Source organism: Ceratotherium simum, chromosome 6 (assembly GCF_057802395.1).
Source record: "Ceratotherium simum simum isolate JZ-2026a chromosome 6, ASM5780239v1, whole genome shotgun sequence".
Taxonomy (NCBI): domain Eukaryota; kingdom Metazoa; phylum Chordata; class Mammalia; order Perissodactyla; family Rhinocerotidae; genus Ceratotherium; species Ceratotherium simum.
Window position 1 is genome coordinate 65,885,348 of NC_141905.1, and position 72,089 is coordinate 65,957,436.

Sequence of the window (72,089 nt, forward strand, 5' to 3'; positions counted from 1 at the left end):
GACACATAGGGCACTGAGATGCTGGGATGAACATAACTTTGTTCTGTTGTTCCAGAAATTTGTCAGAGTGAGACTTCGTCTGGCTTACATTTTGAGATACTTGGCAGTGTGGAAGGTAGTAAAGAGAAGCTAGTATTCATTGAATTTACACATTTTATAAATAAAACCCGAATTGGTTGAATTTCTCATATCTTAATTTAAAGAATAATGTGGGAATAAAACGACATATCTATGTTTATATCTATATATATTTCTTCTTCCAAAACATAAATATCTTTAAAAATGTGTATGTCAAATGGAATGATAACTTTATTTTTCAAGATTTTTCTCCTGACTCTATGCAAAGAAATATCGTTTCTTTTCCCCTTTCGAATTAGAAGCGATAATCTCTTCTCTGTCAGTGTGAATCCTGCAAAAGCTCTGTGCTGTTCCCTTAGAATTAATTAACCTTTGACATTCACTTTTCAAAATTCACAGTATTTCAGATTTATGGTTTCTCATGGGTCTGTATAGTAGCTTACAGGAAAAAACCTATTTTTATGTTTGACACCAAAAATTCATCTGCGCAACAAATGTTAGCTTCTATATTATTGCCATGTTGCTGAATGTGCTAATTCCTGTTCCTATGAGACTTTCAACCTCATAATGCTGAATCAAATAATTCACATTAGCTTCAAATAAAATATTCAAACTTGTACCAACCTCCCCAGATTCCTAAGTTCTGCCCATCACTAGTTGTAAAGCACCCATCACGTCTGATGAGTTGAGTTCATTTAAAGGCTAAATAATTTATCGTGCACACTTTACCCAGTGAAGTCAGAGGGGAGTTTTACTTCAAATATGCGTGAAGGCACTATATTTTCCATGATCATTATATGAACTACGAAAGAAATAAAATATGCAGGACCCACAGACATGGTGTATTAATATTTGCTGTTTTTTTATTCATGTTAAGTGTTTCCTTGGGGGATTTTAGTTTTCTCTGCCTAATGTAAGAGATCAGTCAGCTTCATCATAAGTCATTTAAAACTACTTTGAAAAACTTTATTTTTATGTCTCTTTAAATGGGGCTTGATCCAAATGCTAGTACTGAAGTCATTTTGATACTTACAAATCTCTTATCAGCGAAAAGACACTGATTTTTCTCAACTTTCGTGTAGGTGTTCTAGACTGTAAGAGAAATATGATTCTGTTACTATTGCCCGATCATGACAGAATCAATCTTTTAAGTATCTATAAGGGTTCTTTTAGTACTTTTAAAAGTAAAGAGAAAAAAGTCTGAAACATAAATTATGATTACTGTAAAACTATTACTTGATACAAAACAGCTCTCTTTTGTCTCTACTTACTAAAAAAGAACTTAAAATGAAAAATCATAACTTAAATATGAATCTCTAAGGGATAGAAGGGAGGTAAAACTAGCTGAATGTATTTTTCATATCTTTTCTTATAAAAGCAATTCATCAGAAGCAGTGAACTTGGCTCTCTTGATTTTCTAGAGATGTTCAGTGTCTCCACTATAGCTTTCTCAGCTCCCTGTGCATACCTCTGTCTCAGCAACCTCATGTCACAGTGTAATAGCTCGTGCACTTGTCAGTCATCCCAAATAGACCCCTTGAGAGACTACAGTTTATTCAACTCTGGATCTCCGGAGCCCAATACAGTATTTGGCATATTGTATAAACTTGGTAAATATTGGAAGGAAGGAACAAGGGAAGAAAAAATGGAGGCATGAAGGGGGAAAAAAGGAAAAGGGAGGGAAAACAAAAAAAAGAAGGGATAGAGAGAGAGAAAATTAGTTGAAAATTTATCTAGAAAATGGGAATTCCAATATTTTAAAAAAGAAAAAAAATACTAAAACACACTGCTGTAGTAAACTGATTTGAAAAGAATTATTTAATACATAAATAAATATTTTCATGATTACCAAATAAAACATTCAGGCTGATTCTAACACTTTTTAATATCCAGTGAATATTGCCAGAATTGCTGACCTTAGATCCTATTATTAGTTTTTAATAGTGAAAGAGATCATTGGGTACAAATAAACTAGTAATAAAAACAAAAATCTTGGGCCGGCCCCGTGGCTTAGTGGTTAAGTGCGCACGCTCCGCTACTGGCGGCCCAGGTTCGGATCCCGGGCGCGCACCGATGCACCGCTTCTCCGGCCATGCTGAGGCCGCGTCCCACATACAGCAACTAGAAGGATGTGCAACTATGACATGCAACTATCTACTGCGGCTTTGGGGGAAAAAAAGGAGGAGGATTGGCAATAGATATTAGCTCAGAGCCGGTCTTCCTCAGCAAAAAGAGGAGGATTAGCATGGATGTTAGCTCAGGGCTGATCTTCCTCACCACAAAAAAAAAAATCTTAATTTGATTTTGGTTATTTTTAAATCAAGGCGAAAATATTACAAATGTGACCAGATACATCAGCTTTGTGTTTTCTTAACTCTCCTTTTTTCTAGCTAATTCTATATTTAGTTTTAAAACTACACGATATTACATGATCAATGTGTGAAAACATAGAAAATGTGGTGAGCAAATAGAAAAAAGCAGAATACCCACAAGCTCACCATTGCACACAACCACTCAATATTTTGCTGAAAAGCTTTTCAGATCTTTGTTTCTATGTATACATAAATGTTTATTTGGAATTTTTAGAAGGCGTGATATATTGAACACACTTTTGAAACATGATTTTTTAATTATTAGTATATTGCTATCAAGAAATAAGTCTCTGATTTCTGATAATGGTGGAATAGCTTAATCAAACCAACCCTCCCACAGATAACAATTATATAATCTGGCAAAAAATGCACAGCACACTATTTGGAGGCAGAATATGGAGTGGAGACTACCTGTCTTAGTCTGCTCGGGCTGCCGTAACAAAATGCCATAGACTGGAAGGCTTAAATACTAGAAATTTAAGGTGGAACAGGAATAAGATAGACATTCTTATTTCTAAAAGGAGAAATAAGAAAGAAAGAATGAGTCTAAAACTTGTCAAGGCAAATTCTATTAGATCTTAAGACTCAAGAATAGTCCCCTTTAGTCCAATGCTCTGCCCTACCAGCCTACAGGGGTAGCAATACCACCTGTATGGCTTGGCAGGACAGACCCACCCCTTTGGCTCCATGGGGTGCCAGCCCTGTGGCTCTCTGCTAGGGCTATGCCCAAGTGATGGTCCCCTTTAGTCCAAGCTGGCAGTGATTCTGCTAGTATCATCTCATCTCTATTCCTGACTTCTGTTGAGATGTCTGATTAAGTTCATAAATCATACACGTGATCTTCTTATCAAGTGATAGACCAGCCACACGTTTGATGTTCTCCTCCAAACATGCTTTCTCATTTTCTTTTGCAATATGAACTGGTTGAGAATTTTCCAAATCTCTAAGTTTTGGTTCCTTTTTGCTTAACAATTCTTTCTTCAACTCATCTCTCTTCTTGCATTTTACTATAAGCAGTCAGGAGGAACCAAAGCCTCTCCTTCAACCACTTTGCTCAGAAATCTCCTCAGCTAAATACCCATTTTCATCGCTCACAAGTTGTACTTTCTGCGAAACACTAGAACACAGTTTAGCCAAGTTCTTTACCACTTTATGATAAAGATTGCCTTACCTCCAGTTTCCAGTAACGTGTTCCTCATTTTCATCTGAGATCTCATCAGAATTGCCTTTAATGCTCATATTTCTAGTATGCAGCTCAAAACTCACCCAGTACCTAACCATTACCCAGTTTCCAAAGCTGCTTCCACATTTTTAGGTATTTGTTAAGTAGCATCTCACTACTTGGTACCAAAATCTGTCTTAGTCTGCTTGGGCTGCCATAAAAAAATACTATAAACTGGGTGGTTTAAACAATAAAAATTTATTTCTCACAGTTCTGGAGGCTAGGAAGTCCTACATCAATGCCAGTAAGGTAGGTTTCATTCTGAGGCCTCTTCTCTTGGCTTGTAGGTGGCTGCTACCATGCTGCGTGCTCACATGACCTCTTCTTTTTTTCTGTTTAGAAAGTGTGAGCTCTGGTTTCTCTCTCTTTTTATAAGGTCACTAATCCCATCATGGGGGCTCCACCTTCATGACCTCATCTAAAACTGATTAAGTCCTAAAGGCCCCACTTCTAAGTACCATCACATTGAGGGTTAGGGCTTCAACACATGAATTTGGGGGAACATAAGGATTCAGTCTATAACACTATCTCTGGAAGACAGGAATTATACCTAGTGAGAGTTGCCTGATGGTGCTTTTTTTTGAGGATCTCTCTCAAATTGTATGTGGCTTGAAGCAGCAGGAAACTATCCCCTTACTGATCCGAGATGTCAAAGGACAGAGTTCTGTGCTGGTATGACAGACTAAAAGTTAGGTGGGGAGATCCCAGAAAAAAGAGAGACACATAAGGGATACCTATAAAATCTTCCCAAATCTGATTGTTGAACACAGGTGTCAGCAAGACCCCAGGAAGTCAGTTGAAAAAACCTAATGGAAATTTGCACTGCAGCCGCCAGCCCAATACAGAGTGTGGAGTTTAAGTCTAGTCATAGTAATTGCCTGTTAGAACAAAACTCACTCTTCTGAGGAATATAACAGTATCCAGAGTCTCTACAACTGTGGTGGCTTTGTATAAGTCAACTTAGCTAAACCAGAATTACTTTCCCTGAATTCTCTTCCGTATGTGGTTCTAAGTTAATGTTGGCCACAAGAGAAATTTGTATGAGATTTGAAAGGCATAAGTGAAGGAGTAGCCATGTTTTATTCTCTGAAGGTCACTGTAGGACTGGTGCTGTTGCAACTCATACCTGTTGTTGCCGATGCTGGCTCACCTTGTAGAATGAGGCAGTAGATGGGCCCACAGTTCCTCCAGCTCCCACCAGGTTTCTTTCTTATCTTCTCTGCACACTAGGACAGGTATGTACACCACAGGTCTGTGGTGAAAAGTGCCAGTTTATCCTAGAGCTCATCACCATCAGTGAGATTGGAGGAGGTGAAAGACAGACAGTCTTCCTAGATTCAGATTTGTCCCTGTCATTCCCCATTTCATGTCCACCTCCCCTTCCTGACTGCTAGCCTTGCTGACTTTAGCCCCAGAGAAAACAGACTCACATAGACTGTTTAATCAGCTCCTGCAATGGAGTTAGGTCTAAACTTTCTTAATTCTTTGTTTCCTCATTAATAAAGTAAGGATAATGATGTCTGTGATAACTAATTCATAAGGTTGTTGTAAAAATAAAATTAAACCACATTTTAATCACCCAGCTTGCTTTTTCAAGCACATTTCCAATTACACTCTTTTATATACTTTCCAATGAACTACTCACCTCCATTGCCTGCATACAAATTGGACTCTCCTTCTTCTATGCCTTTGACATGCCAAGATACGAGATATGGCATTCTAACAAGGTCAGGAGACTAAGAAATGAGCTATTCATCATTTAAGGTCAAGCTGACATACCAACCTTTCAGAGACATTTCCTTGAATGCTTCTTGGTCATACTGAATCTTCCTTTTCCTATAATTGCAAACACTCTTGACAAAACTTAAAATTGATTATTTCACATAACACTAATCATCATAATGAGCCTGAATTGTGTCTGACTTTGCTAATAGATTGTGTGCTCAATGAAGACAAGGATTTGTTTTAATACCTATTGTTCAGTACAGTGCCTAGCACTGTATCTTTACAATCATTGGCACTCCAGAAGTGTTTTTTGACTTAAACTGGGCTTTTTACCTCCAGAGAATTATCGTGAATACCTGAAAAACCCCAAAGAGCAAGGATTTTATTTTGATGTCTTTCTCCTCATTGTTAGTTGTGCTCATTATGCAGGAGTTATAGCGATTTTTTAAAAGATTCCCAAAGTAATTTTTCCAAATAGAATTGGGGACACCCAAATACCAAATTATTTTTGTTTGTTTTGTCCAAAGATGGATAAATATGGATATCTATATTGCAATAAGGAAACCGTGTTAGACTAAGCACTACAATTTATGTAGACTTTTACATAAACTTGAGTTTCTTTGATTCTCTGATACACAACTTTCATTGTGGAAACATAAACTGTTAAAACTGAATTCTTGACAACTTGATAAATTTTTCTTTATTAAGAAATGGACAGGCATTCTCACCTTGCCTGAGTTTTACCGCCGCTACCATCTGCATGAACCCCAGAAACAGTCATTCTAAATTCTCTTTCATTCATCTCAGTAGAATCAGGACTTAAAATGTGTGTGTGTGTGTGTGTAATATTAGGCAATATTACATCAGTCAATTCCTCTCTTAGGTTTGTGATGTTGACAGGATTTTTCTATATTCTTGGGTATGAAAATGGTGCAATAAATTTCCTACTATTGCTCTCCTCCTCACAGGGAGTTTTGTCTCATATTGTAATTCAGAAAGCAGTGACAATGGTTCAACTTGAAGTAAAGACGTGTCCCTCTCACTATGTGTTGCTCAAGCTAGGGATATCCTTAATGCAATTAATAACAATTTGAGGTTACATAAATTTGGGATCGACAGTCTCTCCTGAAAGCCTGAAAAAGTCATCTTGCTCTCTGTCTCTTTATTCTTACTCTACCATCCCAGATCCATGGAAATAATTCATTTATTGTGGATTTTAATGTGCAATCAAAATGCAAGACAGATGATTTATCTTTGTGAAAATCTAGAAGCTAATCCTTTTCCATTTCCTTATGGCTTTTGGAGTGTAACTAACTATAAATTTAAGGTAAGATGTAGTGTTTTTTCCATTAATTGCTTAGGCTGTGTTGACTTCACCAGTGAGCTTAAATATTCTGTTTCTGCTAAGAGTAGATTCACCATGATACCACTGTAACTGGAAATAATTACTTTCATTTTAGCAAATCCTACAAAAGAGTAGCTAATCCTACCATGCAAGTACCCTTTTGACACAATCTTAACTACACCATTATGGAAGACATGATAATAACCCTCCCACAGAGGATTCTTTTAGGGAGAGTGTGCATAATGGGTAGAGGAACGAAGAGGCCTAAAAGGCAAAGCAAAGCTTTGAATCAAACGAAACTAAGTAAACAATTTGGGGCAGTGTATATTAAAAGCCATTTAAAACAAGAGCTTTAACTGAGTTTTACAGAAACAAATTGAAGAAAGTAGTTAGAGAAATGGATATGCTGTTCAGAAAAAATAGTATATTGGCACAGATAAATTAGGCTTGTCACATGTGGTTTGAATTTTTGATCTCCTGCTTAAAGAGATGAGCTGCAACTTTTTCTTTTATCCGCTATTTCACTGCAGGGGAAGCAGGACGACCTCTTATTTTATTTGCCTACATAATCTGGTCATTAAAGGAAGTGGGTGTCTTTTAAACCCATCTGTGTTATAATAGTAGATGGAATTTAAAATGTTGGAGAAGGATATTTGCATATTCTTTGCATATTCTATGACCTCAGAATTTTAGTCCAAATAGAGCCTCTATCCAGCTGTCAGTTCCAGCACAGACATCACATTGGTGCTCTTCTCAGTCAGCAGCACCAGAGCTGGCACTGCTTGAACTTTAACGGTGAGTTAAACCAGCAGGAGACTGATTATGACTCGACAGTTTATCTTTGACTAGGATTGGAATGTGGAATTGGTGGGTTTCTTCAAAAGTGGCCAAGAAACTTCATCCATCAAGGATGTGTTCATTTTATGTATTTTTTATTCCTTTTAATTTTCTGAGACAGAGAGAGATTTTTTAGTAGGTTAGGTGTACTTTCTACTGTTTGGTCCAGTGAGTGTATGAGTTGGAGTGGTGGTTATTTAAGTGCTAAGTGTGGTATGCAGCAGCTTCAGCATTCACCTAGCATGTGTTGGAAATGCAATTCTCAGGACTCACCCTACATCTACTGAATCGGAAACTCTGGGGCTGGCGCCCAGCAATCTGGGTTTCAACATGCCCTCCAGATAATTCTGAAGTGCAAAAAGTTTGAGAGCCACTGACTTGGAGTAGGCATGTGTTTGAATGTGTAAACCCACCATTGCCCCAGTCTTCGTTGTCTTGTTCTCTCATTGTGTGAACTGAATGTGATTCTGCATTTGAAGATCAAGTTTATATTTTCCATGCAACATGGCTATTACACACACAAGCCAACTATTTTGAATAATATTCCAACAAAGTAATAACAATGTGTGAAATATTGGAAATGAAAATAACTGTATACTTCCTGAGAAAAGGTATTGTTCCATAATGTATGCAAAATTAAAATGATTTCCAATGGAACTTCTGATTGTATGCAATTTTTGCCTTAGAAACTGACTTTACAATGTACCACCATCATACACGCAAAAGGTAATTTCATGTAACTACTCCCTATGTTTTTATGCATAAAATTCATAACAGGTTAGGAAGAGGGAGAAAATAGAAACCAATGAAAACATTTTTGACATTTTCTTTTTTTTTTTTTTTAATTTTTTGTTTATTGCAGTAACATTGGTTTAGAAAATTGTATAAATTTCAGGTGTACATCATTATACTTCTATTTCTGGATAGATTACATCATGTTCACCACCCAAATACTAATTGCAACCTATCAACACACACATGTGCCGAATTATCCCTTTCACCCTCCTCCCTCCCCCCTTCCTCTCTGGTAACCACCAATCCCATCTCTGTCTCTAGTGTTTGTTTGTTGTTGTTATTATCTACCACTTAATGAGTGAGATCATAAGGTATTTGACATTCTTGATCTGACTTATTTCACTTTGCATAATACCCTCAATGTCCATCCATGTTGTCATAAATGGCTGGATTTCATTGTTTCTTATGGCTGAGTAGTATTCCATTGTGTATATATACCACATCTTCTTTATCCGTTCGTCCCCTGATGGGCACTTAGGTTGCTTCCAAGTCTTGGCTATTGTGAATAACGCTGCAATGAACACAGGGGTACATGTCATGTGATACTCTATATAATCATGATCTCACCTAATAGAACTCACTTAATATTCCCAACAATATACAAAGTTGTTACAGGGGTGAAAACTGAGTTTTCAGAGAGCTTTAATGCAGGTTTTAGAGATGGTATTTTTTATTATGCTAAAAATTACATAAAATTCACCATTTTAACCATTTTAAGCATACACTTCAGTAGTGTTAAGTATATTCATATTGTTGTGAGATAGCACTTCTTCACCTTATAAACCTGAAACTCTACATCCATTAAACAACAACTCCTTTATTCCCTCTCCTCTCAGCCCCTGGTGACCACCATTTGATTTCTAAGAATTTAACTTTAGAGATGGAGATTATTTAATCAGGATATGAATCTGAATCTTTCTGGATCCATTCTGTATTCTTTTTCCTTCACAACATGTTATTTTTCAAACTAAGGTAAAATAGTATTCTTGGCATTTAAGTCTTATTTCTTTCTACCAATCTGAATATGTTTGCATATTAAACTCTATCAAGACTGCTCTTTTGACAATTTCTTGTAAGCACAGGCTATTTTTTCTCATTTCTCTCCTGCTGATCCTTAGAATGACCTCAATGTTCCTTTTTATCTATGAAAACTCTACCATCCATTTAAATTCTAGTCCTCCCAATCTCTCCACAGTGCTTTCTCCCTTTCTGTGTCCTGAATTCCTCGTAGAAATTACTGCTTCACTACATATCTTGTCACTAAGAATAGTGGACTCTCTGTGCTTGTAAGAACCTTAAATTCTAACTAAATCAACAATTCATCTGGTGTTTAAATCTCCTCAACAATAGAGCATAGGCTTGTTCACCCCCATAAATGCCTGGAGCCCGTTCTATTTTTGCACATCCCTATTAGAAATCTCTTACTTATTTGGAGTTACATTGTGTGCCATTAGAGCTTCAACTCATTCTTTTTGCTTCTCTCCTTTGGTACCATTCGGGGTGAGTCTATTGCCCTTTCCATATGATATCTCATAAAAAATTAATGTTGTCATGAATCTTTTCTTCTCCACGTTAAATATTTTCAATCTTTAATCAATGATTTTCAAAAATCTTCTCTGCTCTGGCTACTAGCTTAAAAATATGACCAATTGTTTTCTCTCTTAAAAAAGGACACACAAAACTAAACCAGTTCTGTAAGTATGTTCTACCTAGAAGAGTTGAGAAAACATTACTTTCCTCATATTTGCATTTAATAGTTGTATTATTATCATTATTGGCAGGCACTCTTCTCTGATGACATCTAGCTCACTGTTTCTATAAACTCATCATTGACAGAAACTCTTAACTATGTGTCAAATGTGCCACTAAGACAGACAAGTCCAATCCTGATTCTATCCACTTTAGTACAATTTCCTCTACATTTTACGTGTGTATATCTTTCATGTGTGCATGTTCCCAATGAAATAAATGTCCTCTTGCTTGGTATAGAAGTTGTAAATTTCCGGAGAACAATGTTAGCATTCGTAACAAGCATATGTGGAGGAAAGTATACACAAATGTTATTATTTATTCTTAAGTTGCTCTTAGTCTATCACAAAGTTCCTAATTCTCACAAAATTGACAGAAAGCTCCTAAACTTTTCATCAAAACAGCCTAACTTTGGAAGTTTGTATCTGGCTCTGAAATCAGGTGGATTTTAAAAACTACCCTAGTTAACAGTTCTGGGAACGATGTCATTAAAGGTATTTATAAGCAAAAAGCTCTTTCTTATAATGTGAACCAGGACAAAGAGAGATGAAGCCTTGGTGTCTATTTCTGACTCTGTCACTGACTCACCCTTCATTGCGGTGAAAAGCCAATTAACCTCCCCCAATTTCCCCATTTGTAAAATTCAAATCGAAAAAAATCACTAGGAGGTTGAGAAAATGGAGGTTATGGAAACTTTCAGTACATGTAGATAAAAGGTGCTGTATAAATGTAAAACCTAATTTTTTTATGACGGAAATCTACTAAATTTGAGTGGGAATTATCGATAACCATCTAAGCCGTTTTTAGCAGTCAGCACTTAATATTTGTTTGTACTTCTATTAAACATTTATACTGAAAATCTCTAACCATTTTGTGTTTACATGCTGTCATGTTTCTTAACCCTTTCATGAAATGGTGAAATGAGATAAAACTTGCTATTTAATGTAACCAGTAGTTGCTTTGACAGCATAATGCCTGAAACCTGGTGAAATTCAGATTGAAGAATGGTTACTAAAGTATTCCAATCTCCTAAATTCAAGATCTTGAGAGTTCTGACAATGAACTGGCAATTCAGCTCTACTGACCTAAGTGAGGAGACTATTATGAACAAAATGTCATTAGGAGACATGTATAGAGTTGTTTATATAGCAAAATCTGGTCAAATTTCTGTCTTTCATTTTGTTCTTGCTAAAGAGTTACATTTTCAAGTTGTCTGAACAGTCTTGGCCAATCTATGTGGGTTCTTTAATCCTACTCCATTTCATTATTTTATCTATTTTCATGATCTGTAAGATTTAATACCTAGATTTAACAATATGGACTAACTAACTGACATGGGTCCTCGACAAAATTATTCTCCTTCTGAATCCTTCATCTTTTCGAAAATAAGCCAAACTCTCTAATCCCTGTGTCCCAGGATAGAATGATTGTTTGTGTGAATGTGTCTCTTTGAAATGCAATTTTAAAACATAAAACAGCCAGTTAAAATGTTCATTTACCTCTAAGTTGAAAAAATTTACCAAATTAAATTCTATGAATAAAGTGAAAAGTGATTAAACTAGAAGATTCACCTAAGACCATTAATGTGGTGATATTTAAAAAAGTTGAGTCATTTCAAGTTTCAGGGTATTTGTATAACATCATATAAAAGTTCATAAATTGAATAATATTAGATTAGCCAATACCTAAAGGGAAACTACTGGAAAATTATGAGAGCTCCCTCTTTTATTGAAAGCAAATTTCTTAAAAAGCAGACCAGACATGGGGCCAGCCTGGTGGCATAGTGGTTAAGTTTGCACGCTGCTCTTTGGCAGCCCAGGGTTTGTGGGTTCAGATCCTGAGTGTGGACCTGCACACCGCTCATCAAGCCATGCTGTGGCAGTGTCCCATATACAAAATATAAAAAAAGAGGAAGATTGGCACAGATCTTAGCTCAGGGAGAATCTTCCTTAAAAAGAGGAAGATTGGCAACAGATGTTAGCTCAGGGCCAATCTTCCTCACCAAAAATAAAAAAACAAACAAAAAAACCCCAGACACAACAAATAGCATATGATTAGCAAAATTTCTCTTCAGTCACATGCACCTCTCTCTCTCTCTCTGTCTGTCTCCTCTCTCTCTCTCTCACACACACACACATGACACATATAAGCATGCACACACACAAACATACATACACACAGAGCTCCAAATGGGAAGATCTGACAATTCTTGAAAATAAAATCACAGCACACATTAAATCCAAGGCAATAGCTAATTAGAAATACACACTACTTAATCCTTTGTCTTGGGTAACCTGAATCAGAATGCTTTAGGTATATAGATCTTAATGGTCTAGGAAAGTTTCTAATTCAGGAAATCCTACTTCAGCCTTGTCTCTTTGAAAGTTCGCATAATGATATACCAACTCCAGAAAGATTTTCTTGATTAATATAGAATATGAGTAGAATTCACATCATATTGACTCATCAGTGCCACTACTACTAAACATTATAAGACAATTCATTTGAACATCGAATAGTTGTGGTTTCTGAACGCTTATACAGTTTTATTTATATATCTTTCAGGATAAATGTAGACTGTTGTCTTATACATTGCAGAGACTTTATAAACCTTTCTTGTCATAACTGATTTAAACTTCATTTTTAATTTTTGAGGGAGTCATGGGAATTCTGCTCTCACCCTAGATAAACAATGCATAGGTGACTACAGATAAATTAAGCCCGGTCGATGACAGTATATATTTTTTTGGTGGCTTTTGGTGAAGAGGAGTAATGGAAGGATAAAGTGGAAAGGGAGCTAAAATTAAGAAAACAGGTAGAGGGCCGGCTCCGTGGCTTAGCGGTTAAGTGCGCGCGCTCTGATGCTGGCGGCCCGGGTTTGGATCCCAGGCGCACCCCGAGGCACCACTTCTCCATCCAGCGCGAGGCCGAGTCCCACGTACAGCAACTAGAAGGATGTGAACCTATGACATACAACTATCTGCTGGGGCTTTGGGGGGAAAAAATGAATAAATAAAATCTTAGAAAAAAAAAAAAAAAGAAAACAGGTAGAGTCATCACTATTCAGGGTCTGTGTTGAGTACAGAATTAAGTGAAGCTAGGATTGAGATATTGGAATAATATATTGAAAAAAAGGGAAGTTTTGGAGAAGGATGGTCTAGATTAAGTAAAAAGAAAAGGGAGGGAATAAGAGGTTCAAGGCTAGGAGAGTGTTAAAGACCCTCATTTTTGCTGAGCCTGGCACAAACTTAAAATCCTTCTCCAAAGTGTACTCCAGGCAGCCACTAGTGATTGACATAAGTGTGCATTTGAGATGAAGAACTATTTGGTTTCCATTTTTGGATTTAGACATTTGGATGGCTAAGCCTCTTGCCTTTGATGGCAATATCTTGGCTGAATCGTTTCTTAGCTTAGCAATGGATATCAAGTAATGGCATTTAAGAACTTGAGTGATTATATCTGCATCAACTGCCTTATATGAAAAAAACAATAACAATATGAGATCAGTGAAAATCAAGACTGTGGCATTTAGGGAGCAGTAGGAATGTACTACATTGTGACAACATTTCATTTCACTGACAAGAACATGCTCTGTTGTGTGTCTTACACACTGAAACCCAAGCTTCTCTAGCTTCCTGAAGAAAAAATCCTTTGGGCTGATGATTTAAGGTGACACCTAGGTTATTGCATCCCACCTTAGTTGTGTCAGCTAAGATGACATGATTTGCTAGAACACAGCGTGGGTCACCATCAACCCCACCAACTACAAAGAATATGCCAAGGCTAATTAGAAACAGGTGCTGTTGTCATAGTAGGCAGAACCTCTTATTTGCATGGGCTGGCAGGCATACTTTCTTTTTGGGCCGCCCCTCATAGTGCTCCTCCAAAATGATAGTGTTTAGAGAGATAGGATATGTACTGGGGCAATATTTAGATGCCTTCGTTGAACAAATAATTCTTATTTACCATGTGAAAAGCAGAGCTATCGGAGACAAAAAGACAAATCATATAAAGTCTGCCTGTACTAATTCAAAGTCTATCAAGGGAAACACGTGTATTTATTTATCCTTCATATCTCAACACAAATGTGATTTCTTTAATATCAGTTTTCTATTAGTTCTTGTATGCACATATTTTTCACAGAACTTTTGAGAGTTGTAATGTCTCTCTCCCACTGGCTTATGAACTTTATGTGGCCATAATCGAGTCTATTTCACCATTTATAATCTTAGTATTGCCTTACACATAGGAGGTGCTCAATAAATATTTTTTGAATAAATAGATAAAATTGTTATGGAAAGGATAAGCAATAACATGTGTTATATTGGTACAAATTCAATGTGCCGTTGAAGTTTGGAGGAGAAAGAAGTTGCCTCTGACTATATAGATCAGGAAAATTTTCATGAAGCATTTTAACTGGGCTTTGAAAAGTAGAGATCATTTGGATTTGTAGAGATGAGATGAGGTAACAGAAAGTGGTAAAAATTGGGTACAAAGTCAGGAAGGCAAAAGGAATAGTTCTATCTATCTATCATCTATTTATTCAAATATAGGATGAATAAGGCAAATGGAAGAAGAAACATAGAAATGGATATTGGGTCCAGGGCATGGAGGTATGTTGTAGAATGATTACCGAAGAAAAAATTCGAGCCTAGCAAAGGACATGGCCAGAGTTTTGCTTCAGTTGTATTAAGCTATCGGTGTACAAATGGCAGAGACTGAATACCGTGACATCAGGTAGAAAGCTATTGCAATATAGAAAGTGAGGATCTGACAATGGAAATAGGGAGAAAGAAAGCTTCAGTTCAAAAGATGTTGTGAAGGGTCTTTGAAGCACTTGGAAATTAATTGAATGCAGAAATGAGGTGCAAGGAACAGAGAGGCGTTAAAAAATGCATTGGTTTATTCAACGTTTCTTTCAACCTTTTTTTTTTAATTAGTACTTCCTATTCACCAGAAAATAGAGTTTTTAAGCTAGAGGGATAATGAATATTGTGGAGCATTTATTTTTTTTCCATTTTTATTGAGATGTAATTGACATACAGCACTAAGTTCAAGGTGTACAGCATAATGGTTTGACTTACATATATTGTAAAATGATTACCACAATAAATTATTTAACATTCATCGTCTCATATAGATGCAAAAAAAAAAAAAAAAAGAAAGAAATATTTTTTTCCTTTTGATGAGAACTATTAGGAGATATTCTTAATGTTTCATATACACCATATAGTAGTGCTAACTATAGTAATCATCTTGTGTATTACATCCCTAATACTTGATCTATCCTATAACCGGAAGTTTGTACATTTTGACCATCTTCATCCAATTTCCACTCCTCCCACCCACTACCTTTAGCAACCACAAGTCTAATCTCTTTTTCTATGAATTTTTTTAAAAATTCTACGTATAAGTGAGATAATACAGTATTTGTCTTTGCCTGACTTATTTCACTTAGCATAATGGCTTCAATGTCCATCTACGTTGTCACAAATGGCAAGATTTTCTCCTGTTTACGGCTGAATAATATTCCATTGTATATATGTATGCCACATCTTTTTTATCCATTCATCTGTCAATGAAAACTTAGGTTGTTTCCATGTCATGGCTATTATAAATAATGCTGCTGTGAAAATGAGGACGCAGATATCTCTATAACATAGTCTTTTTATTTCATTTGGAAATTGCTGAATCATATGGTAGTTCTATTTTAATTTTTTGAGAAACTGCCATACTGTTTTCCATAGTGGCTGTACCAGTTTACAATTCCACCAACAGTACACAAGAGTTCCCTTTTATCCATACCCTTACCAGCATTTGCTATCTCTTGCCTTATTGATGATAGTGATTCTAACAGAAGTGAGGTGATATCTCATTGTGGTTTTGATTTGTATTTCCCTAATGATTAGTTACATTGAGTATTTTTTCACGTACCTATGGCCATTTATATATCTTCTTTGGGAAAATGTCCATTTATGCCTGTCAACCATTTTCTAACTGGATTACTTGTGGGGTTTTTGCTAATGAGTTATATGACCTCTTTATATATTTTAGATAATAACCCCTTATCAGATATGTGGTTTGAAAACATTTTTTCCCATTCCAAAGGTTGTCTTCTCATTTCATTGAACATTTCCTTTGTTGTGCAGAAGCTTTTTAGTTTCATGTAGTCCCATTTGTTTATTTTTGATGTTCTTTCTTGCACTTTACGTGTCATATCCAAAAAATCCTTGCCAGTTAAAGGACCATGTCAATCCTATGTTTTCTTCTAGGAGTTTAAGGTTTCCAGTCTTACATTTAAGTCTTTAATACATTTCGAGTTAATTTTGGTGAATGGTGTAAGATAGAGGTTTTGTTTCATTTTTTTTTTACATGTGAATATCCAATTATCCCAGCACCATTTATTGAATAGACTGTCTTCTCTCCATTGAGAGTTCTTGGCTCCCTTGTCAAATATTAGTTGACTCTATATGCTTGGGTTTATTTCTAGGCTCTTGAGTCTGTTCCATTGTCTATGGGTCTGCCTTTATGCCAGTACTATACTGTTTTGATTACTACAGCTTTATAATATAGCTTGAAATCAGGAAATGTGATGCCTCCTACTCTGTTGTGCTTTCTCAGGTTGCTTTGGCTATTTGGGGTCTTTTGTGGTTCCATATAAATTTTAGGATTGTTTTTTCTACTTCTGTAAAAAATAACGTTGGAATCTTGATAAGGATTGCATGAATCTATAGATGACTTTGGGTAGTATGGACATTTTAACAATATTAATTCTTCCAATCCATGAACATAGAATACCTTTCCACTTATTTATGTCTTCTTCAATTTCTTTCATCGATGTCTTGTAGTTTTAGGTGTAGAGATCTTTCACCTGTGGTGGTGGCCTTTTCTAGCTTTGGTATCAGGGTAATGCTGGTCTTATAAATGAGTTTGGGAGTATTCCCTTCTCTTCAATATTTTTGGAAGGATATGAGAAGGATTGACATTAATTCTTCTTTAAATTTTTGGTAGAATTTACCTGTGAAGACATCTCATCCTGGGCTTTTCTTTGTTGGGAGATTATTGATTACTGATTCAATCTCCTTAGTAGTAATTGGTCTGTCTAGACTCTCTATTTCTTCCTAATTCAGACTTGGTAGGTTGTATGTTTCTAAGGTTTTTTTTCACTTCTTCCAGGTTGTCCAGTTCATTGAGGTACAGTTGTTAATAGTAGCCTCTTACGATCCTTTGCAGTTCTATGGTATCAGTTGTAATGTCTCCCTTTTCATTTGTAATTTGTTGATTTGGGTCCACTCTCTTTTTAACTTGGTTAGTCTAGCTAAAGATTTGTCAATTTTGTTTATCTTTTCCAAACACCAACTCTTAGTTTTGTTATTCTTTTCTATTGTTTTCCTGTTCTCTATTTCATTTATTTGTGCTCTATTCTTTATTATTTCTTTTGTTCTGCTAACTCTGGGCTCAGTTTGTTCTTCTTTCTCTAGTTCCTTAAGGTATAGAGTTAGGTTTTGTATTTGAGATCTTTCTTATTTCTTAATGTAGGCATTTATTGCTATGAACTTCCCTCTTAACTGCTTTTGCTGCAACCCATAAGTTTTTTGTTTGTTTGTTTTGTTTTGTTTTGGTGAGGAAGATCAGCCCTGAGCTAACATCCATGCCAATCCTCCTCTTTTTGCTGAGGAAGACCGGCCCTCAGCTAAGATCTATTGCCAATCCTCCTCCTTTTTTTTTCCCTAAAGCCCCAGTAAATAGTTGTATGTTATAGTTTCACATCCTTCTAGTTGCTGTATGTGGGATGCCGCCTCAGCATGGCCTGACAAGCAGTGCGTCGGTGTGCGCCCGGGATCCGAACCCGGGCTGCCAGTAGCGGAGTGCGTGCACTTAACCGCTAAGCCATGGGGCTGGCCCCCCATAAGTTTTCATATATTATGTTTCCACATTCCTCTCAAGACACTTTTTTATATCCCCTTTAATTTCTTCTTTGATCCATTGGTTGTTGAGTAGAGTGTTGTTTAATTTCTCTGTATTCACAAGTTTTCCAGTTTTCCTCCTGTTGTTGATTATTAGTTTCATACTATTGTGATAAGTGAAGATAGTTAGGCAGATTTCAATTTTTTGAATTTGCTAAGACTTGTTTTGTGGCCTAACATATGGCGTATTCTAGAAAATGTTCCATGTGCACTTGAGAAAAATGTGTACTCTGCTATTGTCAGAAAGAATTTTCTGTATACGTGTGTTAGGTCCATTTTTCTATATTGTTGTTCAAAGCCAGTATTTCCTTACTGATTCTCTGCTGGATGATCTACCCATTATTGAGAGTGGGGTATTAAAATCCCCAACTACTATTGTATTTCTGTTTATTTCTCCCTTTCCCCTGTTAGTTTTTGCTTTATATATTTGGGTTCTCTGATGTTGGGTGCATAAATATTTATAATTGTTACATCTTCTTGAGGGATTAACCTCTTTATCATTATATAATGAGTTTTTTTGTATCTTTACCATTTTTAGCTTTGTCTATTTTGTCTAAGTATAGCTGCCCTTTCTTTTTTTGGATATCATTTGCTTGAAATAACTTTTTCCAACCATTCACTCTCACTCTATGTGTATCTTTAATGCTAAGGTGAGTCTCTTGTAGGCAGCATATTGCTGGATCTTGATCTTTTTTTTTTTAATCCATTCAGCCATAATATAGCTTTTGATTGGAGAATCCATTGATGTTTAAAGTACTTATTGATAGGTAAAGTCTTACTACTGCCATTTTGTTTGTTTTCTGGCTGTTTTGTAGATCCGTTGATCCTTGTTTCATATCCTACTGTCTTTTTATGTGTTCTGATGTCTTCTGGTATCAGTATACTTTGACTTCTTTATCATGTTCTTTTGTATAACTACTACAGGTTTTTCCTTGTGGTTACCATGAGACTTATATAAAATATCTTAAAATTATAAAATCCTATTTAAAACTTATAAAAACTTAACTTCAACTGAATTCCTAAACTTTATACTTTTACTTCTCTTCCCCCTCAAATTTTAGGTTATTGACATTATAGTTTGTATATATTTTTTACATTGTATAACTAATAATAGATTATTGTAGTTATGGTAATTTTTACATTTTTTTTAGCTTTCAAACTAGAGTTGTAAGTGAATTACATACAACCATTACCATATTATAGAATCTAAATTTGACTATATATTTCTTGTTATGAGTGAGATTTATACTACCTTCTTATGTTTTTACAATGTTAATTAGCATCCTTTTATTTCTGTCAAAGAACTCCGTTTATCATTTCTTGTAAGGCAGGTCTAACGGTGATGAACTCCCTCAGCTTTTGTTTGTTCAGGACAGTCCTTACGTCTCCTTCATTTCTGAAAGACAGGTTTGCCGGGAACAGAATTCTTGGTTGACAGTTTTTTTCTTTCAATATTTTGAATATATCATCCCATTCTTTCCTGGCCTAAAATGTTTCTGTTAAGAAATCCACTAATCATCTTATGGGAGTTCCCTTGTATGCAATTTTTCTCTTGCTGTTTTCAAAATTCTCTTTTACTTTTGATAACTTAATTGTAATGTAGCCCTATTCAGATTCAACCTACTTGGGGTTCTTTGAGCCTCATGGATCTGGATGTTTATTTCTCCCCCAAAATTTGGGAAGTTTTCAGCCATTAATGCTTTAAAAATACTTTTGTCCCTTTGTCTTCTCCTTCTTGAATTCCCAAAATGTGGACATTATTTCTTTTGATTGTGTCCCATAGGCTTTCTTTGTTCTTTTTCATTCTTTTTTTCTTTTTTCTCCTCTCACTGGATAATTTCAAATGTCTTCTCTTCTAGTTCACTGATTATTTCTTCTGCATAGTTGAGTCTGTTTTTGAAGCTCTCTATTGAATTCTTCAGTTCATTTATTATATTTTTCAGCTCTAAGATTTTGTTATGGTTTCTATTTTGTTGTTGACCCTCTCATATTGTTCATGCATTGTTTTGCTAATTTCATTTAGTTGTCTGTGTGTTTCTGTAGTTCACTAAAATCTTTAAGAGGAGAATTATTCTGAATTTTTTGTCTGACAGTTCATAGATCTTTTCCTTAGAGTCAGTTATTGGAGCTTTATTAGTTTCCTTTGGTAGTATCATCTTTACTAGATTTTTTTGTGATCTTTGAGTCCTTACATTGGTATCTTCACATTTGAGTAAATGGTCTCCTTTTATATACTTTACAGGTTCACTTTGGCAGAGACAGTTCTTCACCAGTCAGCTTAGTTTGCATTTTAGATGTGTGTGCTCGTAATGTCCCTGGGCAGGTAAGGCTTGCTATCAGGGTCTATTTTTGGGTGAGGCCACTACCCTAGCTCTGAAGTGAGGGGGTGCTGCTGGCTGAGACTAGTTGGATAAGACTGCTGGCTTGGTTCCCTGCCTAAGTGAGGCTATAGAATGGGTTCTTTGGTCACCTGGTTTTTCTGGTCAGACTTACTAGACAGTCAGGAGTAGGTATTATACTCAGTGGTGGTAGAGACATGAATTAGCTTGTCTGCCTTGGCAAGACAGCAGGAAGGGCCCCAGGGCCTGCACAGCTTATTGAGGACCTGAATCAGTCAAGACTGTGCACCAAATTCCCTGGCCAGATAGAGCCACTGGTTTTGTCTCGTGGAGTGGGAGAGCCACAGTCTGCGATCTCTGTTCAGGTGCCAATGTATACAGGGCTATTGGATGGACTATGCAGTTTCCCATGTGCTCTGGTAAGGTTCCCTGGTTAAGTGGGCTGAAAAATGTATTTAGAAATGTGCAGGGCAATGAATTATTTTCCCTCCTAGACACGGCAAGAGAATTAACTCCAAGGCTGGTAAGGCCCTTTGTTTGTAGTCTTGACTGAAGCCAACTCTTGCCCCAAGTTCCTTGGCCAAGCAGAGCCACTGGCTTTGCTCAGAAGACTAACACCACTGCTGCCAGATTCTCTGCTAAAGTGGTTTTAGGCTACACAGCTTTCCAGGTATGCTGGTCAGACTTTCTGTTGGGTGGGGCTGGGAGCTTCATTCAGCAATGGGCTATGTATGACTCAGCTTCCCTGCCTGATTGGGGGCAGACCAGGCTCCAGGGCAGGGAAGTCTCTTCATTTGAGGATACAAATCAGGCATACCTGCACCCCACCAAGTTCCCGGGTCAGACTGTGCCGCTGACTAAGTTCCGCATATGAGCAAAGCTGCGGGTTGGGACTACTACTTGGGTGCTACAGGAAGGAACTCAGTGTGCCAAGATCCAAGCAATGATTTTTGCAAGCCCTTCCCCCTTTTCTGTCACAATCAGGTTCTCAGTAGTCAATCCCTGCAGATTCCCCTGCAATTTTCATGAGATGAGACCACAGTGGGGACACCCAAGAAGTGACCTCCAATGTTGGGGGATGAATTGTCCACTCCGAGTGCTCTTTTTTCACTGGAACAGCCATAGGCTCAGGAGAGACCTCTCAGCTTGATGCTGTGCTGGCCTGGAGGAAGGGCAATGTGTAACAGCCCCTCTGACCGTTCTGATGCAGTCTGTCATGGTCTCTGTGGTACAAGGGGGTGCTTCAGTCTCACCTCTGTGCTCTGTGTTCTGGGATTCTCTCAATGGTGTCTTGTCCACATATAGTTGTTAGTTGTTCTTGTGAGGTGGAGCAATGTCAGGAATGACCTGTGTTGCTGTCTTAGTGATGTCTCTCCTAGTTAGTGAAGCATTTATAGAAATGGAATACAATGGGAATAGGAGTGAGTTTTGTAATGGAAACTATATATCTTTTAAAGTTTGAGATGTTCAAAGAGCATTCAAATAGAGATATATCCTGAAAAGATGGAACAAGAAGGAAGAAGAGGTCAGGACTAGAAATATTGCAGATTTGGGCAGAGACTGGAAAACTGCCATTTGAGAACAGAATAAAAAGGAATGTGGAGAGATGAATGCAATCAACAGATGAATGCAACTCTTTCAGAAATTGAGATAATAAAGAGAAAATATTCACTTTCAAGTGAAACAGAGAATTTCGAGAAAAAAATGAAATTGTCATCAACAGTGTCAAATATCATATTAATGTCTAGGTAAGTAAGGACTCTAGATTTTTCTATTGAAATGGGAAGGTCAAATGTCATTGGTATACTTAGAAGACCATTCTTAATAGATTGATGAGCAGGCCCATGATCTGAGGTTTAAGAGGAAAAGGTTATAAAAAAAGAATTGAAAAGATTAGTGCTGCTTTATTGAATGACATCATGAAGGAAAAATTGGTGGCCAGAATGGAAAAGAAGGTTGTGTTTCTTTAGAATTAGAGTAATTTTGATGTGTTATATTTATTTAGGGAGGATAAAGCAAGCATTCACATTTTAATGGTGAGGTAAAGTAGCCATAACAGAAAGAGAAGTGAAGGCATAGGGGAGGAGGGAGAGAGAGAGGGAAAGATAGGGAGAGAGATAAAAAAAGCTCCAGAAAGTCAAAATCACTGACCTCAAGGACAGCAGTGATAGAATTATTTGTCAGTATGTTTATTTGCATCTGTATTCATCTTTATTTCCTTCCTTCTTATCTCCAGGAAGAAAAAAAAAAATGCAGATCTCAGTTTTTAATCCAAGCCCTCAATTTCCTTTGTTAGGAGGAGACAATGTCATCTGCTAGAAAAAAAGAGGCTTGAGGGAACAGAAAGGTTTAGAATAACTTTATCATTTAAAATGTATTATAGTGCAATTGTTCAGAGCATAAACATCTCAATAAGTGAAGAGAAAAAGATACTCTCTCAACTCTGACACGGCTTATTTGTTGTGTAATACTCAGCAAATTACTCCCCAAACCCAAGCAATCTCTTCTGCAAAGCAGTGATAATACTAATATTGTTATATGGTAGATCTGAGAATTAAATAAGAGCTAACATTTATTGAGTACTTCCAATGTTTCACGTTGTGTGCCAATATCTTAAAATCTATTTCCATTTATATTTCTGTATTTTAATTTCCTAACTTGATTTTAAGCATCTGTAAAGGTAGGCACTGTATCTTATATTCCTTTGTATGCTTTACTGTGCTCAGCATGGAGAATTGTACAGAATGAGAGCTTTAAATATATTTAAATTCACAAGACTTTTGAAGACGTATCTTTGGGTCAGTCTTGTGGTCTCTTAATCATTGTGTTTTGGGGGAGCAGTAACATCAAAGAATTTTTATCAGAAGAGGTCCGTGACTAACGACATATACTATGAATTAATGTATTTTTAGAGTAATGTTAAAAACAACAACTTCCCTTTGTTGTCTGCTATAAGTGTATCATAAGTTTATGAACAATTTGGACTTATATCACCTCTGCAATATTTTCAAAGCTTAAAGGCATTCACTTCTACTAAATTTTCTACACATTTGCATAAAGTAGATCTTTGAGTTCCTCCATTTCTATACTTTGACTGTGTTCTTTCTATTAGCTTTTTTCTAATTTTATGGGTTCTAATCTTATCCATTCTTAGTCAATATATATATAGAACCTTGGGCATCCTAACCATTTTAATCTATTCTTTGTGGAATCTACTCCATTCCCTTAGATATTTTTATCTACTCATCTCTAGGTATGCAAATTATTTTTTTTAATTTTATTTTTATTGAGGTAACATTGATTTATAACATTGTATAAATTTCAGCTGTACATCATTATATTTCGCCTTCTGTATAGACTACATTGTCTTCCCCACCAAAAGTTTAGTTGCCATCCATCATCACAAACATGTGCCATTTTACCCCTTTCACCCTTCTCCTATCCCCTTTCCCTCCGGTAACCACCAATCTGTTCTCTGTATCTATGTGTGTGTTTGTTTGTTTATTTGTCATCCACATATGAGTTAAATCATAAAGTATTTCTCTTTCTCTTTCTGGCTTATTTCACTTAGTGTAGTACTCTCAAGCTCCATCCCTGTTGTTGCAAATGGCAAAAGCTCATCTTTCTTTTTGGCTGAGTAGTATACTTTGTGTATATATACTACATCTTCTTTATCCTTTCACCCATTGATGGGCATTTAGATTGTTTCCAAGTCTTGGCTATCATGAATAATGCTGCAATGAACATAAAGGTGCATATATATTTTTTAATTAGTGTTTTTGTGTTCTTTGGATAAATACTCTGAAGTGGAATAGCTGAATGATATGGTAGTTCTGCTTTTAATTTTTTGCGGAATCTTCTTAGTGTTGTCCACAGTGGTTGCACCAAATTACATTCCACCAGCAGTGCACGAGGGTTCCCTTTTCTCTACATCCACTCCAACACTTGTTATTTCTTGTCTTTTAAGTAATAGCCATTCTGACAGGCGTGAGCTGATATCTCGTTGTGGTGTAGAATTGCATTCCCCTAATAATTAGTAATGTTGAACATCTTTTCATGTGCCCATTGGCCACCTGTATATCTTCCTTAGAAAGATGACTGTTCAGATCCTCTGCCCACTTTTTAATCTAGTTGTTTGTTTTTTTGCTGTTGAGTTTTATAAGTTCTGTATATATTTTGGATATTAACCTCTTACCAGATAAATGATTTGCAAATATCTTCTCCTAATTGGTAGGTTGTCTTTTTTTGTTGTTGCTGGTGTCTTTTGCCGTGCAGAAGATTTTAGTCTGATGTAGTCATATTTGTTTATTTTTTCTTTTGTTTCTCTTGCCTGAGGAGATATAATCAAAAAGATACTGCTAAGATAAATGTCAAAGAGCATACTGCCTATGTTTTCCCCTAGGAGTTTTATGGTTTAAGGTCTTTAATCTATTTTGAGCTAATTTTTGTGTATTGTGTCAGATAGTGATCTATCTTCATTCTACTGCATGTTGCTATTGAGGTTTCCCAACACCATTTATTGAAGAGACTTTCTTTCTACATTGCTTGTGCTTGGCTCATTTGTCAAAAATTAGCTGTCCCTAAGTGTGTGGGTTCATTGCTGGGCTCTCAATTCTGTTCTGTTGATCTGTGTGTCTGTTTCTGTGCCAGTACCATACTGTTTTGGTTACTATAGCTTTGTAGTATATTTTGAAATCAGGGAGTGTAATACGTCCAGCTTTGTTCTTTTGTCTCCAGATTGCTTTGGCTATTTGGGGTCTTTTGTTGTTCCTTATAAATTTTAGAATTCTTTGTTCTATTTCCTTCGAAAATGTCATAGGAATTTTGATAGAGATTGCATCAAATCTGTAGATTGTTTTAGGTAATATGGACATTTTAACCATGTTAATTCTTCCACTCCATGAACGTGGAATATCTTTCCATTTCTTTGTGTCTTCTTTGATTTCTTTTAACAATGTCTCATAGTTTTCAGTGTACAGGGCTTTCAAGTCCTTGGTTAAATTTATTCCTAGGTATTTTATTCTTTTTGTGGCAATTGTAAATGGGATTTTATTCTTGATTTCTCTTTCTGACACTTGTTAGTGTGCAGAAATGCAACTGATGTTTTTATGTTCATTTTGTACCCTGCAACTTTACAATATTTGTTTATTATTTCTAATAGTTTTTTGGTGAATTTTGGGGGATTTTCTCTATATAAAATCATGTGCTCTGCAAATAGTGATAGTTTTACCTCTTCCTTTTCAATTTAGATACACTTTATTTCTTTTTCTTGCCTAATTGATCTGGCTAGGACTTCCAATACTATCTTAAATAAGAACAGCAAGAGTAGGCATCCTTTTCTTGTTCTTGTTTGTAGCGGGATAGCTTTCAATTTTTCACCATTGAGTATGATATTGGCTGTGGGCTTGTCATACATGGCTTTTATTATGTTGAGGTATTTTCCTTCTACACTCATGTTATTGAGAGTTTTTCTCATAAATCACTGCTGAATCTTGTCAAATGCTTTCTCTGCATCTATTGAGATGATCATGTGATTTTTATTCTTCATTTTGTTATTGTGGTGTATCATATTGACTGATTTGTGGATATTGAACCATCCTTGCATCCCTGAAACAAATCCCACTTGGTCATGGTATGATCCATTTAATGTATTGTTGTATTCGGTATGCTAATATTTTGTTGAGGATTTTTGTGTCTATGTTCATCAGTAATATTGGCCTGTAATTTGTGTGTGTGTGTTGTCCTTGTCTGAGTTTGGTATCAGGATAATGTTGGCCTCGTGAAATAGGTTAGGATGTGTCCCCTCCTCCTCAGTTTTTTGGAAGAGTTTGAGAAGGATAGGTATTAAATCTTATTTTAAAGTTTGGTAGAATTCACCAGAGAAGCCATCTCTTCCTGGACTTTTGTTTTTATAGAGGTTTTTGATTACTGTTTCAATCTCCTTACTAGTAACCAGTCTATTCGTCTATTCAGATTCTTTATTTCTTCTTGATTCAATTTTGGAAGGTTATATGATTCTAGGAACTTATCCATTTCTTCTAGGTTATCCAATTTGTTGGTGTATAGTTTTTCATACTATTCTCTTATAATCCTTTGTATTTCTGTGGTAACCATTGTAATTTTTCCTCTTTTATTTCTGATTTTACTTCTTTGAGCCTTCTCTCTTTTTTTCTTAGTGAGTCTAGCTAAAGATTTGTCAATTTTATTTATCTTTTCAAAGAAGCAGCTCTTAGTTTCATCAATCCTTTCTATTTTGTATTTTTATTCTCTATTTCATTTATTTCCACTCTGAATTTTATTATTTCCTTCCTCTTACAGATTTTGGTCCTCATTTGTTCTTCTTTTTATAGTTCCTTTAGGTGTAATGTTAGATTGAGAGTTTTCTTATTTCTTGAGGTAGATCTGTAATGTTATGCTCTCCTCTTAGTACCACTTTTGCTGCATCTCATAGATTTTTGTATGTTGTATTTTCATTTTCATTTGTTTCCAGGTACTTTCTGTTTTCTCTTTTAATTTCTTTATTGATGTAATAGTTGTTCAGTAGCATGTTAGTTAGTCTCCACATACTTGTGACTTTTCCAGCTTTCTTCTACTTGTTGATTTTTAGCTTCATATCTTTGAAGTTAGAAAAGATGCTTGATATGGTTTGATCTTCTTAAATTTATTGAGACTTGTTTTGTTTCCCAGCGTATGGTCTATCTTTGAGAATGTTTTTTGTGCACTTAAGAAGAATGTGTATCCTGCTGTTTTTGGATGGGATGTTCTATATATATCTATTAGGTTCATCTGGCTTAATGTTTCATTTAAGGGCAATGTTTCCTTGTTGACTTTTTGTCTGGATGATCTATCCATTGATGTAAGTGGGGCACTGAAGTCCTCTACTATTTTTGTGGTGCTGTCAATTTCTCCCTTTAGGTTTGTTAATAGTTGTTTTATATATTTTGGTGCTCCTATGTTAGGTGCATATATATTAATAAATGTTATGTCTTCTTGATGGATTGTCTCCTTTATCATTATATAATGTCCGTCTTTGTCTCTTATCTCTTTTGACTTGAAGTCTATTTTTTCTGATGTAAGAATAGCTACACTTGCTTTTCTGTGATGTGTTTCTCAGTGTCATTTTTTTTTATGTTTTGTGACTCTGCTCTGGATTTTTGTTTTGTGGTTATGTGGTTTGTATAAAAGTTCTCATAGATAAGATAGTTCTTCTTTTTATGACAGCATCTTATTTTCATTTGCTTATGCAGGTTCAGTCCTTTTCCTCTTCCCCATCTACGTTTTTGTTGTCACAAATTATCCCCTTTAGTATTGTGAGGTCATTTTCAAATTGAAGTGGTTATAGTTATTTTTTATACTTCCTTTCCCTTTAACCTTTGTTATAATTAAGTATATACTGTCCTATTCTGACAAAAAGTTGCAATTTTCTGATTCTATCTATGTAACACCTTGCTCAAAGCCTTGTATACCTTTGCCTTTTTGTTTTAGGTAGGAGAGCTCCTTTCAACATTTCTTGTGAGGCAGGTCTAGTGGCAGTGAACTCCCTCAGCTTTTGTTTTTCTGGGAAAGCCTTTATTTATCTTTCATATCTGAAAGAAAACTTTGCTGGATAGAGTATTCCTGGATGGCAGTTTTTAATCTTTCAATATTTTGAATATATCCTTCCACTCTCTCCTGCCTGTAGAGTGTCTCAGTTCCTGACAAATCTGGTGATAGCCTAATGAAGATTCCCTTTTAGATTGTTTTCTTTTTCTCCCTGGCTGCTTTTAATACTCTTTCTTTGTCATTGATTTTTGACAGTTTTATTATCATATGTCTTGGAGATGGTCTTTTTGTGTTTAGATAATTGGGTGTTCTGTTAGCTTTACAGATTTGGTTAGCCAGTTCTTTCTCCAGGCTTGGGAAGTTCTCAAATATTATTTCTTTAAATAATCTCTCTGCACCCTTCTCTCTCTCTTCTCCTTCTGGGATGCCCATTACCCTTATGTTGCCCTTTTTAATGGAGTCAAATAGTTTTTGTAGAATTTCTACAAATTTTTTTAAGTCTTAGTTCTCTCTCCTCTTCTACCTGCATCATATCTAGGTTTCTATATCTGAGCTTGCTAATTCTCTCTTCCATATGATCTACTCTATTTCCAATGCTTTCTAATGCATTCTTCAACTCATTTATTGAATTATTCAGCTCCAGAATTTCTGTTTGGTTCTTTTTTAGAGTTTCAATCTCTTTGGTAAAGTATGTCTTCTGTTCATTGATTTTATTCCTGAGCTCACTGAACTGCCTGAGTTTTCTTGTAGTTTGTAGAGTTTCTTCATGACAGCTATTTTGAATTCTTTATCAGATCACAATCTTCCACGACTTTATTTTTGGTTTCTGGAGAATTGTTTTCTTTTTGTGATGCCATGGTATCATGGCTTTTTGTGGTGTTTGCTAATTTATTCTTCTGCCAGTACATTTTTTGTAGCAAACACGTTTTTTATTTATGTATAGCTTTGTTTATTTTGATTCAAAGTTTTCAAACACTTGGAGATTAGAAGTCTTTCTTTTTTTTCCAGTAGGTGTTGCTATAGTGCTAGTTTTTGGCTTCTCTCACCTGAGCTGCCTCTGGCTATATTTGAGGACCTGCATGTTCTACTCTCCACTACCTATATTTGGGGTGTTGCTGGTATTCTCATTGTTGCCACCTGTGCTCCTGAAGGCCACTGATACCTTGCTGTTGCTGGTGTCACTGGGTTTCCTGCTTGGGGGACAGAGATAACTGATGCCTCCACCGTATCTGGGATCACCTGGATCAGAATCTCAGCTGCAGTGGTGGGGGGAGGAGGAAGGTGGGGAGGAAGCCAGGTTTGCAGGGCACTGTCTCAGCTGTTGCCTATTACCTTGTGGCTGCAGGCACCACCGAGATTGGGATTTAGGATTCCTGTTGTGCACCTCCACTGCTGCTACCAGGCTCCAAGCCATGGTCAGGGGGCCTGGGATCATGGGGCTCCTCTGCAGCTGCTACCCTGCTTCCCATGGCTGCAGGTGTTCCTTTGCTGCTGCCCAATGAGTTCTCTGAAACTGGGTGAATTGGCTGACTCAGCTGCTGTGGCCAAGGATCCAGGATCTTGGGCTCTGCCTCTGCTCTTCCCCTGTTTAGCTTCCTCTATGTACTCTAATCCACCCACTTTTGTATGTACCAATGTGTGGATCTCTCCGGTGTCCTGGTGTGTTATGCAATATAACCTTTGTTGGGTTATGGATCTTTTACTTGCTGTAGATTAAAGGGGAGAGACCAAAGGATCATCTCATGCCATCATAATAATGACATCTCTGAAATTAATCTTGATATATTGCAATTACAAGAGTTTGAGTTGTCTTTCCTCAGAATCCACTCACATTTATAACAATAAGCTTCTAATAATAAGTGACAACTCATATACAAATGGTGTATGATGCAGTTCTATTATTTCCTGGGGTATTTTCATGCCAAACTGAATTAGAATGGGGTAAAGCTTTACATTTGATGAGAGATAGATAGTGTTGTTTCTTTTCTAATTTATATATTAAAGCATAGCTGATTAAGCATAGTGTAGTTGGAAAAGATCTAAGAGACCATTTTGCCCAGTGGTTTTTAAAACATTTTTAATAGGATACTTTTTTAATCAAATGAAACATTCATGGAATCTCAACAAATAAGCCAAAGCAATTACACTTTTATCTGTTATAAGTGGGGTCATAACCCTTCTTTTTCAGTTTTTCCTGTACTCATATTTCCATGGGCAACACTAGACATTTCTGCAAAACTCCAGACCTGAAGGACGTAATTTGAAATCCACTAATTTTTTCTAAGCTTTTAAATTTTATAGATGGATTAACAGGCCCAATGAGGGCTGGTTTTAAGATACTATTTATTGAAATAGTTGGGACCCAAATCCAGATATCTTGGTACCTAAGCCAGTGTTGATTCCATCATGTCACACTGATTCATCGCCTGCATCATCCCCAGGAACTTCTTCTTGTTTTGGCTTAATAACTGGCCTTATGAGACAATCCAGGGTTTTGTCAGGAAGGAATAAGTGAGAGATAAGGATAGAATTGCGTAGACAATTAACAGTGCCTGTAATGAAAAGCCCAGAACTCATAGGGGAATCACTTGTTTTAACTCATCACACTAATCTTTTATATTTTTTCCAGTATTTTCAGACTCTCTTCATTTAAAACATGCCGAAATAACTCAATTGTCGAGTTACAGTCAATGTAAACTAAGCAAAAATTTGATGCAGAGATTTCTGAGAAAACTTTTGCGCTCCTGATTAAAGGATGTGAGTGGAATTGGCACTGCTCTTTTCTCTCACACTCCTACCTTAAAATATAGATGATAGCGAGCACTAAAGTAGCTCTCTTATGAATATGAGGCAACATAGCACCTCTTCAAGCATAGTGGAATGAAAAAAGAGAAAATGTCTTGATCTTTGAGATTATTGACTGACATAAGTAAGTAAATAATCCTATTTGTTTAAAATGTGATAATCCAAGTGTTTGTTGTTGTTTTTATTTGAAAACTAATATATTTCTAACTGATAAGTAACAAATTCTACTGAGTTTTCTTTTTTCCAAAGGAAAACTACACTATGAGAGGATCTTCTTGATTTCCCAATGCCTCCAATACAAGCAAGTTTTCTATAAGAGAAGGAAATGTCATGTATGGTGTGGTATATACCTCCTTTTGTTTTTAATCAAAAGTTGGTATATCGTATACGTAAACTCATTCAATTTTGACAACCTTTTGTATTCAAAGCATTTATATATTCATCCTAATATATATATATATATATACATATATATATATATATATATATATATATATATATATATATATATAAATGATGCAATTGAGACATGCGTTATTTTTTGAGGACGATTAGCCCTGAGCTAACATCTGTTGCCAATCTTCCTCTTTTTTGTTTTTTCCTTTTTTCTCCCCAAAGCCCCAGTACATAGTTGTATATCCTAATTGTAGGTCCTTCTAGTTCTTCTATGTGGGACTCTGCCTCAGCGTGGCTTGATGAGCGGTGTGTAGGTCTGCGCCCAGGATCCTAACCGGCGAACCCCAGGCTGCCGAGGTGGAGCGTGTGAACTTAACCACTACACCACAGGGCCAGTCCCTTCATTCTAATATCTTAAAGTACTTTCTATGATTCAGAATCTATCATATATGCTCAGGATTTATTATTGCAATCAAGGAGGCACAGTCTAGTGAGCAATAATGAGACATACAAAGACATTGATAATAAAATATGTTTGCATATTAACTTCAGTATTTGGGGGAAAAATTTTACCAATAATTTTTGAAAAATAAACTTTAAAACTATATATAATTAGTATCACCAAATCTTCTTCACCTCATTGTCTTTGCCCATACATGGGTATTCTTACTTGCATCTACATTGATTATATAATTAAATTTTCCATATTTACTCTGTATTACATTTTACTGGTCAGACAGACTTTTTTTAAATCTATTGCAGATATCTCCAATAGGAGTCAGGAAAATGATGCCTGCAACTTCTTTTAGCTAAGTCTTCATATTATAAACCCATAAAATTCTAACAAACTTTGCAGGCATATCCTTTTTTCATTGTATTTAGGAAATCTGTCATTAATCTATCTTCTCTCAAAAAGTGTTCCTCAAGCACATTTCTGATTAAGAAAAACTCAAGCACTTACTGAGCCAACTGTATTTCCATCCCCCATTAACCTATGATTAATATATAACAAGTAAACCACTTTATTTGTTCAAGTACTAATTCTGATGTGGACGGCTCCCCATAGTCTGCATGCTTTTGCTGGTAGAGACTCCAAAGCAAAAATAATTTAGCAATAATGAAGATTAACTATAAGTAGTTGCCTCAAAACTGACTGAATAAGGCTAAAGGAAGAAAAATGATTCATTTTTAACTTATTTATCTGGTAATGACTTCCTGTTCTAAATAATCGAGCATGGGCATATTGTTATGAATATTCAAAAGGTTTTTTAATGACTTAATAATTTTTCTTCCTTTGTTTCTAGGAACAGAAATCATAACACACACTGAAATAGGGGATCCCACTTGTCAGAAGCAGATAAAGTGATGTATCATTTGATGATCTCTCTATCTTCCATTGCACCAATAAAGGCAGATCAGCCATCAAAGGAAAGCACCACTGCCATCTGGATTTTTTTTCACCTTATTTTGTTTCCCTCTCTCACATCTCTTCATTTTTTAAAATATTCCCACTGTCCTCTTTGGAATTGCCAAACTATCATTAGCAAAATGCTCTACATTTATAGTCTCTTATCTGAATGTCCTTCCTGAATGTTCCTGCTTTTATGGAAATCTATTCTCTCCTGAGAACACCAATTCCCCTGTAGCCGTTTCAAGTGCTGGTTGGTTTTACCATCTGGATTTTAATGCAGAAATAACATAGAGCTAGCTTAGTCTGGACTCCCTTGATTAATGTTAGAATACCCAAAGTAAAAGTTTCACTTACCAAGAGTCATCACTATCAAAAGCATGTCACAGACGTATTTGAAATAGTTAATATGTTAGCTCCAGATTTTCCCAGCATGATGTTTCTGCTCATTTCTTTCCCCTGAGTATACAGAAATTGGTAATTGGCAAAGCCACCTGGAGGAAACAGGAGGAATCTTATTTATATTTTTGCCTCACATTTAACAAAGTAATGCTTTTGCTGTTTACACTTCCTTTTCCTCTCAGGCCCACCCTCTGCCCTTCTTTCCTAATTTGTGCCCTGGGACACTGACCTCTATAGACTGTGTCACTTGGGCTTCCGTGCCTCTGGCTTTCAGCTAGTTTGACCAATGGGAGGCACTGTCAGAAATTGGAAGACAGGAGGAGATAGAGATTGGGATGTTTATTTCCTCTACTCCTTTACCGATTGTCTGTAGTTTTTGGTGGGTGGACTCAATATTTACAGGTCCGTTAGGATGATCTCTCTTTCATGGCTCGATGTTTTCTAAAGACTCCTGTGTATAGCTCCCTCCTTTCCCTCCAACAGGCCTAGAGACAGTAATGGCTTGGCTCTGTTGCTGGTCCTTGCGTGCATCACCATTTTTTGTGGTTTAATTAACCATACCCAAAACTCTGTAAAAGTTATCTTAATATTAGAATCATCTAGAACCAGTAAGTTTCTATATCAGTAAGGATCCCAGAAGGAAACAAATAGCAAACTCAACAGTTTATCTAAACAGCTCCAAGAAAACATAAAAGCCTTTTGGTTTTGTTTATTTTTAAGATATAATGTGCAATTTCCCAGAAAAGGAACATTACACAGGTTTTCTCACTAAACTACTTTCCTTCTGCATTTTCAGAAGACAAATATATAATTTACAGGCAAATGGTTTGCAACTTTTTTTCACACCATGGCACATATGCCACATAATCTTCACATGATCAGTTCAGAACTATGTACCCGATAAGGCTAATACTTGCATGAGGTAACAATTTGCCCTTTCCTTTCCTGCTTAAGAAACCATATCATAAAGCAAGTGTGTGAGGATAGGTTGTCATAGGTACAACCTTCAAACTGTGTAACTTTATTTTTAAAGAAAAGTATTTTCAAACTTTATTAATAGTAATCCACAATTTGCAACACACCAGATTCTCTTGTGGGTCACCTGTGCCACAGCCAGGAACAGCTTTTCTTGAGACACAGATGGAAAGATAATTCTCTATCAGAAGGTAAGTAATTAATTGTCCTACTTTTTCCATTGGTTATAACAATCCAGCCCTTTTAAACTATAAGTCAGAGAAATATTAATTGAGTAACATTGACATAAAATCATGTATGATAGATTTTCAAAAACTCTTTAAACTCTGTTGAGATTATTTAGTTATCCAGAATGAAACTAAACTTCAGAAACCATGCATACAAACTAACCGAGACCAAAAAAAAGTGAGAGAAGATATATCTTCTTGACCAGTCACCCCTAGATTCCTTTCCTTAGACATTGATAGCTACTATAACATTCTTTAACTGTAAAATGTTCATTGAGCATCTACCAAAGCCAGCTTCAGAGTGATATATGTATTGCAATGAGCAACAAGAATTAATACCCACACAGAAAGAGACTGACAGCAAATAATCCAGGGAGTAGTCTCAATTTTCTAAACAGTTTCTAGTTCTCAGTTAAGAAAGAATCAAATGAATACCATTAGCGTTATCTTTGTTAGTGAATAAACTCTTAAATATTTTGAAGGTTCATGTTCAACATTATATTTCTTACTTTTCTTGAAATTATACACCCTGACATATTCACAAATAGAACTCTGCTTATATATTTATATCCTTAAAAGGTTTATATATAGCTCCAAGTAACCATACAGATTTGCACACATTTTTCGCCCGCAAATTAAAATTTCACCATCTGTTAACCATATTATGACTAATTAGCAAAATCATTGCATATACATCTTCAACAACAACAGGAGGCACTAGAGAGACATTCAGAGCTATTTTATTGAGCTGGCTCTGCAAGTCAGTGTTCATTGTGAAAGGGAGTACTGTTATTAAACAGCTTTGCACAATACTCATAGTTTTAATGTTTCTTGATCCTTGCTTCCACTAGAGAAAAACCACAGATTGAACTTTGGTTTTTCCCTAAATATTTTCTTCACTATAGCATGTAAAAGGCCTCAAAAAAGTCCCACCATCGGAAATGCCATGAAACAACCACTTTAAATGAAAGTAATTATTAATCCCACTTTCAGATGAGGCAGCTGAGATTTGGAAAGTTTTAGTATCCGGCGTATTCACTTACTGAGCTAGTAAGGTAACAGAGTCAGGAGTTGCAACACCATGTTCAATTCCCAAACTCTTTCTAATGTACCAGAAGTATCCTGGTCAGCATTATACAAGCAAAGGAATGGCAGAATGGAGAGCACTGGCAAATGCTAAAAATGATTTAATAGTCAGCATCATCTTACATTCAGAAGAAAAGGAGATAAAGTCTGAATTTTTATTAGCTCCAGGTAACTGCTTTGCCAATGTCAATCAGTTAAATAATCATGAAAGAAGAAAGCAGAATAAATGCAGGTTAAAATGTACATTTCTTCCCCCTACCCCTGAGATTCTGATTCAATGACTCTGGAATATAGTCCAGGAATCTGGGTTTTTAGCAATCACACAGAATGATATGATATCACGTTTCAAGAGCATTACTTTGAGAAATGTTACCATAGAGAATAAAAGGGTATAACTTCAGATTTCCTATTGATCATCTAAAAAAAATCATAGTATTTCCAATTTCAAAAAATCAGATGGGCTCAATTGCTTGCCACTGATACTTCTTATTAAACCTTATTTTAAAATTATTCAATTAAAAAGTCATTATATTTGAGAGAGATTGAAGGATATCAAGAGATTTGAGGATTTAATAACCTGGTTCTTGCAACTAAATCCTAAATCCTTTGCTAACTGGTGATATTACCAGTGAATATCGTCAACATGATAAGGGAGCACCAGTGTCTGGGAGAGTGACCCAGAATGCAGTGAAAGAAAATTCTATACCCCACAAATTAGATATTTACTCAAAAATAGTCTCTCACTTGACAAAAAGTGGATAAAGGAACCCCAAAGAGATTGGAAACGATTCTTTGACTCTCTTATCCTCATGTGCTGCAGTTACACATTTCAATAAGTAATGTTCCTGACCAAGTGGCATCTCCAAAGAGAGAACAACAGTGACATTTCAGATATTCTCTCTCCCACATACACACACCCAGAAGCCACCCCATGCTGCTTTCAGAAGGGCAGAGGTCCTCCAGGCAGTCACTCACTGGCAGTGGCTATTAGCACAAGTGGGAGAAGGTGATTTTATGTATGTCACCTTTCACCCAGTAGTCTCTTGTAGTACTAAAGAGACTACTTTCAGGTAGTATATTCTCCTGGTGTTAAGTACAGGTCATGAAATGCAAGTTATCATAGGTTGTGGAAGATAAAGAATGGAATTAAATGACTTCTAGAAAGGAAAACTCCTTAAGAGATCTATAGTCTTTGTATGTATGTGTGTGTGTGTATGTATGTATGTATGATGGTGGGAGGCAGCAGCTAGTGCATGCAAATGATTTTAGTATTACAAAATAAAACCCAAGTCATCTGAAGATCATCAGTGAGTAGGTTTGGTCTAAACAATGTCTCTGAGCTTTGCTAGGCATGAATAGCAAGATCAATAAGCAAAACCAGGAGTTGCAGAAACGGTAGCAGAATGAAGCTTAAAAATCTGTACAGTTACTCAGAGACCTTTGTGTTTGGCTTCAAATTGAGTTTAATACTCATTCAGATGTTGCTGAAAGAGGACATTTACAATCGAGTTTTCTCTTCTACTTAAAAGTTTCCAGCCTTCAGTGTAATCATCAAATCATCTAGAAACTTTTAATCTATATCATTCTTTTTTCGCATAAGGATCTTTTTTAATAAAAGCAAAAAAATTGGAAAGGAACAAATGTATTTCAAAGAGACCTTGGGATGTTGGTACTTTCTATTCACTGTTGGTACTTTCTATTCACTGTTAAACAAAGACTGAACAGCCCCATATTGTGTAATTGTTTCATCAAAACTCACATTAATAAAATTAAATGTTGTCTATTATTTTACTCCTCAATAAAGAATTTAAAATATAGATAGGGATTTCACTTAAATTTGGCCTAAGAAAGTTAAAAGCCCTGCATTCCATCAGCTCCTACTTTCTGGCAATGTTATTCAAACTCAGGTAAAGGAAGTTTAAAAAAAATGCTTTATCTTAATGATCAGTCTTTTCATGATGCACATTTTATCTGGATGTATCTATGGGTAATACTCCTTTAACTTATGCTCAAAAATAAAACCCCACATAGAGGACTGGCCCCAAATGTAAAGGGAAGATTCTATAAGCCTTATTTTGCAATTGTGTAAAGAAAGCGTAGTGTCTTTACCTCTACCCTATCACAGTGCCGTGAAATTCCATCAGTTCTTACATTTTCTCCAAAGTTACAAGAGACTAATGCAGATATGAAAGATAATATCATGCCAGGAGCACCCAGTACTCCCCACTATGAGTAATAAATTAGACTGGGATCCAGCAAAGGTAAATTCTGAGTGACAAAAATACCGAGAGGAAGAATAATGGAAACACTAATGTTCAGAGGCTGGAGGAGGGCAGGTACAGCAGAGCAATATCCTGTATTGCAGAACAAACAATACAGGGGCCCTGATGTTGAGGCCAGGAGTGTATGGAGACAGGAGCCAAGAAAGAACATAAAGTAAGAGATGGAACCAAAATTAAATATAAGTATAATTTTGTTGGCAGCAAAATAATGTTATAGAAGAATATCTAATAATTTGGGCTTGTAATAAAAAATATATTAAGTGCAAAAAGCTGATACAAGTGAAAATACACAGTCGGATCTCATATTTGTATCTGTATAAAAGAATTATAAAGCAAACTGTCAGGACCCCTTTGACCAATTAGAATAATAAAAATTGGATAAATATGTATCTTTCTTTCTTGTGTTTCAACTAGAAATATATATAGAAATTTAAGTATTCAGTTTTTATGAATATATTTTTGGTTTTGATCCCACTATTTAGAGAGTTACAAGAATGGAAAGTCCCACTTGTAGAGATTAATGATATACTGCTGCTGCAAAGACAGTTAGAGTACCAGCTCTCAAGTGCACTGCCTGATTCTGAATAATCATTTAGATCCCAAGAGATTTTTCAAGTTCTTGGAGGCTTTTGATCTCTGTTTTTCCTGACATTGAAGAATTTCCTGTATTCCTGTATGGCCAGATCATGGTGCTCAGGGGTATTAACTTTACATAAACCCTCAAATGCCTCTTCCCCTCTCCTCCCAATTTTTTATATTCCCTGGGTGAATCTATATATCATACAAGAAAAATTTTAATGTTGGTGTTGAGTCATTTGCTTAGTCTCCCTCTATAGATAGGTAGATAGTGATGATACAGAGATAGGTAACATAGATGTCTAGATAGATAAAATATTTTTATTATATATATATATAAAAATATGATAGATGGATAGACAGATAGATATCACATAATTAAATAATACCAAGTGTTGATAAGGGCATGATGCAATGAGAACTAGTATGGGTAGAAATGTAAACTGTTCCAAAGAATTTGGAAAATAATTTGGCATTATTTTGTACAACTGAAAATACACATATCTTACCAAGCATTATTTCCACTCTTAGGCATTTACATTCTGGAGAAACTCTTGCATCCCTGCACCAGAAGACATGAAAAACAAATGTTTGTAGCAACATTGTTTATAAGAGCAAAATCTGGAAACAAACCAAATATCCACTGAAAGGAGAATGTATAATAAATTGAGGTATATTTTGATACAGCTTTGGGAATGAATGAACTACGGCTAAACACATCCACATGATTAAATCGTATCAACAATGTTGCTTGATAAAATGAAGTCACATTAGAATACACAGAGTCTAACACCATGTATATAAAGTTTAAAAACAATAAAGATTATTTCATATGGCGATACTTGTCTCTATTTTATAAATAGGTTTTTAAGCAAGAGAATGATAAACACATAATGAAAATAGTAGTTATCCCTGTGGGGAAGGGAGGGAGGATATGATCAGAGAGAGATACAGTGCTTCAATAGTGTTCTGTTTTTTAAGCTGTGTGGTGAGTACACATGTAGTCATTTGATTATCTTTTATACTTTATATAAATGTTTTTACATATTTGACTATTTCAAAATAAATTGATTTATGACATTATAGTCAAAAACAATTTAAAATTGTATCAGAAATCTCTGTGCCTTGAACTGAAAAAATACTATATAATGAGACTAATAATACCTGTAATATTTGACTAGGAGAGGAATGTGCTATTGACAGAGAAAATACTGGCTATTGCTTATATCTTATGAGATAACATATATAAAGTTAACTATTATCCTCCTCTTCTATATCATCACAAAATAAGCATTTGGTTTCAGAGTATTAATTATGAGGCAATAAGGCACAGTGATTAAGGGTATGACAGTGTGTGTGCACGTGCGTGTGTATGTTACTTAGAGAGCCTAGATTTGAATCTCAGCTCTGGGTCACTAGCTATTTGAATTGCCAAGTTTCTACTCTGTGCCTCAGTTTGTTTTTTTTAAAAATGAGATAATGATAATACTTATTAGCATTATTATGAGGAGTAAATGAGATAAAACCTCAAACAAGAATTCATGTTTAATAATTTCCATGTGCCGAGCACTATGTTGAGTCCTTTATATAAACTAATACAAATATCAACATGATAGCAGTACCAGTTTCTTGGATTGAAACATGAGTAGATGAATAGAATCATCCATCTTTGTTAATGAACTTAAGAGGCAACTATAGGAAAGCTCCTGGTTGGTAATATAATCTGTAATCACCTGGTTTGAATGTCTCTTCTCTCATTTACAACCTACAATTGCTTTATTTTTACTGAGAACAAAGATTGAATCTGTGTTATAACGACTAAAAGAAGAAAAAAAAAAAAAGCATGGAAGATCTTGAAGAAAGAACCATCAGAAAGATCATCACATGTACATTCCTGAAATTAAACAATCTGATTAAATGCCAGGCTGAATTTGACTTGCAATATGTTAGATAAGGAAAGATTGTTGTGAGGCCAGCTTAAGGTCTAAATATTCACAGAATCAGAAAATAGGAGTCTTCATCTCAGACAGGACTCAGATATATCCCCTTATAACAAAAAGATCTAATGTCAAGTTCAAACAGGATGGGACATGCATAAAAATTTCCACTGTGTGATTTTGTTTCGTTGAGTATGTACACTGCCAAGTCACTTTATTTAGCATGGACCTTGGCAAACATTTCAATATGAATTTCTGGAGGCTTCAAATTGAGTAAACTATACATGAAGGAACACACATAATTGTAATGTCAATCACAAGTAGAGTTTTCTTAAGTTCCCAGTTCAGATGCAATACATTTTGCCACTTACAATAAAAAATAAAAGGAAGAAAAAAAAGCTGGAAGACTGACTCTGACTTCAAGACTTACTGTAAAGCTACAGTAATTAGCACTGTGTGGTACTGGTGAAAGAAGAGACAAATAGAGGGGCTGGCCCCGTGGTGTAACGGTTAAGTGTGTGTGCTCCGCTGCTGGTGGCCCGGGTTTGGATCCTGGGCATGCACCAACACACCGCTTGTTAGGCCATGCTGTGGCAGCGTCCCACATAAAGTGGAGGAAGACCGGCACAGATGTTAGCTCAGGGCCAGTCTTCCTCAGCAAAAAGAGGAGGATTGGCATGGATGTTAGCTCAGGGCTGATCTTCCTCACAGAAAAAATAGAAGAGACAAATAGATCAAATGGAACAGAATAGAGAGCCCAGAAATGGACCCCCATAAATATAGTCAACTGACCTTTGACAAAGGAACTTCAACAAATGATGCTGGAACAACTGGATATCCACATGCAAAAAATGAAATCTAGACATAGACCTTACACTCATCACAAAAGTTAACTCAAAATGACCATAGACTTAAATGTTACAATAAAAATCTATAAAATTCCTAGAAGATAACATAGGAGAAAACCTAGATGCCTTATGTATGATGATGCCTTTTTAGATACAACACCAAAGACACAATCCATGAAAGAAATAATTGACAAACCAGACTTCATTAAAATTAAAAATTTTTGCTCTGCAAAAGACTATCAAGAGAATTAGAAGATAAGCCACAGACTGGGAGAAAATATTTGCAAAAGATACACCTGGTATAGGACTATTATCCAAAATATGAAGAGAGTTCTTAAAACTCTACAATAAAAAAACAACCCAATTCAAAAATGGACCAAAACCCTTAACAGACATAAAAGAAGATATACAGATGGCAAAAAAGCATATGACACATCATATGTCATCAGGGAAATACAAATTAAATCAACAATGAGATACCACTACACATCTATTAGAACGGCCAAAATCTGAAACACTGACAACAACCCCCCACCCTGTGGCTACACTCTTGGGCCCAGAACAAAAGGAACAGTCAAAATGTCCATCTCTCAATTTCTATGTTGGAGCTTAACTACATACTTTCCCAGATGCTGCCTAAAGGCCCAGTTTCTAATCAGCCTCCATGAAGATGCTGACTGTGATCCCCCTCTTTGGGACACTGACAGGTCTTGGCGCACCTTCAAATATTGGGAGCTACTAAGAACAAAGAAGGTGGCTTGGATAATCACAAAAGTTTGAGAGAAAACTAGGAGCTCGGCCCAGGCTGATTGACGAGGTTTATCTCCTACATAAGACCACTCTGTCAAGACTTGAAGAGGTAGCTGTTTTATATAATGTGAAGAAACCAACACAGAGAATCAACAAAAAATAAAGAAACACAGGATCATGTTAAAAAAAAAAAACAAGAAAGATCTCCATAAACACATCTTAATGAAACAGATATAAGTGATTTACCTAACAGAGAGTTCAAAATAATGGTTATAAAAATGATCACTGAGGTCAGGAAACAGTACATGAACAAAGTGAGAATTTCAACAAAAAGATATATATAATGTATCAAATGAGTCTTATCAAAGAATGTATCAAAGTATGAAAGCAATCATAGAGCTGAAGGAATACAATAACTGAAATGAAAAATTCCATAGAGGGATTCAACAGCAGACTGGATAAAGTAGAAGGAAGAATCAGCAAACAAGAAGATGTTGGCAGTGGAATTGATCCAGTCAGAGGAGCAAAATGAAAAAGAGAATGAAAATGTGTGAAGGTAGCTTAAGGGACTTAAGGGACAGCATCAAGCAGACCAATAATCACATTATAGGGGTCCCAGGAGAAGAGAGGGAGAGAAAGGGGCAGAAAGCTTATTCAAAGAAATAATGGCTAATAACTTCCTTAATCTGGGGAAAGAAATAGATATCCATATCCAGGAAGTCCAAAAAGCACCAAATAAGGTGAAATCAAAGAGACCCACACCAAGACACTTATAATTGTCAAAAGTTAAAGACAAGAAGAGAATTTAAAAGAGCAAGAGAAAAGCAACGTGTTATATACAAGAAACCCTCAATAAGACTATGAGCAGATTTTTCAGTAGAAACTTTACAGACTAGAAAGGAATGACATGGTATATTCAAAGTGGTGAAAGAAAAAAACTGCCAACTACCGAGCAAAGTTGTTTTTCAGAATCGAAGAAGATAAAGAATTTTCCAGACTAGCAAAAGCTGAAGGAGTTCATTAGCACTAGACTAGCCTTAAAAGAAATGTTAAAGAGAGTTTTGTAAGCTGAAATGGAAGGCAGCTAATTAGTAACATGAAACTTTATGAAAGTATAAAAGTCACTGGTAAAAGTAAATATAAAATTAAATTCAGAATACTCTAAGATTGTAATGGTGGAAGCTAAATCACTTATAACTCTAGCAAAAAGGTTAAAAGACAAATGTATTAAAAATAACTATAACTACAATAATTTGTTAATAGATACACAATGTAAAAACATGCAAAGTGTGACATCTAAAATATAAAATGTGGGGGAGGATGTATAAAAATGTAGAGATTTGTATGTGTTTTAAGTTCAGTTGTTATCAGTTTAAAATAGACTGTTATAAATATGTTTTATATAAGCCTCATGTTAACCACAAAGAAAAAGCCTATAGTAAATACACAAAAGATGAAGACAAAGGAATCAAAGCATACCACTACAGAAAATAGCAGAAAACAATTACATAGTTGTCAGAGGATAGGGGAAACAGAGAGAGGTTGGTAAAAGGGTACAAACCTTCAGTTATAAGATGAATAAGATCTGAGGATCTAATGTATAAAATGGTGACTATAGTTGATAATGCTGCTTTGTATAATTGAAATTTGCTAAAAGAGTATAACTGAACATTCTCACACACAAAAAAACCCCAAACAATAAAATAAGTAAATATGTGAGGTGATAGATTTGTAATTAACTTGATGGGGGAAATTCTTTTACAATGTCTATGTATATCAAGTCATCGCATTGTACACTTAAATGTCCTACAATTTCATTTGTCAGTTATTCCTCAACAATGCTAAGAAAAAAGAAAAAGCTCAATAATTGAGGGGAGACATAAATGGGCAGAGTGCATAGAATTTTTAGAGCAGTGAGAATATACTGTATAATATAATGATGGATATATGTCATTATACGTTTGTCCAAACCCATAGAATATACATACCAAGAGTGAACCCTAAAGTAAACTATGGACTTTGGATGATTACGGTTTGTCAATGTAGGTTCATTTTTGATAAAAAATATACCATTCTGGTGAGTGACGTTGATAATGGGGGAGTCATTCATGAGGGAGGGCAGGCAGTATATGGGAAATCACTGTACCTCCTTCTCAATTTTGGTATAAACTGAAAACTGCTCTTAAAAAATAAAAAGTCTTAAAAGAAAAAGAAAGAAAATGGAAACAATAGAATCTCTATAAATCACTAAATCGAAAATGCTTCTACTCTTCGATAAGTTATATCATCTGACTGTCCCATTGAGTAGGATACTGCCTGAATAAGAAGATGGAGTGTATGTCTTTAAAGGTAGTGTATGTCTTTAAAGTAAGAACTTTTCACAAAAATTTCATTTGAATACAGCATAGCTTACGTGACCAGGGATGTCTCAAACCAGCCTTGACATAGGTCCACTTAACAAGGTGTCATTTTATGTGTTTCCTTGTGTCAATACCCATAAAGACCCAGGAAAAGAGCTCAATACATAGTAATAAAAACACCACCAGTCTTACTATGTTTCACCTCTGCTGCATTTGCTCTTTGAAAGGAAAATAGAAGTGATATCTGATTATAATTGAAATATGACTCATGGTCTATGAGTGACATATACCCATTGTTTGTACTGACTGTATCAATACAATAGATCCCAGTAGAAGCATTCTATTTGCATCCCAAATTTACCTGGTATGACCTGTTTCCTAGACCCTACTTGGACATTAAAGAGCCTCAGTCACCACTGTCACATTACCTAACACCCCCAGCTGGTTTGGCCCCTTGAAGTGAGAGTCCATTCTGACGTGGTTCCCATTATGTCCACTGTGGTGTAAGCCTGAGCAGCTTTAGTAATCAAGCATGAATAAATCACACCCACAGAGGCTACGGTGATACCCAATTCTAGATTCAGAAAAGCACCATGCCATTAAGTATGAGATCTGGTTTTCACAACATATATCCAGAGAGGCCTAGCGACCTATCTGGAAATGCAGGAAACTCCTGTCACCACAGGCTTTAACAGCAACAAAAAAACACATAGAGACAGAGACTGGATTGGTGGGTACCAAGGAGAAGAGGGGGAGGAGGGAAAAAGGGATAATTAGGCACATGTGTGAGGTGATGGATTGTAATTAGTATTTGAGTGGTGAACATGAGAACATGATGTAATCCACGTGGAAATAGAAGTATAATGATGTACACCTGAAATTTATACAACGTTATAAACCAATGTTACGACAATAAAAAAAAAACAAAACAGGGGCCGGCCTGGTGGCGCAAGCGGTTGGGTGCGCGCGCTCCGCTGAAGCGGCCCGGGGTTCGCTGGTTCGGATCCCGGGCGTGCACCGACGCGCTGCTTTGGCAAGCCATGCTGTGGCGGCATCCCATATAAAGTGGAGGAAGATGGGCACGGATGTTAGCCCAGGGCCGTCTTCCTCGGCAAAAAAAGAGGAGGATTGGTGGATGTTAGCACAGGGCTGATCTCACAAAAAAAAAAAAAAAAAAAAAACACTGTACTGTGTACTTGAAAGTTGCTAAGAAAGTCGATCTTAAATGTTCTTACCACAAAAAAAAAAAAAAATGGTAATTATGTGAGGGGATGGATGTGTTAACTAACCTCATTGTATTCATTTCATAATATATACCTGTATCAAATCATCACGTTGTACACCTTAAACTTACACAATATGTCAATTATGTCTCAATAAAGCTGGGAAAAAAGAATTTTAAAAGCAGCCAGACAAAAATGACATATCACATACAGTGTGATAAATAATAAAAATCAAGGCTGATTTCTGATCAGAAATTATGGAGATTTGAAGAAAAACAGAATAAAATCTCTAAAGCACAGAAAGAAAAATTAAACCATTAACATAGAATTCTGTATCTTTCAAAAATAAGGATGAACTCAAAGGAATTGAAAGCAGGGACTCAGATACTTATAAGCCAGTGTTCATTGTAGCATTATTCACAATATCCAAAAGGTGGAAACCTCACAAATACAAATGTCTATCAATGAATGAATGGATAAACCAAACATGGTATATCCACACAATGGAATATTATTCAGCTTTAAAAAGGAATGAAAGACTGATACCTGCTACAACGTGGATGAACTCTGAAAACACATGCTAAATGAAATAAGGCAGACAAAAAAGGACAAATATTGTATGATTCCATTTATATGAGGTACCTAGAATAGATAAATTCATAGAGACAGTAGATTAGAGGAGCTAGGGGGCAGAGGGAAGAGGGAGAAATGGGAAGTTATTGCTTAATGTTTACAAAGTTTCTGTTTGAGGTGATGAAAAGTTTTGGAAATAGTGACAATGGTCACACAATATTATGAATGTAGTTAATGCCACTGAGTTATACACTTAAAAATGATTAAAATGGCAAAATATGTCTTATGTATATTTTACCACAATTTTTTTAAAAATCAATAATTTAATATACCAAAAACCATTGCATTGTACACTTTAAATGGGTGACTAATGTGGTAGGTGAATTATATCTTAATAAAGCTGGTAAAAAAGAAAAAGAAATACCTGTGGACAAATGTTGATTAGAGAAAAGATAAGAGAAAGCTGGAAAAAACATCCTTCTACCTCTCTTCAACAGATCCGACAGGTGGGTAGTAGTTTTATACAGCTTGTCGCAAGTTATCCCATGTGACTGAGAAAGCACTGTATTTTGTATGGCCATCTTCAATTCTTTATTCCTAGGTACTAGGATCGTACCACCGTACCCAATTCCTCCCTCCCCACCCCCCACCACACTGTTGATGTGTAAACTTTACTTTCAACTCCGTTTTTAAGTGGACTCTGGTTAAACGAGACTCCAAATCATGTATGTAGCAGATTAGTTTGTTTTCTGCATAATTTGGTTTCTTGGCTCAGTTTTGATTTCAGCCCAAACTATGGTAGATAGTTGTATGCATATTAAAAGACATTTATTTTTTCAACCTCAGGGCACTTCCCTAAAAGGAGGGAATTGGCTCAGTTCACATATTTTTGCAGCGCTCTGAAGTGCATTGGAGATAATACCCCCCGAGGGCCACTGGTGGAAGCTCCCATGCTCATTGGACGTTTAATACAGGGAGGAATTCTGTATGCGTCTCAGAAGTACCAGTGAAATCTAGCCCCTGCTGCCCTCAGCAACAACTTAAATCTCATCCTTAATTTAAATTTTTATTCTTTATTTTCTCTCTCACCTATTCCATCACTCTTGTTTCATGGAATAATCTTTCAAATAAACAGCCTTCACAAAGTCCCTTCTTTCAAGTTCTACAATTGAGAAGGTCTAAACAGTTCTTCCAGAAGTGGTCCTAGGAAACACATCCTTAGGATGGGATTCTGGAACTGGACGCCTCATTGATCAGATATCAGTTATTGCTGGCAATAAACAGGGTGATGATAACCTCTGATGTGTGAGATGCAATATCACAATCACCAATAATATCACCTGTGATGGACTGAAATGAGGTACAATTAGAAGAGGAAACATTAACTTATGTATTAGTATTGGCGCTTCAATGGTATGGGGAAATGGTAATTATAAAGATTAGGAGGTGGTTGGCTTTTGTTAAATTTTTTAAAAGGCTTGAAGAAAGAGATAACAGGCTCAGGTCCATCAACTAGCAGAGCATGACATAAAAGCCTAAAGACCTCAGCATAATTTAAAGAGACTCTTCAATGAAGCTAGTGCTGTACTGAAAATTAGGCTCAGAATTTAATTGTTAGCAGAACATCAAAGGAGATCATGTATGACCTTGACAGGCAGCCCAGGGTGAAGTCAGAGACTTACATGGGATCCTAAGATTTGTGATTAGAGTGGAAATGCCTGAATAGATTCCTGGGAATCCTCCAGCTTGGCTGAAGCACACCTCAACTCCACCCCTGGTTTAGTGGTGGCTATCCTCCATAGGCCAAGACTGGCATTAGGGGATGCTACCATGGAGGTGAGCTCCCTAGCGTCAATGGAAATAGAAGATGCCAGGTGATGAAACTTAATAATCTGACACAAGGCAGACAATTTCTTTTAATGGAAAGGACAGAGCAGCAACCACTCTGCTTTTTCTCTAGAGATCTGTGGCAATGTCTAATAAATCATGTTTTATTAAGGGTAAGATAGTGAGACAGCTGATAAGATACTGCTGACTTGTATCAACAGAAAAATGAAAGAGCTTGTAAAAAGGTTGATGTCAGAAATCTTACAAATATTTCCCTCCTCAATTTTCAGACACAGTTTCCACCAATTGAATGGAAAGCCAGTTCTTACTTGGGTAGGAACCTGGAAATGTACTGAAAGCAAATACAATAAACATCCTGTTATTCTTTCCCCAAAGGGACTTTCACCATTTATCATATAACTGAATACTTGAGAGAACTTACAGGAGGTACTTAATAGAAGATCTGAGCTGGCATGGATTCCAGGGGACTCAAAATACCATCATGGACCTCTGATTTGATTGGAGGTTTATGGAGGACAGGAGACAACCGCAGTAATGGTCAACTACCACCTCACAGTGGAGGAAATGGGCCCTCAGATACACCCTATGGCTATTTCTCCATACTTCAAAATTAGAATTGAATTCAATATGGTAAAAATTATCAACAAAGTGGGTATAGAGGGAACATACTTCAACATAATAAAGTCTATATACAGCAAGACCACAGCTAATATACTCAATGGTGACAAGCTGAAATCTTGTCCTCTAAGATCAGAAACAAGACAAGGATGTCCACTCTCACCACTTTTATTCAACATACTATTGGAAATCAGAGCCAGAGCAATTAGGCAACAAAAAGAAACAAAAGGCATCCAAATTGGAAAGAAAGAAAGAAAACTGTCACTATTTGCATATGACATGATATTATATATAGAAACCCTAAAGATGCCACCAAAAAACTGTTAGAACTAAAACAAATTCAGTAAAGTTGCAGGATACAAAATCAATATACAAAAATCTGTGACATTTCTATGTACTAACAACAAATGATCATAAAGAGAAATTAAGAAAACAATTGCACTAAAAAGAATAAAATACCTTAGAGTAAATTTAACCAAGGATGTGAAAGACTTGTACACTGAAAATTAGAAGATGTTGATGAAAGAAATTGAAGATACAAATAAATGAAGAGATATTCCATGCTCATGCATTGGAAGAATTAATATTGTTAAAATATTCCTACTACCCAAAGCAATCTACAGATTCGATGCAATCCTTCTCAAAATTCCAATAGCATTTTTCACAGATATAGAAAAGAAAATCCTAAAATTTGTACAGAACCACAAAAAAGCCCGAATAACCACAGCAATCTTGAGAAAGAACAACAAGGGTGAAGGTATCATGCTCCCTGATTTCAAGCAATATTACAAAGCTATAGTAATCAAAACAGTATGGTATTCACAGAAAAACAGACACATAGATCAATGGAACAGATTAGAGAGCCCAGAAATAAACCTACACATATATGGTCAATTAATTTATGGTGGAAGAGCCAAGATTATACAATAAGGACAGGACAGTCTCTTCAATAAATGGTGTTGGGAAACTGGACAGCCACATGCAAAAGAATGAACCAGGACCGCGATCTTACACCATACACAAAAGTTAACTCAAAATGAATTAAATATTGAATGTAAGACCTGAAACCATAAAACACCTAGAAGAAAACATAGGCAGTAAGCTCCTTCACATTGGTTTTAGTGATGATTTTTTGAATTTGACACGACATGCAAAGGCAATAAAGGCAAAATTAAGCAAGTGGGACCACATAAAACTAAAAAGCTTTTGCACAGCAAAGGAATCCATCAACAAAATAAAAAGACCACCTACAGAATGGGAAACAATATGTGTAAATCAGATATCTGATAAGGGGTTAGTATATATTCAAAATATATAAAGAACTCATACAATACAACAGCAAAAAAAGAAAAAAAACACACAAATAATTCGATAAAAAAATGAGCAGAAAATCTGAACAGACATTGTTCCAAAGAAGATATACGAATAGCTAACAAGTCCATGAAAAGGTGCTCAACATCACTAATCATCACGGAAATGCAAATCAAAACCACAGTGAGATATCACCTCACACCTGTTAGAATGCTATTATCAAAAAGACAAGAAATAAGCGTTGGTGAGGAAGAGGAGACGCGGGAACCCTTGTGCGCTCTTGTTGGGAATGTAAACTGGCAGAGCCACTGTGGAAAACAGTATGATTCCTCAAGAAATTAAAAATAGAACTATCAAATTATCTCGCAATTCCACTTCCAGGTATTTATCCGAAGAAAATGAAAACACTAATTCAAAAAGATATATGAACACCCACGTTCACTGCAGTGTCATTTACAATAGCCAAGTTATGAAAACAACATACGTGTCCATCAGTGAATGAATGGATAAAGAAAATGTGGTATGTATATTTACAATGGAATATTATTCACCCATAAAAAAGAAGAAAATCTTGCCATTTGCAACAATATCGATGGATTTTGAGGGCATTATGCTAAGTGAAATAAGTCGGACACAGAAAGACAAATACCGTACGATCTCACTTATATGTGGAATCTGAAAAAAAAAAAAATAACAAGCTGGTAGATACAGAGAACAGATTGGTGGTTGCCAGAGGTGGGGAGTGGGAGGTGCACAAAATGAGTGAAGGGGGTCAAAGGCACAGGAATATCTCATTTTATTGCACTCTGCTTTATTGCGCTTCCCAGATGTTGTCTTTTTTCATGAGACCTTCCACCAACAAAAATATTACAACTTGCTGGAGGCTCAAATGATGATTAGTATTTTTTAGCAATAAAGTATTTTTTAATTAAGGTATGTACATTATCTTTTTAGACATAATACTATTACACACTTAATAGACTACAGTACAGTGTAAACATAACTTTTATGTGCACTGGAAAACCAAAAGATTTGTGTGATGCTTTATTGTGATGTTTGCTTTATTGTGACATTTTCTTTATTGCAGTGGTCTGGACCTGAACCCACAATAGCTTCGAGGTATGCCTGTACAAATTTCCAGTTATAAAATAAATAAGTCATGAGAATGTAATGTACAGCCTGATGACTATAGATAATAATACTGTACTGCATATTTGAAAGTTAAGAAAGTAGATCTTAAAAGTTCTCATCACAAAAGGCCAGCCCGGTGGCGCAAGCGGTTAAGTGCGCGCGCTCCGCTGCGGCAGCCCGGGGTTCGCCGGTTCGGATCCCGGGCACGCACCGACGCACCGCTTGTCGGGCCATGCTGTGGCAGCATCCCATATAAAGTAGAGGAAGATGGGCACGGATGTTAGCCCAGGGCCAGTCTTCCTCAGCAAAAAAGAGGAGGATTGGCATTGGATGTTAGCTCAGGGCTGGTCCTCCTCACACAAAAAAATAAATAAATAAATAAAGTTCTCATCACAAGAAAAAAAAATTCTGTAACTATGTATTGTGATGGATGTTAACTAGACTTATTGTGATGATCATTTTGCAATATATACCAATATCAAATCATTATGTTGTACACCCGAAACTAATATAATGTTACATATCAATTATACTTCAATTAAAACAAAACAACAACAAAAATTTAAAAGTGGGCCCAGATCTGGCATAGACTTTGAATTAGCAGACAAGAACATGAAAACAGTTATCATAACTATAATATATGTTCAAAAAGTTAATTATAGACATGAAGGTATAAAAAAGAACCATTCTAAATTCTAGTGATGAAAACTATAATTATTGAGAGAAAAACACAACTGGATAAGATTAATAGCTGATTATACATCATAGAGTAAAATATTTGTGAACCTGATAACATAGCAATAAGAACTATCCACAATGAAATACAGAGAGAAAAAAAGAAAAAAACATTAACAGAGCACCCAGGAAAATGTGAGACAACTTTAATTGGCCTAGTGTACATGTAATTGGAGAAATATTTAAGAAATAATGTCCAAAAAAGTTGCAAAATTTGATGAAAACTATAAATCCACAGATCTAGGAAGCCTGATGAACCCCAAGCATAAGAAACATGAAGCAAAGAATGCCAAGACCTATCATAATCAAATTGCTCAGAACCAGTGATAAAGAGAAAATCTTGAAAATAGCCAGAGAAAAAGACATATTACATACAAAGGAACGAAGATAAGGATAGCAGCAGTCTCCTCATAAACAATGCAAGCCAAAGATAGTGGAGCAACATCTTTTAAATTGGGGATGAGCAGAAGAAGGGATTACAAGGGAGCATAATGAAAGTTCTGAGGATGATGGATATGTACATTATCTTGATTGTGGTAATGGTTCCAATGGCATATACAGATGTTAAAATTGATCAAATTTTATAAGTTAAATATGTACAGTTTACTGTAGGTCAGTTATAAATTAATAAAACTATTTAAAAAAGTAAATGAAAACAAGTTCATCTTCACTAATAATCAAATAAATATGAATCAAAATAACAGTGAGTTTTCTTCCTGTTTTATGTGCCTGAATAAATGATTTTGATCTTAATAATTAATGATCCTGATAGTCTGGTAGAAAATAGCAATGGGCTTATGATAGAAACAGCCCTTTGGAAAGCAACTTGGAGGTAAGCCTCAGAAGCTTGGAGCCATTAATTCCAGTTCTGATCATCTATACCAAGAAAATAATCCCAAATATAGAAAATATTTAATCCACAATTATTTTCAATGTGTTATTATATGTAATAGTCCAAAAATGGACCCAAGCCAAATAGCCCATACATCAGTCCAGATAACTAACTCTAGGTTACACTGTGAAAATAAACAACACTGGCTTTACACTACAGAAATTTATTTCTCCCTCATGCAAAGATGCAGGTCAAGAGACCTTCCTCCAACCATTGATCAGGGATCCAGACTCACTCCGTCTTGTGATTCTGCCATCTAGAATGTGGCACTGTGTCAGGGGAAGAGAATATGAGAAACTCATACCTTAATTGCTTCTGACCAGAAGTGAACCATGTCATTCTACTCACAATCGATTGGCCTGAACTAGTCACATGTTCCCTAACCTGAGTAAAAGGAAGGCTGGTAAATGTCATGGAACCCATGGAATAGCACTACAAACTCTAGCTGTTGGAGGAGATAATCGAGAGGACATGACCACTAGTTGCCCTGCTAGCTGGACCCAGGCAATCACAGGCTCCTTCCTACCTCCTCTGTCCTTGGAATGTGCATCCCACCTACCTACCCCACACTAGCAGCTGTTTCAAGGACGTAGCCTTGCAAGAGTAAGGTATTATTGAGACCATCTGGATGGTATACATAACTGAAGTTGAGGCCTCTATATAAACTTTAAGATTCTGATGAGTAAGCATGAAGATCTGTTCATCTTGCACTGGCCACACCAAAGACAAGCCTCCTAAATAAGCTCCCTTACTTATTAAACCTGCCACCTACCAATCTGGAGAGGTCTGCCTCTTTCTTTTTGGTCTCTCCTTGCCGTCCACATATGGGGGCCAGTTTGCAAACCAAGATGCCATAACCCACAAAGAGAAATTACTTTTTAAAATATTGTCTGGCGGGCCGGCCCTGTGGCTTGGTGGTTAAGTGCGCGCGCTGCAATGCTGGTGGCCCGGGTTCGGATCCCGGGTGCGCATCGAGGCACCACCTCTCCGTCCATCCTGAGGCCGAGTCCCACATACAGCAACTGGAAGGATGTGCAGCTGTGACATGCAACTGTCTACTGGGGCTTTGGGGGGAAAAAATAAAATAAATAAAATCTTTAAAATATTGTCTGGCATAGCTTGTGCCTGGGATACCCACCAAAAATTCTATGTAGAAATTAAAAACAATGTTTAAAAAGAACTGGTAGTAACATGGAAAAATGCTTTTTCTATGATGTTTTTAAAAGGTTATAAACTTTTATATGTCACTTATTAGTTTTATAGCCTTGAGTAAATCACTTAATTTCCATAAACCGTATTTTATTCACATGTAAAACGCAGATAGTGGTATCTCCTTCACTGGATTGCTGTGAGAAAAAAGCTCTCTATTGTGAACTCTTAGCTTGGTGCCCAAATCTACAAGATGGTCAACAAATAGTAGGAATTTTTAAAATTTATTTTCACTTATAGCAGTCATCACCTAACATGATATATTCATTTTTTAAGATTGTTTTATGTCTCTCCTCAGTAAAGCAGGGGCTTTTGCTTGTTCAAATATGTATTCCTAGCATCCAGAAAAAAATTAGGATTGAATAAGTATTTTTATTATATTTTTAGTGTACATTTGTGTTCTTCTTTTAGTGGATATCCTAAATGTGCATACTTGTCTTATTGTCTATCTTAAATTGGTATACTTACCACATCTAGAATAATGCAAGAAACTTTAAAAAGTTTAACCCTATGTAGTCCCTCCTGACTGTGTTTTTTTGTGTGTGTGAGGAAGATCAACCCTGAGCTAACAGCCAATGCCAATCCTCCTCTTTTTGCTGAGGAAGATTGGCCCTGGGCTAACATCCGTGCCCATCTTCCTCTACTATTATATGGGATGCTGCCACAGCATGGCTCAACAAGCGGTATGTATGTCCTCACCCGGGATCCGAACCCGCGAACCCCAGGCCACCAAAGCAGAGTGTGCCCACTTAACCGCTGTGCCACCAGGCTGGCCCCCTGACTGTGTTTTTGCCATCGTATAGTTTCCTTCTACATGTTACATAAGACAGTGTTTTATACAGTTATGGTTCTTTCATATTTATCCCCATCTGTATCCTTTCTGTAATCCTTCATTCTTTCATGTAATTCAAAGTTTCCATCTGAATTTTTTTCTTCAGCCTAAAACACTTCCTTTAGGATTTCATGTCGTGCGACTCTTCAGGTAATAAATTCTCTCAGCTTTTGTTTGTCTGAAAAACTTTTCATTTTGTCTTCACTGTTGATGAGTATTTTCACAAGGTATAGAGTTCAAGACTGGATTTTTTTTCAGTGCTTTAAAAATGTCATTTTATTGTTTGCTGGATTCCATAGTTTCTGTTGAAAAGTCAAACATCAGTTTTATTGTTGCTGCTTTAAAGATAATATATTTTCTCTAGCTGCTTTAAGGTTTTTCTTTAACTTTGATTTTTTCACAATTTGAATACGAAGTGTGATTTTCTTTATATTTCTCCTGTTTTGGTTTCGCTGATCTGCAATGTGTGGGTTGTGGTCTTTTACCAGTTTGGGGGAATTCTCAATCATTATCTCTTCAAATGTTGCTTCTTCCTCATTCCCTCTCTCCTCTCTCTATGGGACTCCAGTTACATACATGTTAGATTTGACCATGTCTCACATGTCTTCTACTCACGGTTCTATTCTTTGCATTTTATTCCTCTCTGTGCTTCAGTTTAAATGTTTTTCTATTGACCTGTCATTAAATTCACTAATCTTGTTTTCTACTGTGCCCAGATTCTTTTTTTATATTAATTCCATGTGTTTTTAATTTTGTATATTGCATTTTAAGTTATAAAATAGCTATTTTTTATTTTATTTATTTATATTGTTGGAATTCTACGTGGTTCCTTCCGTTTTGACCATATTTTCCTCTATTTTAAAAATTTGTTAATTGTTATTTCAAAATCCTGTCTCAACTCTAGTATCTGAATAAATTGTGATTGTTATTTTTATCTGTTGTTTTTCTTAGTTTGCTATAAACTAGTCCTTTTTAAAAAATAATCATGCTCAGAAGTTTTGATTGGATGCCAGTTGTATGTAAAGTCTGTAGAGTCCCTGAAAGATGATTTTTCTTTATTTTTCTGCTATAGAGTACCAATAGATCAACTTAATCTTAGAGAGGGTGGTTTTCTATACTTTGTAAGAACTGGTTGATTTATGCTTTTCCCTTGCTCCTAGGGCACATCCCTTTGGGAGCTTTAACAAGAATCCCGAAGTGTTTACAAGACCATTTAACTTGGCAGGACTTGAGCTAAACTCTCTCCTTAGCTCCAGGCATCTATTTAAATCTCTGCTCAGCTTCATATCCTACCGGTTTCTGGTTCCACTGGGATTCTTGAAGTCTTGACCTGCACATATGCAATTTAATAGTCAGCCAACAATTTAAAAGGAACTTTCATGTAGATTTTGGATCTCCTTTCCTTTTTGATTTCCTCTTCTTCATGATTCCCCCTCCCCCAACCCCAGTTTCCAGCTTCTATGACGGCTCCACTTCTCTGTCCATTAAGACTGCTACTTTTTGCTTGGACTTTATTACCCACGCTGTGGTGAACTGGAGAGTGACCTCAGAGGGAAAGCCATGTTAACGTGGAATTTATCTAGCGAATTTCTCTTTTTTGAAAAATTATATTCCTTAGATTTCTTCCTGCTTCAATTCTTCTCCAGTGCCTTCAAACATTTTTTAATACATTGTCCAATTTGGTGGTAATATAATTAGAATTGATTTTCTTAGCAGCTGCTAGGATCTTCACATTGGTTCCATGATTCATAGATTAATAATCATTATGGTAAATAGGGCCAAGTGTAAGCCCCTAAAACTATCCCCATCCTGACAAAAAGAGAAATGTGAAGCATTCTAATTCCCTATAATTCTTTGTGGAGATTACTGTCACCCTCAAAAATTTAAAGAATCTTTGACTCCTGCAAAAATCAGTATTGTTTTGGATGACTGATGATTATAAACTTACCTAAGTGATATCCACAATCATAACTGTTCTGACAGATGAGGACTTCTTCCTAGAATAGATCAAAACAGTCTCTTAAAGGTGGTTTGCAGTTATTTATACGAAAAATGTGTTCTTTTCAAATCCCATCAATAATGAGGATTCAATTCAGTTTGCTTTTATATGGGAAATACAGCAATACACATTTAGTATCTCAACTCTGGGCTAGGTTAATTGTCCTGATTTCTGTCATAATACAACTCACAGGAAAGTTAAATCATCTTCAGATTCTGCAGAACACCATGTTTGAACTCTTTATTGATGACATCATGCTACTCAGCAGCAATCTATGATATGATAGAAATGATACATTCAGAATCAAGCTCATGCAGGTCCAGAGAGTACAACTCAGTTTCGTGAACACATGGACCAGATACCCATGCTCCTTACCTATGTTGCACCAATAGTTATGGCTGTGGCCTTGTGTGGCATTCCCTACAACCAGATGAATAAGAGAAAACTCAGGCCTGCCATGCAGATGTCCTGTCCAACTATCTCAGCGCAAGCTGCCACTTATTCTGCCACTCTACAGCTTATCTCAGGAGTGGCCCTAAAGAACAGTGGTGAGGGAAACTTCTAGAAATACACTTGTTTGTCCACTTTGTTTGGAGAGAGATATACTCTGATGGACTCATGAAAAATTGCAAACATCTTGGCTGGCTAGTTAGGGGACTGGAAAATCAAGTCCAAGAAGTTGTGGTGTGGATGCATATGCACAAATCTGTGCTAGTGGGCACTAAGTACATGGATATTTGTGCATCGTATCAGTGAACATCAGAGAGGACCCACTGCAAAGGAGGCACTCAATAACAGGTAGACAGAATGACTCATCCAATGGATGTTAGCCAGCTTCTGTATTCTGTCACTCTTCTGCTTGTGCAATAGGCTCACGAAAGGTGTGTCCATGTTGGATGGAGCCTATTCGTGGTCCCAACAGGAAGAAACCCCTCTAAGTAAAGCTGATTTACCTACTAAAACCAGTGAATACCAGGCATATTACCAACACAATGCAACTCTGAGATCTCAATGAGGTAAAATCCCTTGAGGAGATTAGCTTGCCACTTTCTGTCCAGTCAAAGACATTGGATCTCTTCTACTCTGTAGAAAGCAGTTATGTATCCTTATTAGATTTGAAAACTACGCTAGATATAAGCATCCCTTCTCTTCTCAAGTGCTTCTTATAGCAGCACTATTAGAGTACTTAGAGAATATCTGATATACTGGAATAGGCTATTATGTAACCTCACCTCAGACCAATTGGCCAAATTTGCAGTTAAAGAGGAGTAACAATGTTGCCTTACCACATAACTCACTAATCTTACCATGTGGTGCATCAGGTGGAACTAGTCAGTCTAACAGAATGTTGGGTAGCCCATTGAAGGTTCTATTAAGGTTTAAGAATAACACTCTGCAGGTTTTAGTTTCAGTCCTCCAGAATGCAATATATGTGATAAACCAATAGCCAATATATAGTTCTTGGTCTCCAATAGCCAGAATACATGGGTCTGGGAGCCAAGCTGTGGAAGAAGGATTGATCTCTCTCACCACCACTCCTAGTGAGCCACTTGCAAAATTTGTGCTTCTCATAATCTTTTAGATCAGAGGCCTTGGTTTCCACTATGGGGAGGTGTGCTGCCACTAGGAGACGTAGCAAATTTTCCCCTAAACCTGAAATTACAACTGCACCCTGATCACTTTGGACTATTCATGCCACTGTTGTTGTTTTACCTTAATTATCATAAGAGCTAAGGTTACTGCTACATAATGGAGGGTGGGGGCAAGAGAGACCATCTCTGGAACTCAAGGGATTCATTGGGGGCTGTTCTTGGTGCTTTATGTCAGCAACTACAGCCTAACAAGGGAAAAGCAAGCCAGTGCTCAGATCCCTCAGGAACAAGGACTGAGTCACCTCAGCAGCAAGAACTGTAGATGAGCTGAAGGGCTGGCAAAATGTATAAGAATGTAGAATCAGCAGTGGAGAAGGAAAATGATGATTTTACATGGTTTCAGCACCATTTGCAGCAGTAGGGCCTGTGGCAGGCTCCAGGAACTCTTCCATATGCAAGCTTTTCATAGAGATTTTATCTGGCCCCCATCTTCAGGAATCAATGAGAGAGAGACAATGTTGGGCTGAAGGGGATCCGAGTCATGCAAGGGAGGGGCTACAGCAGGTGCTTTTTCATATTCCTTATCTTTTTGGCTTGGACCAAATCTGATTTCTGAAGCAGCAGTGGCAGACATTTCCACGCTGACAGCACTCCAACTTAAATGCACGCTGTGAGTCATTTTCTGCTTCAGGGCATCCCCCAAAGCCACAGGATTCCAGTCATTCCAAGTAAAAATGTAGTGCAGACACAAGAGAGAGTTAATGTTCTCAAGCCACCCTCACAGTGGGGAATAGGAACCAGTGCACAATTCTGGAGGCTTTTGCCATGCTACACAGAGATCCTAAAAGAATCAAGGCCGGGGCTGGCCCTGGGGCTTGACGGTTAAGTGCGCGTGCTCTGCTACTGGCGGCCCGGCTTCGGATCCCAGGTGCGCCCCGACACACCTTTTGTCCGGCCGTGCTGAGGCCGCATCCCACATACAGCAACTAGAAGGATGTGCAACTATGACATACAACTATCTACTGTGGCTTTGGGGAGCAAAAGGGGGAAGAAAAAAAGGAGGAGGATTGGCAATAGATGTTAGCTCAGGGCTGGTCTTCCTCACCAAAAAAAAAAAAAAAAAAGAATCAAGGCCTTATTGCCTGCAGCAGCAACCACAATAGTATACTTGTATATTGTTTTTTCCTCCTTTTCTGTCTCACTTGTCTTTCTCCCTCACTCTGGTTTCCTGGGATGACCTCCCAAATAAACTGCCTGCAAACATGTCTACTCTCAAACTTCTCTCACGGAAAGTCAGTCTAATAAAATGTATCATTTGACAATTGAGCTCACTAAATTCAAAATCAGCAGCCTACAAGCTCTATTGCTACTGTGTCACCAGGGACCAAGGAAAATTTGGAAGGTTTTCTGTGGTCCTGTCTACATTATATCACTGGACAAATTTTTCAGGGGCTTTGTGTGAGAAGGGGAAAGAGCTCCTTTTTCTTCAACACATCAACATATTTCCTTTCATCACTTCCTTCTATCTGCTTCAAAATGCTAAGAAAACCTATTTGTTGCCCAGACGGCAGGATCCTTTTTACTCTATGTTTCTCTCCATCATTTTACTGAGGTTCTGAAGACTGTGTTTCCACAATGGTGTGGTTTATAGAAAGCAAAGCCGGCAGAACTCTACACATTTTCTACTTTCCATCCCTCTCTGAGGCAATAAATACAGAACATTAAGAAGGAGGGGGAAAAGCCAAAGGAGAAATTCTAGGAGAGGAAAAAATACACATAAAAATAGATTAAATCTAAGAGAATATACATGAAACACTCGTTAGTGTTTTTATTTTTTGTGCCCTCAGTGGAGCCTAATTATAGAGAAAACAAAAATGTAATTATTTGCTATTTCTCCAAACTTTTCAGTCATTATTCTAAATGCATTTTATATTCTGGTTAGAAAAGAGCTGTGTGCGTGTGTGTGCATAACTTTGTATCTACGTTGGGGAGGGAAGTCAGGCATGACTTTTACTTATAATATACTCAGGCTCAGCTATATAATCCCAAAGTAACCTTTTAATTAAGAAAAGTAATCAAACAATTTTGTTTCCAGCCTGGTATATGTTTTGTAATACCCAATTGCCTTTATTTTTCCTTTTGAAACTTTTTTTTGTGGGATATAGACAGATCCTCTATTTTTATCTTCTATATAGCACTTATTTCCTCTCTGCCAAAGTTTCTTTGTGCCTGACAAATTGATTTTCCTCACAGGATCAATCCTGGAAGATGCCTGGAAAGTAAATTCCACCTCATGTGCAGAATTCCAGGATACTCTGTGGTTCTTTTGTGGAACTGTAAAATTGTCCTCAAAGATTTCCTCCATCTTTGCATTCATCTATACATGTCTTTTAGGCAGCTGAACTTACTTATTTAGCTGACTTGGGGCACCGCAGCAATTTCTTTGTGTGACATTTTAATGTGTTTTAATGGGAAAATAAACAATGCAAATCTTAAAACTTATCTGAAGGGAAAAAAGTCCTCAAGAAGAAATTTCACCCAGCTATATACTCCTGTGCTCCTTTGCTGAAGGCCCAATTATGAGGGCAGAAAAGACAAGAAAGAAACAATATCCAATAAACGTTAACACACAAATATTTCATTAGATATGGGACCTTAACAGCCAGAATTGCAAAAGAGTATGAAAAAGGTCCAGGTAATTATGATTAAAAGCAAAATATTTTAAAACATTAACTTCACCTTGAGAAGCATTGATAAAATTGCATGAAAAACAGTAGTGGTATGATGTGACAATTGACACCTGTTTCAACCTTACACTGTGTGGTAGGTGTTCACAGCATGAGGTGGTTGTTTTTTTTTCCTGAATGGAAGCAAACTACTGCACAGAGAGAAAATGGTGCTATTTGAATTGCAAATTTCTGCTGCAGCCATTTGTTTCCTCTTAATATTTCCTAGGGTGACTTGAAATTTGGACTATTTAAGCATTTCCAGTAGAAATACTTTGCCCTTAGTCATAAGTACCTTGAAACATAGATAACAAGATCTTCATCTCTACCTTATAGTTTTAGTAACCAAATATGGGGGAAAATTTTTTTTTAATTATGGCTAAATTTAATTACTGAATACCCTTTTATCACTATCTGCCATTTCTGTCTTTAATATCTGTTTATTTAAATACAGAGCAAATCTGACAATTTGCCATTTTGCTTTTACCACTGAGCTGGATCGCTGAAGTGGAACAGGATCCAGCAAATACTGTAAGCCTTGCATTTTCAGGAACAAGTTTTTCAAACGGCACTTCATTCTTTCTACTAAATGAAGAAATGGGGGAAAGGGGGAGGGTTGTATCAATTTTATCAGTTTGATAAACTATTTATTATGTTATCCAACTCTAAGTGTTTGGCCACCAGAAAGAACAAAGTCTTCTTTCATCTGAAATAGTGAAACAGAAATAAAATGGGAATTCATTGAAACCCAATCGTTGGTTAAGGAAAGCAGCTCACATCCGCTTACTTTGAGGGTATCCATCGGGGCTCTGAACTGCTCTAAAAAATATCAGGATTTCTTTCACTGTTACGGGAACCTTCCATATACTCTGAGAAAAGTAGCAGCTTGAGAAAAGAACAAACTGTCTTTTAATTATATAGTAATTTAATACAGCTCCCAGGTACACACTTAGTAAATACATTGTAATTATATATTCTTGCTGACAGAAATTGTCTCCTCTCTGATTTCATTCCATAGTGTATGTTGCCTGGACAGCATGGAGCATATTGAACGACCTGTCAAGGTAAATGTTCATTTATATACAGCCAGCTGGGGAAATTTACTGACTTTTGTAATAATATAATATCCAAAGCACAAATATTTAAGGTTTCCCTACACCCATTTTGGTGATTTAGAGAAGAGTTTTCTCTTTGATCATGGGTGGTGGGAGGAAAAGGGCATGTTTTGGAAAATGATCTGGATTCTAGAATTACCTCCACAGTATCTTTGATATTTCCATTATAATAACAATGATGTCTTTCACTTATAGGTTTCTTTTTACCTGGAGATCTCAAAACACTTCACAGATATTGTCTCATTCTTGGAGCCTTACTGTTAAGTGTAAGGAACCAGGCAGAGCGTGCCCTCTGTACTTTGTCTTTATAAGACAAGTCACCTGGGGTAGGACACAATAGGCCAGACCCTGACAGGCATAGTTTCTTTTCACTACTGAATCAATCGAGTGGTGTAGAATTTTTTTAATGTTTATTTTTGGATCAACATTTCAGTAACTGTATTCAAAGTAACTGAAAACAGAATAATAAAGCATCCACCTAAATTGATGTGGAATTTTATTTGTGTGAGAGTCACAAAGTTCTGTGTTATAGCCAGAGAACACTCAGAGCCCTTGAGAAGTATTTAAGTATTTTTGGAAAGCATTTGTTTATCAATGTTTTTGAAAATAAAATAAAAAATGAATTTCACGCCATTGTGACAAAGAGCTCACTATTACAAGGTCTCTAAGTAGCTTGGAACAAAAAAGCGAAACTGAAAGAAGTCAAAAGAAAAAAAAGTCTTTCAAGGAGGGAAAATGAGACTTTTTAGGGTAGTGGTAATATTTTTTAACAATTTGGTATACTTTTCAACATGAACTATATTAATTTGATAAAGCCGAGGATATCCTATTTCTACTAGATGAAATAATGACATTAGGCATTTGAAAATAATGGATGCTAACATATTATTACATCCATTCTAAAGAAATTAGAGCCCCCAATTTGCTGCTAGGACCTCACGCAAAAGCAGCCACATCAAAGAATAGGAATTGTTTCCCATACTGCTTTGCTTCAAGGATTGCTTCTCTGCGTGCAAATTAAGCAATGCCAACTAATACTCTTTATGAAAACTATGTGAGAACCTATCAAGATCTTGGATGTAAAAAGCCATGAAAGTAATAACAAAAACACTAGGGTCATTTAAAGGGCATGCAATTCATTCATTAATTAATTAAAATTGTGGTTTCTACTGTCATGGGTCATTGGTCATTGGCCCCATTATACTGTATCAAGTAAAGTGCTGGTTTGCTTTTCTATTTTATACCACATTACTCATAGACTTTCTACTGTTTCCACTAAGAACACACAATTTGTAGGCACCAAGTTGATCAATGAGATAGTATGGCAAACTTATTAAGACTCTGCCTGTTGGTGGACCTAAATCTTCCATCCTTTTCTACTTATTTGTTCCACCATATCTTTACTTCTAATTATCGTATTTCTAATTCAAACTTGCTTCTCTCAGATTAACATTTTTATTTATCTATTCAGGTCAGCCCTTGACAATCTTTTTTTAAGCTTCTTAATCCCTTAGTATTTAAAATGCATACACCATCATGGAAAATGAGAAAAGGCAGAACCTTTTAACATGCACAAATAGAAAGATTTTTGTCAGGTCTTAAAGACCTTCTTCTATGCACACAATTGCAGTGACTGGAATTACTGGACTTTCTAATTACATGAATATCTGTGAGTCATTTCAAACTTGGGGTAAAGGCCTTTGGATGAAGTTTGAAATGATATTCACTAGGCTTCCAGTATTACAAATTGGGTAAATGAGTTATGTATGCCCATCTCATTGCATTTTTATTCATCCTCTTTGGACACCAATGCATCAATTTGGATATAGTCTGTCTAAAAATTAGAAAGAGATGGCAATACACGGTGGTACCCTAACAATTCTCCAAGAACTTAGAATCTGCTGGGGTTTTGGTGAGCTCTAAGTATGACAGAACAGTCTATGTCTCATGCCCCAACTCCTTTCCCAGGCTATGACAACTGTCAATAAAGGGGTCAGCTAGAGTAAATGCCAGTGGTCACTATAATTATTGATTTTAGAAATACTATGTAATGGTCAGATGCTAACATTGGGTCTATCTGTCCAAAGACAGATATGAAAATCTAAAGAACTGAGAAAAGCCATATTGTAATATTCAGAAAATAATCCAAATACTTAGAGTCTAAGACACTAAAAGTCTAAGTCATGGAAAATGATATGAAGTGTCCAAGAGATCAAATATAGTGCTCATCCACTTCTCAGAGCTGTGTGAGAGCTAAAGCATACATAATAGTTGTTTAATATGATTCAAATGAAAAAAATACAAGTAATATTTTTAAAAAATAAAACATTGGTGGTGAGTGAGAGAGATATTTGAAACACCAGCCTAGGCTGCACAAGAAGGACCCAGCTTTTTTTTTTTTTTTTTTTTTAGTTGATGTCTTAATAGTTTATAACATTGTGAAATTTTGGTTGTACATTATTGTTTGTCAATTACCATACACATTTCTCCCTTCACCCCTTGTGCCCACACCTTGTGCCTCCCATCCTCCTTGCCCCTGGTAACCACTATACAGTTTTCTCTGTCCATGTGTTGGTTTATATTCCACGTATGAGTGAAATCATACTGTGTTTGTCTTTCTCTTTCTGGCTTATTTTGCTTTACATAATATCCTCCAGGTCCATCCATGTTGTTGCCAATGGAACGATTTTGTCATTTTTTATGGCTGAGTAGTATTCCATTGTATATATATATACCACATCTTCTTGATCCAATCATCAGTCGAGAGACACTTGGGTTCCTTCCACTTCTTGGCTATAGCAAATAGTGTTGCAATGAACATAGGGGTGCATAAGACTCTTTGGATTGTTGATTTCACGTTTGTTGGGTAGATTCCCAGTAGTGGGATAGCTGAATCATAGGGTATTTCTATTTTTAATTTTTTGAGGAATCTCCATACTGTTTTCCATAGAGCCTGCACCAGTTTGCATTCCCACCAGCTGTGTATGAGGGTTCCTGTTTCTCCACATCCTCTCCAACATCTGTTGTTTTTTGTCTTGGTGATTATAGCCATTCTAACAGGCGTGAGGTGATATCTTAGTGTTGTTTTGATTTGCATTTCCCTGATGACTAGTGATGTTGAACACCTTTTCATATGCCTATTGGCCATCTGTATATCTTTTTTGGAGAAGTATCTGTTCATTTCCTCTGCCCGTTTTTTAATCAGGTTGCTTGTTTTGTTGTTATTCAGTTGTGCGAGTTCTTTATATATTATGGAGATTAACTGAGAAGGACCTAGCTTTTATATCATGAATTAAGGTTGACTTCGAGTTCCCCTCTGCAAATTTTTGCTTTCTTTATATCCTGGGGTCATCCTTCCCTTTATAATCCCTAGACACATTTCAGAGGATTTACTGATCATCCCTGCTCAGCCTGGACTCACCTAAATGGGAATAAAGACAGCACCAGAGAACAGCAGATGTTGTGATTCAAATCAAGAATTACACTAGATCCTACCCAGCAATCTACACAAGCATGGGATTCTTGGCCATTAGTGCTATTACTGGTAGTGTGGTTTCCTCTGCTGATGTGTTTGCAGGTCCATCCTAACTTCTCCCATCTTGCTGATAGAGACAGCACTGGGCCTCCCAACTTGAGAGGCAAAGACTCATGTATTGACACTCAATCTTTATAAGTAATAGCAACTTTCTTTATTGACTTTTGATTGTCAGCTGCAAAAACAAGGTTCACAGTGTAGTGAAATATGATTCCATCTTGACTTTCAAAAAGGCAGCATCATTATTGATGGCATTTTCCCCCTGCTAGTCAAGTCGAAAAGGCCAGTATTTTCTGCTCTGTCCAGTGCAGCCCTTTGCATTGCGAGGAAGTCAATTGTGTGATAAGTGGGGAAAAGTAGTACTTATGCATCCCTTAAGTCATGTCAGAACATCAACATTTCTTTAAAGTTTTAGAATTTGTAAAGCAATTGCAAATGTGTTCTTTATACTCACAGTCTCTGAGTTAGACTAGATACAATTGTTGTGCTTCAAAATCCAAGTTGTTGTCATTACAAGAAAGTATGTATAAACAAATCTGATCCTGAAAAATAAATTCCCTCCCTCTCCAGCTAGACTGTAAGCATCAGGAAAATAATAATTATCCTTTTTAAAAAGTTTTACTTCTGTATCATCCCATCAAACACATGTCTAAACAATAACAGTGGCCAATTTCCAGTCTTCTATAAATGAAATTTCTGCCAGTTTTATCCTTTTGAATATGTTTTTTTCATATTAAGTAATTATTTTACCTGGAAAGCCCTTTCATCCCAGGCATAAGTCTTATATTTTCTTTCAAGCAAACTCATATTCCACCTTATCCCAGATGTCTTCCCATCAGCTCCACTCAGAATTTTAATCTCCCTCCTTGTACTCCCACAACATATTGGTTGGAAATCAGATCGCTTACCCTTCTCTGCCTACCAGCAGTGCTATTTATGTAGCTTTCTCTGTCCTTCACTAGATCATGAGCCTCTAGAGGCCAGGACATTAATTTTTGAGTCCCAGAGTCTAAGCAGTAGCTGACACATAGTAGATAGTCAATAAATTTTACATTAATCAAATTTATACCATTTTGTCATTTTAGGAAACAGTGTCATATACCAAAGAAAGAATCAAGCACTAAATCATGATCCCCTTGAGGTCAAGGACCATTTTTTATGATTTTAACAAGACAACAACATAGTGCTCTGCCTATAGGTAGGTTTTGACAAATTTATTAATTATATAACTACAAATGCAATACGATTTTTCATGATGCTTCAATTACTGCATGACTAGGTGGACATCTGCTCATTTTTTTATGATATTGATATTATATACTAAAGAAAAGTGATAGGGTTGAGGAGTCCTCACCTGAGAAGAACAGCTGCAGGGCAGAAAAATGCCACCATTTTTTAAAATGCCCTTTCTCATTGTCTGCCTGGCGGTGCACAGAAAGAGCATCATTGATAAAAAACTATCTTTATGGCTTTGCCTTAATAATAAATCACACTGCTTGCTGCATCTGTTGTTAGTCAACAATGCACACTCCTACACTCACTGGGGAACTTGTGATTATTTGAGCAATAGACAGCTTAGGTGATACCGAGGGAGCCATAAATAGTAATTAGAGGTTTCTATAAAAGCTTTTTAATTTATTACTCTACAGCTCATTTACATTATATGCTATATGTCACTGAAAATGCACCTTCCAAGATGCAGGGACTGGAGAGAAAACTTTATGCACGTCATGGTATGTGTGATAAAAATGTACTTTTTCATCTTCTCTAAGGTTGCTGTAGAAAGCAAGAAGCTAAGGACTTTAAAGCACAGTGTGTAATTCAGAAGCATATGCAGCTGCTCCAGGGCTGTGTCGGTTGCTCATGTGTGTTTTAGACAGTTGGCAAGAGGATTGGTGCTAGGATTCGGTGACTAATTGAAGCAATTCTATAGGCTCCAGGTGAACATGAAAAGCTGCTCTTCCCCAACTGAAGTTCTATTTCTTCCCCTTTCTTTCTCCAAATCCTAATGAGAGTATAGTTAGTTTTCACATTCTTCGGATTGTATTTTCCTTAGGGGACCACCCATGTTCCAGCTTCCACCGTGGGAAAATAGAACTTTCAAACAAAACAAAACAAAAATCTCTTTGTAAATCATTGGGATTTTCTCTTAATAGTGGATCTATGGCTTTATGGATGCTTTTATTGTGCAAACCTGCAAAGGAAAAAAACTGTCGTGCATTCCAAACCTAAAGAGCTTTTTCCGTCCATCTGTAAGGAAGATAGTTTTCAAATCCTCCAATTTTCAGATTCTAAAAAATCCTACACTCTTTCCATAAATCGTTCATCCAACATATAAGAGTCAGATGACGGTTTGACCTTAACTCTCTTGCTTAAAATCTAGATCCATACACTCTTTACTAGTAGCTAATAATGCCAGTGCTTCCTTGATTACATCCATTGTCTCATAAATCATTTTGTGTGTGTGTGTGTGTGTGTGTGTGTGTGTGTGTGTGAGGAAGATCAGCCCTGAGCTAACATCCATGCCAATCCTCCTCTTTTTGATGAGGAAGACCAGCTCTGAGCTAACATCTATTGCCAGACCTCCTTTTTTTATCCCCAAAGCCCCAGTAGATAGTTGTATGTCATAGTTGCACATCCTTTCTAGTTGCTGTATGTGGGACACGGCCTCAGCCTGGCCAGAGAAGCGGTGCGTTGGTGCGCGCCCGGGATCCGAACCCGGCGCACGAGCTCGCGCATTTAACCGCTAAGCCATGGGGCCGACCCTCATAAATCATTATTTTTTAAACTAAAATCTAAGTGGTTCTTGAAGATGAGACTCATTTCACCGTGGCATGTATAAAGTTCTTATTTCCAATCCACTGAAACAGAGCCTTGGTCATATTTCTCCCAAACTGCATGCTTGTTACTGTAGGCTTAATCAAAATTGCATCAGAATTTTGCATATATCTTAACGTTGTTAACAAAACCTTGGTTTACAAATCTTTCTGTTTCCAATCTACAACGGCCACAAAGCTGATTCTTTGGTGAAAGATATGTGTGAATATGGTGACAATTATATGCAAAATGTGACTAGAAGAGTAATGAGTAAACTATTAAAAGTTGCAATTGTACCCCAAGCTTAGCTACTTTAGGCTGTAAACATATGTATTTACCTTGATCAGGGTTTTAAGATTTCAGACATGACCCAAGAATTCTCAGCAAGTTTGGAGACAAGGTCGTATTGTTCTAACAAGACTAACTGGAAAAATCCCAGATTTATGGCTTAATTTATTCCTAGAAGATGATAGCAAACAACCGTTTAAGTATGCCTTTTATGTCCTTTCAGTGCAGCTCCAAAATTGGAGTTTAGATCTTGAAAGACTGTTTACTATTCCCCCAAATTATGTAAATAACACAATATGTATTTTAATAAGCATTCTTATATTTTAATTTAAAATTGAAAATTATAAGAATATTACAAATATTCTTTTCCGTGGATTTTTAAAATATGAACTGAATACCCTGAGTGAAGCTCCTTAAATCATGGGTCTAGTAAACGTTGCACTGAATGTTTGTCCTTTTTTTCTAGTAAAGATTCCCTTAGTAAACACTCTTCAGTAGTTGAAGGTAGTGATCAGCAAAAAAAAGGCCCACAGGCCAAATCTGTCCGTCCACCTGTTTCTGTAAATAAAGTTTTATTGGAACACGGCCATGCCCATTTGTTCACACATAGTCTATGAATGCTTTGTGCCTCTAATGGCAGAATTACACAGTTGCAACAGAAACCATATGGCATACACAGCCTGAAATATTTACTCACTGGCCCTTTTCCAGAAAAAGTTGTCAGCCCCTGGTTTAAGTAACTTAATTCAAAGTAAGTACATCTGCCTCCAAAAGTGCGATTTTCTTTCAACATCTATAAAAGCCTCCAAAGTCTTCAGATGACAAGTGCTGGAGAATGGAGTACTTGTCCTCCACTTCTTTTTTAATTTTTTGTTTATTGCAGTAACATTGGTTTATAACATTGTATAAATTTCAGGTGTACATCATTATATTTCTATTTCTGCATAGATTATATCATGTTCACCACCCAAATACTAACTACAACCCACTTCTTCTCATCTTCTCATGCTTCTCAGGACAGTGGAAAAGGAACAACAAGGGATCTCTGACAGAGCTAGAGGAGGAAGAGGAGAGAAGAATGGTCTTTCCTTGGCTGCCTTATAACCAGACATTTTTCTTTTATTTTCTCTTTTGCCAGTATAGCTTTGAAAATATATATATTTCCAGGAGAGTCCTTTACTTATTGCAGAAAATAGCTTTCCTCTACAATTATTTCAATGATTTTTTATGGGAATTTTTGTTTTACACTGGCATCTACAGTTTACTTCTGTCCTCAAAAGTTGTAACAACAGGATCTCTTCCCGAGTCTTGTGATATTTGTCAAAAAACACTTTCCTTGGCTTTCCCTTCTGGACTTGTTGACCTCTACAAGGCAGACATTGTCTTTGCCAGAATTTATTCTTAATTCAGAGGTACATGATTCCAGATATTCCAGAATTTTTCTTCTCAAGCATTCAAATATTTGGAACTCTTGCTTTTCAAATCATTCTATTTTTTTCAATTTTGTGTAGAGTGAAAATTTTGACTTAGAGACTAGCTCACTCACTTTCACTCAGCAATTTGGTTGACTCAAAATATCTTCATTTACAAAGATGTTTGGCATTCTATACATCAGTATTTCATTTCTTACATAAGAGTGAATCGATTTCTAAGTTAGAAAGAAAAATACCAAAGAATTAAAGGGTTGTGATAAAGATGCTTTTCCTCTGATTCCATTTGCAGACTGAATCAGTCATGTTACCTTTGACCTCCCCTTTTTATGAGAGTTGTCAATGGGCTTGATGCTATGTCAGTTGTGAGCTGTTCATAAATAAAAATTATAGCCATTAACCTAGTGGTCTTAAAATGAAAAGAGTTCATAGAAGGGGGATGTTGTAAGTTAAAACACATTAAGTCTGGACACTTGCTCTTTTATTTCTTTCAACAATTACATTTTAGACAAATTTTTTGAACATCATTATCTTCTATGCATGGTCCCATTATTAAACATACAATATAAAAATGTAGTAATAATTAAGAATCCAGAAGCCTCCTTGGTAAGATAATAAAGAAAATGAGACAAAAGCTAAAGAGATAAAAGAGATTTGGCCAGATAGAAGGACATTACATTCAATCCCCTACTAATATTCTCCTATACAAACCTTATAGTCCGGTCAAAATTAATTCTCCATGTTCGCTATCTAAGACGTAGGAAAGAATTAAGAATAAAGACTTATGTTTTGAAGTGAAAAATAGAGTGGAATGTGGACTCATTTACTGAGGTAGGGAAAGGCAGAGAAACATTTCTATGGGAAACTGGGGGACATATCAAATTTGAGATGTTTAAATGTATACCTCTTAGAACTATAGTCTCCATTTTGATGTCTAAATCCAGAGCTCAAGGGAACGTTCATGACTCTTGATTTAAATCTGAGAGTCATCAGACCACAGAGAGTATTTCAAGCTTTGGAACTAAATGAGGTACTTCGAGATACATACAGTGTATCTAAATAAGATGAGTCAACTTTCTAATATTTAAAAGGTAGGTAGAGAAGGAGCAGCTGTGAAAGTAAACTGCAAAGGAAGAGATGTGAGAACTAATTGAGCACGACCTCACAATCCAAGAGAGATTTGTGATGAGAGAGCGAGAGGGACAACATGTCAAATGCCACCGAGAACTGTGTTAAATGCTTCTGCTGAGAAGTAACGCAGGATAAATACAGAGAAATGACCACTGAAAAGAGCAGTTTAGTTGGGGGTGGGAACAGAATGGAGCAAACCAAAGAGTGGATGGGAAATAAAGAAGATGGAACAGAAAGGGTAGGGACTTGTTAAAAGATATCTATTCTTTACAGACCATTTTCACAGCATCAACAAGATTAACTCAGATCCCCCAGCCCCCTGAAAAAAAGACAAGCAAGTAAAGAAAAACACAAGCGTAAATATTGTAACTGATTGATTCAGTTAATTCTCTTAAGGCATCTGGGTGGTGTCTGGAGCCATCGAAGTCTTCATGGCTGGTGGCTAAAGGGAGAACAGTGTGTTAGAGTAGGATATGACGTGATAATATGTGAACTTGTCCTTCTTGGAATGATGAGATATCTCATTGCTAATTCATCCAAAGGACCACTTGCCATTGCCATTCATGGGAAGCTACTTATAACTATACGGTCAACATTGAATACATGATGAGATCCTATTCAAAAGAAAAATTGTGGGGGGCAAAATTAATTTATTGGAGGTGTGTCAAAAAAAGTCTTTGTCCAAATGGACAATATACGATACATATATGAGAGTGGTAAATTTCAAAATTACTTGCTCAATCTTTTTCTATGTTATTTTGTTGGAGCAATGGAGCATAGGGCTCAGCTTGAGAAAAGCTCCAAAGTCAGACTTTCAGTTGTGTGGAAGCAAGACAGTTTATCCTTATAAAGCAAAATCCCTTTCCCTGATACATAATGATACACTTAGACCAGAGCCACAGACCTGTGGGTGTGAGGTGAAAAAGGAAGGCCATTGAAGAAGAGGATACGAACTGATGGTTTTAGATATTGTAGAAAAATACTGAAGGATAAAAGGAATTATGGACAATGACTATCATGTGCAGTAATGTATTTCACTTTACTAGATTCTACCAAAAGAG

The 72,089-nt window shown here is 36.4% G+C and overlaps 1 long non-coding RNA gene across 1 annotated transcript; it reads right to left on the bottom strand.

Annotated features, from left to right (window-relative positions):
• Positions 1 to 8,607: 8,607 nt before the first annotated feature.
• LOC147916886 (uncharacterized) lies at positions 8,608 to 56,393 on the bottom strand. Its single transcript, XR_015552575.1, has 3 exons — positions 56,344 to 56,393; positions 32,938 to 33,074; positions 8,608 to 8,885 (listed from the first exon to the last, which is right to left on the bottom strand). It is a non-coding gene; the product is annotated as an uncharacterized LOC147916886 (long non-coding RNA).
• Between the last annotated feature and the right edge of the window lie 15,696 nt (positions 56,394 to 72,089).